General features: G+C 48.5%; 2 protein-coding genes across 2 annotated transcripts; both read right to left on the reverse strand.

The window, feature by feature from the left end:
• Positions 1–12,514: 12,514 nt before the first annotated feature.
• FBXL18 (F-box and leucine rich repeat protein 18) lies at positions 12,515–39,302 on the reverse strand. Its single transcript, XM_087728891.1, has 5 exons — positions 39,189–39,302; positions 37,634–37,834; positions 35,100–36,649; positions 31,908–32,126; positions 12,515–15,425 (listed from the first exon to the last, which is right to left on the reverse strand). The coding sequence occupies exons 1-5, from the start codon at positions 39,207–39,209 to the stop codon at positions 15,269–15,271; spliced, it is 2,148 nt and encodes a 715-aa protein (XP_087585017.1). The 5' UTR covers positions 39,210–39,302; the 3' UTR covers positions 12,515–15,268.
• A 2,651-nt stretch (positions 39,303–41,953) lies between these two features.
• Positions 41,954–49,971, reverse strand: ACTB (actin beta). Its single transcript, XM_087728892.1, has 6 exons — positions 49,797–49,971; positions 47,647–47,776; positions 45,592–45,831; positions 44,548–44,986; positions 43,886–44,067; positions 41,954–42,996 (listed from the first exon to the last, which is right to left on the reverse strand). Exons 2-6 carry the CDS (start codon positions 47,767–47,769, stop codon positions 42,853–42,855), a joined length of 1,128 nt encoding a protein of 375 aa, XP_087585018.1. The 5' UTR covers positions 47,770–47,776; positions 49,797–49,971; the 3' UTR covers positions 41,954–42,852.
• Between the last annotated feature and the right edge of the window lie 13,009 nt (positions 49,972–62,980).

The following is a 62,980-nucleotide window of genomic DNA, read 5'->3' on the forward strand; positions in this document are numbered from 1 at the left end:
CGGCTGAATCCCACCACTGCTGTGGCAGCTTCTCCCTTGGATGAGCTTACCCCATGCCCAGCTGGGCATCCCAACTCTGCCTCCCGCTTCTCCTCAAGCTGGCGTCCACATTCATCAACCCCATGACTGTAGCAGGCAGCTGACGATTATCCTCCTGCTCTTCTTGGCACACGCCAAGCCCGGGGAGGGGTGACGTGGAAAGCACAGCGTGCAATGCAAACGAAGCTTTTGGCTGCCCGTTTCCCCCCTCCTCCCCTCCCCAACACGCATTTATGATCTCTCCCCAGAGTCCGCTTTGAACACTAGGATGGAGAGTAAGTCAATCAGAGATGCGCCAGGCCAAGCAACCTTTACGGCTCCTTGTAAGAAGCTGGAGGGGGGGGGATCTTTATTTTGCCTCCGAGAGCCCTTTAACTCCTGGCATTTGCATTCTGCAAGGGTGTGTGTGTGTGTGTGTGTGTTTGATGTGCAACAAACAACAAGCAAACAAACAAATGGATGGCATCCATTGCCACCCACTGATCCAATATTCGAAATCTTCAAAGGGAATGAGAATCGATCACTAAATGGGAATAAGAACTCCCCATTTTAGATCTGGTTCTTTGGAGGCCCGAGTCAGTCTTCATATTGGATTGTTGTTGTTTTTAATTGGGTCCTAAGATCTCTCGAGTAGCTTTGGAAAGCAGATTTTGCCCTGCCCATCTCTCCCCCCCTCCCAAAAAAAATATTTCCAAGGAAATTTGAATTTTGGCCACATTCATTGAGTCTGTCATCTGCACCTCCATCACTGTCTGGTTTGGCTCTGCAACTCAACAAAGACACACATGGACTTCAGAGGATAATCAGAACTGCAGGAAAAACAATTGGTGCCAACCTGCCTTCCATGGAGGACCTGCACACTGCACGAGTCAAAAAGGGGGCTGGGAAAATATCTACAGACCCCTCGCATCCTAGATATAAATTGTTTCAACTCCTACCCTCAAAATGACGCTATAGGGCACTGCACACCAGAACAACTAGACACAAAGACAGTTTTTCCCCAAACGCCATCGCTCTGCTAAACAACTAATTCCCACAATACTGTCAAATTATTTGCTAAGACTGTATTACTATTATTCTTCTCTTCCTTCCTAGTACCTCTCTCTTCCCACTTACGACTATAACCATGTTGCTTTTATCTCTACAATTTATATTGTTTCATTTGTTTCCTAGTATGATTTGATTGCTTATTAGTAACCTATGACTCTCACTAAGTGTTGTACATTAGGATTCTTGATGAATGTATTCTATTTTATTTTTCTTTGCGAGCACGGAGAGTATATGCACCAAAGACAAATTCCTTGTGTGTCCAATCTCACCTGGCCAATAAAGAATTCAATTCAATTCTCTTCTATATTCTATTCTATTCTGTATTCTATTCTATATTCTCTTCTCTTCACTTCTATATTCTATTCTATTCTCTCTAATCCATTCCATTCTATTCTATTTTCTCTTCTCTTCTATATTCTATTCTATTCACGTCTATATTCTATTCTCTCTATTCCATTCCATTCCATTCTATATTCTATTTTCTCTTCTCTTCTATATTCTATTTTATTCACATCTATATTCTATTCTATTCACTTCTATATTCTATTCTATATTCTATTCTATTTTCTCTTCTCTTCTATATTCTATTCTATTCACATCTATATTCTATTCTATTCTCTCTATTCCATTCCATTCTATTCTATATTCTATTCTCTCTTCTATATTCTATTCTATTCACATCTATATTCTATTCTATTCACGTCTATATTCTATTCTATTCTCTCTATTCCATTCCATTCCATTCTATATTCTATTCTATTCTATTTTCTCTTCTCTATATTCTATTCTATTCTCTTCTATTCTATATTCTATTCTATTCCATTCTATTCTATATTCTATTCTATATTCTATTCTATATTCTCTTCTCTTCATTTCTACATTCTTCTGTATTCTATTCTCTCTATTCCATTCCATTCTATATTCTATTCTATATTCTATTCTATTCCATTCTATATTCTATTCTATTCTATATTCTATTCTCTTCACTTCTATATTCTATTCTATTCTCTCTATTCCATTCCATTCTATTCTATATTCTATTCTATTCTATTTTCTCTTCTCTATATTCTATTCTATTCTCTTCTATTCTATATTCTATTCTATTCCATTCCATTCTATATTCTATTCTATATTCTATTCTATTCTATATTCTATTCTATTCTATTTTCTCTTCTCTATATTCTATTCTATTCTCTTCTATTCTATATTCTCTTCTATTCCATTCCATTCTATATTCTATTCTATATTCTATTCTATTCCATTCTATATTCTATTCTATTCTATTCTATATTCTATTCTATTCACTTCTATATTCTATTCTATTCTCTCTATTCCATTCCATTCTATTCTATATTCTATTCTATTTTCTCTTCTCTTCTATATTCTCTTCTCTTCTCTATTCTATTCTATTCTATTCTATTCTATATTCGCTTCTCTTCTATTCTGCATTCTATTCTGGCCCCCTTGTCCTAGAGTGGTTAGAAAAAGAGGAGGAGAGGGGGGAAAAGAGAAGGCTTTAAAAACGTAACAAAGAAAACTGGGTGGCCCCAACCAAATATCTTAGGAAGGAAAACTTAAGTGACATCTCTCCGGAGCCATGGGCGGCCGTAAGGAGCATCTTCCCCAGCAGGATAATACAAATCCCTCTGCTAAATAAATCATTTCATGGCTCTGTGCTGCAGAGCCTCTCAAGGCAGGAGGGTTTTTGCTGAGGACAACGGTTTTGTAGCCCAAAGCTCCCCATTCCTCTCCTCACGACCCCTCACTCCACAAGCTGTCTCATCCAGGGCTTCTGCGGGGAAAAGGGCTGCCACCGCTATCTCCCACCATTCAAAAAAAAAAAAAAGGATAAAATTCACTCCCCAGCTGTTTTTACTAGGTATATGTATTGACTTTGTAGCAGTAGAGATTAATTTGGTTCTGTACTTAATAACGGCAGCAAGACTCTTGGTGGCCCAATACTGGAAGAAGGAAGACCTGCCTACAATTCAAGAATGGACTTTGAAGGTTACAAACTTAGCCGAAATGGCAAAAATTTCAGCATATCTTAAAGAACATTCAAACGAGAGATATAAACGAGACTGGAAAAAATGGATTGATTATATACAAAGCAAATACGGGACTAAGAAACTCCAGATGGCTTATGCTTAAAATCAGTAATAACTTAAACTGTTAAAAAAATTGGGTAACAGCAAGAAGCTGAGTTCAATGTAGAGATATTTTAGACTGTGATTGTCAAAAAGTTATACCATGTATGGGCTCTGGGAAGTCGGGGGGAGGGAAGGGAGGTGGGGATCGAGGGGGAGGGGGGAAATATAATATGGGTTAAATTCTAAAGCATGATTGCACTTGTATACTGTGGCTTTTTAATGTTAGTGTCAAAACAGAACAAACTGAATATATTGGAAGGTAATAGAAGTATACCGAAGGGAGGAGCTGAGTGAAAGAAGAAGGAGGGTGGAGAGGGGGAGAGAGAGGAGGAGGAGAAGGAAGGGAGGGAATGGATTAAGAGAGGGAGTGATAGGGTTAGGGTTAGATAGAGGGGGAGGGGAAGTAGGTGTAGAGGGGTATGAGAGAAGGAAGAATGAAAGTTGGAGGGGGATGAAAGAGAGTGTATGGTGGGTTAAGGCGGTATATTAGGTTTGTATTGTAGGGGGCATTTTCTATAAAAGTGGGGGCTGTGTTTATTACCCAATGTTATATGCCTCGGTTATGCACAGTAAACATGTGATTGTATAGAATGAAATGGAAATAAAAAGACTTGTGGGGGGGGGGAAACCCTCCCAACGGCGCAACGGTTACAATTGGTTGCACACCCGCCACTCGGTTGCACTAGCAACAGAAAACACATCCTGGCTCAGTTTAATTTAAAACATTTGTGGTTGGGGAGGGGGAGGGGGGTGTCTTGATCACTTTATGAAATCTGGGCCATAAGACCGACTCGATGGAATCTGGGCCATGAAATCAACTCTATGGAATCTTATATGTTCTCCTATACACAAAGAAGGAATTGGCGAGGAAGCAATTTTACACTCAGATCTGTTTTCTGCACATACCTTTTACACATCTCAACAATTCATCTTTTACGTACCTCAACAATACAAGCCATATTTTGTAGTTTTGTATAAGAAGAAGGAGGAAGAAGGGAGGAGGAGAAGGAGGAGCAGCCAAGATCAGCAAGGTGCTGCTACCGTTTTGAGTTGCTAATTCTCCTCCCCACTACAAAAAGGATCAATTAGCCAGTTTCCTGCATGCTTCTCCCCATAAAACAAACTATTCTTAAACCAATTTGCCAAGCCCCCACTCCAGAGACCCATAAATACTTGGCTGCGTTTGCTGCCGTGTGATGTTAATTTGATAACAGTCCCTTAACGAGAAATCTGCTCTTCCTAGAGCCGATCTCTGGTTTTTTTTCCTCCTTCTACTTCCTTTCATTTCTGCTGTGAAAATTACATTATTTTCCCCCCCTTGTAGCAATAACAAACACGTAGCGTAGCCTCTTCCATGAATGTCCTTTCCCCCCCCCAAAAAAAATAATTTGTTCTGCAGATGGCAAAGAAGGAACTTTCTCAATCCCCGTGTTTTTGTCTCTCTCAGTGTAGAATGTGTGTGTGTGTGTGTTGTATTTGTGCTGATAAATAAATAAAGGGAGGCTAGTATAGATCTATTTCAAACTATTTAGCTCTCATCAGCTAGCCATACCCTTACTGGGATTCGAACCTGGGATTCGAACCTTTATTTATCGGCACAAATGCAACACAAATGTAACAAAGGCAACAGTAAAAATATTGGATTTCTGTCTGGATGGTCTCTTGTGATGAGCCGATAGACAGAGAAAGGAAGCAGTAGGCTTCCTCCCATATTTGGGCATACCAGGGGTTGTGACACTCTATATATAGATATATATGTTTTATTTATCAGCACAAACATAACAAATGTAACAAAAAGGCAACAGTAAAAAATATTGGGTTTCTGTCTGGATGGTCTCTTGTGACTAGCCAAAGGACAGAGAATGGAAGTGTGACCTTCCTCCCATATTTGGGCATACCAGGGGTTGTGACTTTAAATATATACCTTTCACCCTGGCCTGGCTGATAAGGAGTCGAGCTCTGTAGCTCAATGGTTAACACATCTGCCTAAGAGGCAATAGAGCACAGGTTCAATTCCCAGCAAGGGTATGGCTAGCTGATGAGAGCTAAATAGCTTGAAATAGATCTATACTAGTCTCCCTTTATTTATTTATCAGCACAAACATATATATTCTCTCACTCACTCTTTCTCTCTATCTCTCTTTCTGTGTGTGTGTGTGTGTGTGTGTGTGTGTGTGTGTGTGTGTGTGTGTGTGTTCCAACATAACTCTGGAACGCCTTGAGCAATTTCAACCAAACTTGGTACACAGAAGATTGACCTTCTGGAAACAAATACTGTGTGGGTAAGACACTCCTAATACCCCTCGGGGGTTTGTGTTCTCTTAAGATACAGCCTGTTGTGGCTTCTACTGTACTGCCGTAAAATGGCTTCTACTGTACAGCGCAGTGGAGTTGCCAGGGTAAGGGCTTCACAGTACTCCACAAGGGGGCTCCCTCTGGTAAGGGGGAAAATCCAACATTAAAAGTTACATTTGGTCCGGACCTTTTCCCACTATAAATGAATAAAACATCCGGACAACGCCGAGGTTATCAGCACTAATATTATATAAAGAATGTAAAGGCAGGGAAGAGCAGGGAAGCTTGAGCGCAAATGTATCTGCTTCAAGACAATTTTTTCCCTCTCTGTCTGAAAGGAAAACGTAGTATTTAGACGTTTACTGCCTAATTCCATTTATGTCTCTTCAGAAGGAAGTCCTGTAATTAATCCCTTATTAGGGTCATTCCAGTGTAGCCAATTGAAGCATGCCAAACCATGGTTGGCTTGTTCCTTGTTTATTAAATAAACCTACAAATGACATTAACCCTGGCTTGGTCTCTTCTGCAAATCCAGTTGGAAATGTTAATGAATTGGAGGGGAGGCGGGGGGAAGCATGTATCTCTCCCTTTTATTTTGCACTGTCCTTCCTTTAATCTTTTTGTCTTGGTTCAACTTGAAAAGCGACACAAGTTTAATTAAAACTCGGATGTGAAATCCCAGAAATGTAAGCTTAGGATAGGGAGTCAAACGAAGGTCTTAGGAAGGCTCATAATCCGTACTGCGGCTGATAAATTTCCAGGGCTGCATCTAACAAGTTAAGTTAGCAATTGAACCCAACTCAAAGGAAGTTTTCTCTTTACAACAGCAAACTCCAAATCGCCAAGCTCAAAGGATTCCTGGCACGCCATTAATTCTAGACTCCTATCTGCTTAGCGCCCAGGGATTTGAGTCTTAACACTTCGAATGAGTGCCAGTTTTAGCGTGGCGGATACAGAGAGCTGTCTCTTCCTTTTAGGTTGACTCAATAATCCTCTGAAGAATACGGGATATAGAATAACAGAGTTGCTTGGAATTCCCTTAGCGTCAACCTCTTGTTCGAGCAGGAAACTCTATACCAGTGTTTCTCAACCTTGGCAACTTGAAGATGTCCGGACTTCGACTCCCAGAATTCCCCAGCCAGCATTCCGGACATCTTCAAGTTGCCAAGGTTGAGAAACACTGCTCTATACCATTTCAGTCAAATGGCTATCCAATCTCTTCTTGAAACGTCCAGTGATGGAGCAATCATAACTTATCAGAGGCAACTCATTCCACTGATTAACAGATCTGGGAATATAGACCAAAAGAATTGGAAGGGATCATGGAGGTCTTCCAGAAAAATTATTAGCATTTTTTTATATTGCATTAAATCCGGGGTCCTCAAATTACGGCCCCTGGGATGGAGGCAATGAACGTTTGTGTTGCTGCAGAGAGTCTCCCTGTTTGGGGTCTTTTTGTGGTGGTCAGAGGGGGGCAGAAATTCTGACTTGGGGTCTGCTTCAGCTTCCTGGTGGGGGGCTTTGGATGAAGGCTGGAGGGAAGCACCGCTGATGGCGAAGAGCCGGAGGGCCTCGTTCCAGTGGGACTGCATCATGGCCTGGAACTGGCTGACCATCTCAGCCTGCTGAGCTTCTAGGTGCTGGTCCCTGGCGTTGCGCTCCTGGGGGTCTTCCCTCTGCTTGGATAGCCTATGCTTCTAGTCCTCAGTGAGGTACTTCTGCTGAGCCTTTTTCGGTCCAACTTGAACTGAGCTGTTTTGCCAACTCTTTCTCCTGGTGGCTGCTTAGCTCCAGCAACTGCTTCCTGTTGGGGCCCTAAGGAGCCCGGGCGGGTGGGCGAGGAGCGGCTGGGAGGGGAGGGGCAAGTAGAAACTGGCAAGGCGCCCCTTGACGCTGAGTGACATTGAGTTGACCACGCCCACCCAGTCACATGACCACCTAGCCACGCCCACCCAGCCAGTCATTAGGCGGATCCTATTCATGGTCCTGCGGGATTTAAAATTATGAATTTAGTGGTCCCTGAGGTCCGAAAGGTTGGGGTGCTCTATACCATTTCAGTCAAATAGCTGTCCAATCTCTTCTTGAAAGCCTCCAGCAATGGAGCACCCACAATTTCTGGAGGGCAAACCGTTCCAACGGTTAATGGTTTTCGTCGCCCTGCCCTTGTGACCTCTAGACTGGACTACTGCAACGTGCTCTACATGGGGCAGCCCTTGAAGAGCATTCGGAGACTTCAGCTTGTCCAGAATGCAGCCGCGCGAGCGATCGTGGGTGCACCTCGGTTCACCCACGTAACACCTATCCTCCGCGAGCTGCACTGGCTGCCTATTGGTCTCCGGATACGCTTCAAGGCGCTAGTCGTCACTTATAAAGCCCTTCATGGTATTGGACCTGGGTACTTGAGAGACCGCCTGCTGCCAATTACCTCCCACAGACCCATTAGATCTCACAGGGTTGGCCTCCTCCGGGTGCCATCCGCCGGCCAGTGTCGACTGGCGACTACCCGGAGGAGAGCCTTCTCTGTGGCTGCTCCGACCCTCTGGAACGAACTCCCCGTGGAGATTCGAACCCTCACCACCCTCCAGGCCTTCCGCAAAGCCCTTAAAACCTGGCTGTTCCGACAGGCCTGGGGCTAAAGAGCTGTTGCCCCCGTCTCAAATGGTATGACTGTTGTGTGTTTTTAAATTATGCATTATTATGTTTTGTTTTATTTTTTGTCTGTACCCCCTTCCCTGATTTGAATTGTGAGCCGCCCTGAGTCCCCTTCGGGGGGAAAAGGGCAGCATACAAATATAATCAATCAATCAATCAGTTTCCAACCCCACGCAAAATGCATTCCGCATCTTTTACAAACGAACTCCGTGCTCTCCTTGAAGCGTTAGAAGAAGTAAAAATGGAGAGAGATAAGGCGCAGCCAGCCCAGCACTTTTATGCTTTTTAATAAGAATTCTTCCTCCGTCAAATATCACGTTTTTTTTTTAACGTTTGGTGCGCCGAATAGAGAAGCATTCCTTTTTTTGGGGGGGGGGGGTTGTTCCTTTAATGTTTTCAGACAGCCGTTTTTCAAAGTTTTCGCAAGAGAGAAGAAAAATCTTTATCTCCCATCTTCGGAGTTGACTTCAAAGCCTTAGAGGGAGGAGGGGAATTCGCAAATACATACAGAAAGCTCAAAGCCAGGGCCCCAGTCGCCGCACGTGCCGTATTATTTAATTATCAAACGGCTAATTAGCAATGCTTAATTTAACATTCTCTGTGTGTTCGGGGAAGGAACTATCCTTATGGAAGGGAGCTATTTTAAGGCAAAGGAGACCGGCTTAAAATAAATAACTTAAAAAAGGTGGCGGCTGAGCATCTTGCCTCGATATTAACAGAAAAAGAGTGTTTTAAAAAAAAATCGTACATTTAAAATGAAATTTCTTTGTCTACTGTCAGATCTAATTCTCAATTATTTCCACTGAGCTTCAGCTGACTTTTTTTTAAGCGGGGTGGGTGGGGATGATATCTGTTATTGTGGGCTTTTTTTCCCCTGGAAGCAGGAACTGCCAATATTCTTATTTGTTCCAAAGATGGGACTTTGCAGATGAACAGAGTCGGAAGGGACCTTGTAGGTCATCTAGTCCAACCCCCTGCCCAAGTAGGAGACGATGCTACACCTTTTCTGACAGACGGCAGTCCAGCCTCTTCTTGAAAGCTTCCAGGGATGAAGCTCCCACAACTTCCGAGGGCAACTTCTGTTCCATCGGTTCATTGTTCTGTCAATAAATTTCTCCTTAGTTCTAGGTAGCTTCTCTCCTTGATTAGTTTCCACCCATTGCTTCTTGTCCTGCCCTCAGGTGCTTTGGAGAATAGCTTGACTCCCTCTTCTTCCTGAGATATTGGAAGACTGCTGTCATGTCTCCCTTGGTCCTTCTTTTCATTCAACTAGCTAGGCCCAGTTCCAGGGATGCGGTGGCTCAGTGGCTAAGATGCTGTGCTTGTCGATCAGAAAGGTCGGCAGTTCAACAGTTATTTCGTTTCTAGTCCTTGTTAAGTAAATATTCCAATCCTTATTAAGTTAGTTTCTAGTCCTTAAGTTTCTATTCCTTATTAAGTTTCCAGTCCTTAAGTTTCTAGTCCTCATTAAGTTAGTTTCTAGTCCTTATTAAGTAAGTTTCTAGTGCTTATAAGGGACACGGTGGCTCAGTGGCTAAGATGCTGAGCTTGTCGATCAGAAAGGTCGGCAGTTCAACGGTTATTTCGTTTCTAGTCCTTATTAAGTAAATTTCCAGTCCTTATTAAGTTAGTTTCTAGTCCTGAAGTTTCTATTCCTTATTAAGTTTCCAGTCCTTATTAAGTAAGTTTCTAGTCCTCATTAAGTTAGTTTCTAGTCCTTATTAAGTAAGTTTCTAGTCCTTATAAGGGACACGGTGGCTCAGTGGCTAAGATGCTGAGCTTGTCGATCAGAAAGGTCGGCAGTTCAGCGGTTCGAATCCCTAGAAAAAAAGGCAGGAGGTAGGAGGACTGATAACTTTTGGTGGGGGAGGGGTGTTATGGACAATGTAGTGGGACGCGGTGGCTCAATGGCTAAGATGCTGAGCTTGTCAATCAAAAAGGTCGGCAGTTCAGCAGTTCGAATCCCTAGCGCCGTGTAACGGAGGGAGCTCCTATTCCTTGTCCCGGCTTCTGCCAACCTAGTAGTTCGAAAGCATGTAAAAAATGCAAGTAGAAAAATAGGAACCACCTTTGTTGGGAAGGGAACAGCGTTCCGTGAGCTTTCGGCGTTGAGTCATGCCGGCCACATGACCACGGAGACGTCTTCGGGCAGCGCTGGCTCTTCGGCTTTGAAACGGAGATGAGTCAGGAACGACCAGCACATATGTGCGAGAGGAACCTTTATAACCTCTGTAAACCGAAGGAGTCAACTTTTTCCAGCCATCCGAATGTCCGGCAACTCCTAACTGCAAATCACACGATTTTTCTCGGTGTTTTTCTCGGGAGGGGGAGAGAAGTCGACAGGCTCAGACAAGACTAAAGGGCACTTAGAGGGTCTTCCAATCCTTTAAGGGGAGGGGGCAAAAAACACCATTCCCCCATTCTCCACAAGTGATCCAGGTAGCGACTCAGGGCCATGAAAATGAGGTCCCAGTGGCTTCGGAGGAGCCAAATCAAGCCCGGAACGAGCGAGAATAGGGAGGTGGTCTCGCAGCTTCCGAATGCCTCTCCCCCCCCACCCCCCCCTCCTCAAAACAAAAAGAGCAAGGAATGGCTGGCATCTTGTCTTTTGACTCTGCCTGGCATCCTCTTCCCTTCTCAGCACAGGGAGCATATGGCACCGTGCTTTACAATTCTCACCCCATCGATCGGAGACCATTTGGGGCAGGGGGGGGGGTGCGTGTGTGCAGTTTCCTTTTCCCAGAGTCAATGTTGCCGCATATAAATTGCAATTAACACCGATGCCAAAACGGCACTTGGAGAAAATAAGCGGGTTATTAACATCTGCTGAAGCCTGCCTGAAGAGAGACAGACAGACACACACACACACACCATATCTCCGGAACGCTCTCGCGCATGACGATGTCTTGTGACGGAGTGGCTTGTAGGCGGCCAAAGAGTGGGGATAGCAACAGCCATAGCACTTAAGACTTATATACCACTTCACAGGGCTTCACAGCTCTCCCAAGCAGAAACCCTGGGTCAAAATTACCGTATTTTTTGGAGTATAAGACGCTTCCCCCACCCTCCAAAAAAGAGGGTGAAAATCTGGGTGCGCCTTATACACTGAATAGAACATTTTTGGGGCCCGCGCATCCCATTTTTTGCAAAAAAAAAAAAGGACATGCGGAGGGTTTGGGAGGCCTGTGCAGTGCAAAACCTCTTCAAAATTTTGGTGCGTCTTATACTCTTATAGTCCGAAAAATACGGTATCTAGGAGGAAACCTCGATGGGGTTTAGGTCAATCTAGCAAATTGCCAAGTTTTGCACCCTTTAAGGCAGAAGAAATTTTTGGAGCATGGTAAGGGGTCTGTTCTCACTTTGCGCATTTCCCCCACCCAAAAAAAATGGTATACAGATAGGTCCTTGAGTTAGAACTGCTCCCTTGCCAGTTTGAAGCTATGGTGGACCCTTCGAAAGAGGCCGACAGCCAGATTCCGTTCCACACTGTCCGTCCGTCTCCCTGTGTCTGGATTTGGTATTTTGGTATTTATTCAATTTGTAAGCCGCCCTATTCCCCGAAGGGACTCAGGGCGGCTGAACAAAAACCAAGGGAAGGGGAACAAATACAGAAAAGTAAGACAAAAACAGGACAGTGATACAACAATTTAAAAAACACAGCAAGCACAGCAAGTTCGAGTAGAGGGGGGGGAACTCAACCCCAGGCTTGCTGGGACAGCCAGCTGTCCGGAAGGCCTGAAGGGTGGCGAGGGTCCGAATCTCCACAGGGAGCTCGTTCCAAAGGGCCGGAGCAGCCACAGAGAAGGCCCTCCTCCAGGTGGTCGACAGCCGGCATTGGCCGGCAGATGGAATTCGGAGGAGGCCTAATCTGTGAGATCTAATGGGTCTATGGGAGGAAATTGGCAGGAGGCGGTCTCTCAAGTTCCAGGTGTTTAGCAACCAGCCTGCCTGTAAAGAGTTTGCAGCATCCCGTGTCACTTAACCGTGATTGATGGTTTGTTTTTTTTTGCTGGAAATGAACCCAAAGCAAGTGTTGGTCTCGCTTAACGACCGCAGGACCAGCTGCGGCAAAAAGAAATCATAAAATCCATCATGGGATGAGCTGCTTTATGACCGGCCTGTAAAAGTATCAGATCGAGGAAAAATGGCGATTCTTGCCAAATCAGAATGGCAGCCGACAGCAAGCTAACTGGGCCCCAGCGAGGCATATTTTGGCCACACTGGCTGGCCACAAAAACACACATACACACAAATACACAGCCCCCCCAGAGAGGGATGTTGTGGTTGGTTGTTTTTTTTTTTTAAAGAAAGAATAGGATCGCCAAAAACATTGTGAAAAGAAATGTTTATATGCCATCTGGATAGGTAAGTCCACGGTTAAAGCACTGAACACTGAGATGAGCATCACAGCTGAATGTCCACGCGCATAGATAAACACACACACACACAATTACGGATACTCAAGCTGGCTGGTGATTTTGGGCACAGAACAGCCCGAGTGAGTCGTGAAGGATTGGAAAGGGGTGGGGGGGAGAGAAGCAAAAATCTAGAAAGGCAAAGAGTAACATTCCTGGCTGCGATGTGGTACCATTCTTTGGAAAAGCAAACCGCCTTCCCAAATTGTCTTCTCCAGCCTGACATCCACACACCCCAGGACAAAGTGACAGGTGGAGCCCAGGCCCCCCCTAAGGAAGGAATGGGCAAACCTTTTCGGCACCGGGTGCCCAAATGAAACGTGCGTGCGTGTGTGTGGATTTGCGCGGGCCAAGCGCCGGAAACACGAACGGCAGCTGGCTATGCGCAGGCGTGTGCTGGCCAGCTGGTCTTCGCATGCGCTGAAGACCAGCCTGGCTAGTGCGCGCATGCCAGGTTTTTTTTGTCCGTTTTGGGGGTTGTTTTCAGGCTGTTTTTGGCTTGAAAAATGCCCCCCAAGCGCTCTGAAAACAGCCCCAAAAAACACTCTGGTTTGGGGGAATTTTTGGTCATTTTTCAGGCTGTTTTCCGGCGCCTGTGAAGTCCGACTGGCCGGAAACCAGAAGAGCAGCTGGCGATGGGATGCGTAGTTTTGCCATCACGGCCCTAAGGGGAGCCCCCAAAAGGAAAGAGCCTCTAAAAACAGGGGTGCCCCTTTAAGACTTTTGGACTTCAACTCCCAGAATTCCACCCGGCTGGGGCATTCTAGGAGTGGAAGTCTATAGGTTTTAAAGGGGCCAAGGTTGGAGTCCCTTCCTTTAAAACCCAAAAAAACGAGCCCGGAAGGGCTTTCTTGAAGCAGCTGGCTCAAAGGTAGCCCCGTGGTCACCCCGGGCCTTTTAACCTGCCCCTCAAGAGGTGCACCGGGGATGCCGGTGGGCGTTTTGCCAAGGACTAGAAATGAAAGGCTGGAGCCAAGGCAGCATTTTTAGCGCCACAGCTTGCTTTGAGAAATCTCCCTTCAAAAGGAGAAGGGAGGGAAGGACTCACTCTTCACGACGACGTGAAGAGCCCCTATCAAGTCATCAGCGAATGCCATCATCTGGAGGACGACTGAAGGGGACATGTGGGCGAGATTCCAACCACCTTCTTCTCCTGCAACCTAACTCTCTAGGCCAGTGGCGGAGAAGCTTTTCGGCACCCAGTGCCCAAACTGGAAAGATTGTGCACCCGTGTGCATCTGGGCTCGCCAGGGTGCTGGAAATCCAAATCCAGGCCTGTTTTTTGGACTGTTTTTCAGGCCCCCAAAAAATCCATCCTGAAAACGTGATAGAAAACGCCCTGGTTTTTAGGCTGTTTTCCGGAGCTCCGGTGCCTGTAAAGACAGGTTGACTGGCATGCAAACACAGCCCAAAATACTGCCTGAAAACAGCTTGAAAAACAGCCCCCCAAACGGCCTGTTTTTTGGCCATTTTCCGGCTCTCGCATAGACCAGCTGGCCGGAAACCAGAAGACCAGCTGGTGACGGTGTGTGTGCCCACAGAGAGGGCTACACGTGCCACTTATGGCACGCGTGCCCTAGGATTGCCATCACGGCGCTCACGAGATGGAGGGCTTCCCGCTCTCCACGGTGACATTCTTCATTTTTTTTTTTTTAGAATGGCCGCTGCTCCCGCCGAGCGGGATTTAGTCAAGAGAAGCGTTGGTTGCTCCTGCTAAAATACCCTTTAGAAACAGAACAAAAACAGCGGAGAAGAAACAAGGCGGGATATTCGGAGCGGTTTTAGAGCAACCTCAGCCGTTCCTTCTGTGCATTTCACGTTGATGGGAAGGCTTCTTGCCTCTCGCCGCTGCTCAATCTCTTTCTGACTTTCGGGGGGCAGTGGGGTGGGCTCGGGGAAGAGGAGGGGACTCTGGACATCCAAGAAAGCTGAAGGAAAGGGCACACTTCTCCGATTAGCACACGGTGGCTACGCAACCAGAGTTATAAGCAATTGCTAAAAATCCCAAATCCATCTGGATCCTCACAGTTCAAGGCAAGTTTGTCTTTCGCCGTCATTTTTGGAGTGCCTTAAAAAGCGAAGGGAAGCATAAATCCTGGAGCAGAAGGGCGATGGTTCCTCAACTCTGGGCAAGTGTGAGATGTGCGGACGTCGTCTCCACGCTGGCTGGGGAAGGGGGAATTCTGGGAATTGAAGTCCACGGCAGCTTCAAGCGGCCCAGGTGGTGAGAAAAACCCCCACAAGGGACGAAGACGGGGGGAAAAAAAATATCAGGTGGATTCACCCAAACCAGGGATTGATGTGATTCGGAAGAAGAGGAGGAGGAGGAGGAAGAGGAGTGGGGGAAGAGTACATTCTTTCAAGCTGAAATTCTTCTTGCCTTGAATTCCCACCTCAAGTTAAAACAAGAATTCAGACGTTAAATAGTAAGGAAGGGGATAGAATTGTTTTTTTTAAATAATAATAATAACGGTGACGGTGTTTACAATATTTTTCCCAAGGGCAAATTTTGTCCAAGTGGGATCCTCGGAGAAGCGTCGAGAACCAAACGGCCTTCCGACTACGGGCACGAGGCTCCAAAAGGCAGCGACTCTCAACCCAGGAGGAGGAGGAGGAGGAGAAAAGTGGCCGGCATTCGGGCATCTTGATTTGCTTCTGCTTCGCCCATCACCACCACAAATTCGGCGGCTCCTCGGCCACTCGGCTCTTGAACAAGGTGATCTCATCCAGGTGCATCATGGGAACGTCCCGGATGACCTCGGTCAGGTCTTCGTGCAGGAGAGGGAAGATGACCACGTTCAGCGCAGGGCGCTCGGCCTGGAAACTAACCCAGAAACACAAGCGGGGTTAAGGTCAGAGGGGGACGTAGAGAAGGGGGGACGGCATTGTTAGCAGGCCCAGCTGCAGACCCAGAAAACTCCGATCCCAGCAGAGGGAATCTTTTAAGACTTACAACCACAATGCAACTTTACGTCGGGCCACAAGGTTTATGGATTGTAATTTTAGGATAGTTAGACCATGTTCTAATTGACAGAATGGATTTTATTATAGACTAGCCAATAACCCGGCATTGCCCGGATATTTATTTATAGGGGGGGAAATGTCTGGACCAATCGTAATTTCTAATGTTGGATTTTTCCCCTTTACCAGAAGGGAGCCCCCTGGTGGAGTACTGTGAAGCCGTTACCATGGCAACTCCACTGCGCTGTACAGTAAGAGCCATTTTAAGGCACAACAGGATGTATCTTAACATAGCATACACCCCAAAGGGTATTAGGGGTGACTTATCCCAATAGAATAGAATAGAATAGAATAGAATAGAAATAGAAAGGAATGGAAAAGGAATGGAAGGGAATGGAATGTAGAATAGAATAGAATGGAATGTAGAATAGAATAGAATGGAATAGAAAGGAATGGAATGTAGAATAGAATAGAATAGAATAGAATAGAATAGAATAGAAAAGAAAAGAATGGAAAGGAATGGAATGTAGAATAGAATAGAATAGAATAGAAAGGAATGGAATGTAGAATAGAATAGAATAGAATAGAATAGAAATAGAAAGGAATGGAAAAGGAATAGAAAGGAAAGGAAGGGAATGGAATGTAGAATAGAATAGAATAGAAATAGAAAGGAATGGAATGTAGAATAGAATAGAATATAGAAAGGAATGGAAAAGGAATGGAAAGGAAAGGAATGGAATGTAGAATAGAATAGAATAGAATAGAAGGGAATGGAAAGGAAAGGAAGGGAATGTAGAATAGAATAGAATGGAATTGAAAGGAATGGAATAGGAAAGAAAAGGGAAAGGAAGGGAATGGAATGTAGGGTAGAATGGAATGGAAGGGAAGGGAAGAGAAGAACAGAGTTGGAAGGGACCTTGGAGGTCCTCTAGTCCAACCCCCTGCTTAGGCAGGAAACTCTACACCACTTCAGACAAAGGGGTTATCCAACATCTCCTTGATCCAACACGATACGGGATCCATCGTCTAACAACGGTTTTGCTCACAATAAAGGAAATATTTTTTGCAGGAAATCTTGGCTATGTCACATGCCACGTAATCCTCCTTTGGTACGGTCCCTTCCGCGCATCCTGGCTTAGGTTTCTTCCCTTGTCTGGGCCCACCTCCCCAAGTAGAGATGGTCCTCGACTTACAACAGTTTGTTTAGTGAACGTTCAAAGTGTGTGTCGGGGAGAAAGGATTTATGACCGGACTTACAACCGTTTGCAGCATGCCCGTGGGGTCCTGTGATCGAAATTCGGACGCGTGGCAATTAATTCACCTTTATGACGGTTGCAAGGTCATGCGGCCGGCTATCTTTGGCGACCTTCTGACAAGCAAAGCCAATGGGGAAAACCAGATTCACTTAACAACCGGGTTACTCACTCAACAGCTGCAACCGTCCCTCTTAACAACGCTGGCTAGAAAGATCGTAAAAGGGGGCAAAGCTCGCTCAACCGATGCCTCACTTAACGACACAAATGGGGGGGGCTCAACTGTGGTCATTAATCCGAGGACGGCCTGCCTGTCTCCTCCCGGCCCCTTTTTTCTAGCTCTTTTATGCACTGTTCAGTCTGCCTTCCTCCCCATAACTCTAGAATCCGCTGCCTTAAAATTTCCTGCCGTGCCGTTAATTTTCCCTTATTAGAAAAAGAAAGGGATTGCCGTAAATTTCTCCCTCATCCACGCACACCCAGCGCTGCAGGCATGTTAATTAATGCAACAGGAAAAAGCACTGCACCAAACGTGTGGTTGTACGCATGCTGCAGCTGAGAGAGACAGACAGACAGACAGGCAGACAGACAGAGACAGAGAGAGGAGAGAGAGAGACAGGGAAACAGAGACAGAGACAAAGAGAGAGAGAGAGAGGGAGGGAGGGAGAGGGGGAGAGAGAGACAGACAGAGACAGACAGACAGAGACAAAGATAGACAGAGAGAAGAGAGAGAGAGAAACAGAGAAACAGAGACAGAGAGAGACAGAAACAGAGGTAGAGACAGAGAGAGAAGAGAGACAGAGACAGAGAGAGGGAGGGAGGGAGAGGGGGGGAGAGAGACAGCCAGACAGAGACAGAGAGACAGAGTGAGAGACAAAGACAGAGAGAGAAGAGAAACAGAGACAGAGAGAGAGGAGAGAGAGAGAGACAGAGACAAAGACAGAGAGAGAGAGGAGAGAAAGAGAGAGACAGAGAGGAGACAGAGAGACGAGAGACAGAAAAGAGAGACAGAGACAGAGAGACAGAGAGAGGGAGGGAGGGAGGGAGAGGGGGGGAAAGAGACAGACAGACAGACAGAGACAGACAGAGACAAAGACAGAGAGAGGAGAGAGAGAGAAACAGAGAGAGAAGAGAGACAGAGACAGAGAGGGAGGGAGGGAGGGAGGGGGGGAGAGAGATAGACAGACAGAGCGAGAGACAGACAGACAGAGAAGAGAGAGAAATAGAGACAGAGAGAGAGAGAGACAGAGAGGGATGGACAGAGACAGAGAGAGAGGAGAGAGAATCAGAGACAGAGAGAGAGAGAAGAGAGACAGAGAGGGAGGAAGGGAGAGAGACAGAGAGAAAGACAGACAGAGACAGAGACAAAGACAGAGAGAGAGAGAGAAGGAACAGAGACAGAGAGCGAGAGACAGAGAGAGAAGAGAGACAGAGACAGAAAGAGAGAGAGAGAGCGACAGAGAGAGATAGACAGAGACAGAGAGAGGAGACAGAGAGAGAGGGAGGGAGAGAGGAAGACAGACAGAGACAAAGACAGAGAGAGAGAGAAGAAACAGAGACAGAGAGCGAGAGACAGAGAGAGAAGAGAGACAGACAGAGAGACGAGAGACAGAGAGATAGAGAGAAGAAACAGAGACAGAGAGCGAGAGACAGAGAGAGAAGAGAGACAGAGACAGAAGAGAGAAACAGAGACAGAAAGAGAGAGAGAGCGACAGAGAGGGATAGAGAGAGAGAGAGAGAAGAGAGAGAGAAACAGAGAGAGAGAGAGGAGACAGAGAGAGAGGGAGGGAGAGAGGGAGACAGACAGAGACAAAGACACACACAGAGAGAGAGAGAGAGAGAGACAGAGAGAGAAGAGAGACAGAGAAAAGAGACAGAGAGGCAGGCAGGCAGGCTGTGGCACTTAAAATCCACCCACAATCTTTATCTGGAGGAAAATGCCTGTGAAGGTGGAAGGGCGGAAACATTTATATATTCGAAAAACCAGCGCAGGCAGCCATCTCAGGATAACGACGGTTAAACCGGAGAGGGCACGAAAGGTGGAACGGGAGGGGCGCCAAGGAGGAAGCAGAGGTGGGGGGCTCTGCTGCAGATGCACGTAGGGTAAATCGAAATGCTTGGCCTCGTGTGCCAGCGGAGTAAATGTGGGTCACGTCTCCTTTCGGTGGGAGAAAAAGAGGCCGTTGGTCACACCCACCCACTGGGCACAACTGCCTTCCTTTCTGCCGACCTCTGGCTCAAGCGTTATGCTCATCCGCGTGGCGGAGAGGAACACACACATGCAGACACACGCACACGTGAAATGGACAACAAAATCCGTGCCATTACACAGGGTGTAAATGGACCGGCGGCGTCTGAAAGCGCCAAAGGGCTAGAGAAGATCCGCTCGCTGTTTAAAAACCAGATTCTGGGTTTCTAGTCCTCTTGACTGTTGCAGGGGGGAAGATAACAGGCAATCGACAGTGGCTGAATGATGCAGTCGGGACTAGAGGTTAAGAAATTGGGGAGAAGCAGTAGAAACTTTCTCTGAATTTGGTTAATAAGATTTAGATCCTATTTTCATGCCTAAGGCAGGACTAGAACTCACAGTCTCCTGCCGATTGGCCCAATGTCACCCAACTGGCTTTCAGGCCTAAGGCGGGACTAGAACTCACTGTCTCCTGGTGATTGGCCCAATGTCACCCAACTGGCTTTCAGGCCTAAGGCGGGACTAGAACTCACTGTCTCCTGGTGATTGGCCCAATGTCACCCAACTAGCTTTCAGGCCTAAGGCGGGACTAGAACTCACTGTCTCCTGGTGATTGGCCCAATGTCACCCAACTGGCTTTCAGGCCTAAGGCGGGACTAGAACTCACTGTCTCCTGGTGATTGGCCCAATGTCACCCAACTGGCTTTCAGGCCTAAGGCGGGACAAGAACTCACTGTCTCCTGGTGATTGGCCCAAACGCACCCAGCCAGCTAAAGCAGGATTAGAACACACCCTCTCTTAGTGATTGGCTGAAAGTCATCCAACTGGCTTTTGCGCCTAAGGCGGGACTAGCTCATCGTCTCTTGGTGATTGGGCCAAAATCACCCAGACTGCTTGGTGCCTATAGAGGAACTAGAACTCCCATCTCCTGGTTAACTTCCAGCTGGGTAGACCAACTCCCATCCTTTCAGCAATGGCTATGGAACTTGGGGAATTCTGGGAATTGCAGTCCACCCATTTGGAAGCTCCTGGGGCTCAGTGGCTAAGACGCTGAGCTTGTCGATCAGAATGTCGGCAGTTCGGCGGTTCAAATCCCTAGTGCCGCGTAACGGAGTGAGCTCCTGTTACTTGTCCCAGCTTCTGCCAACCTAGCAGTTCGAAAGCACGTAAAAAAACACAAGTAGAAAAATAGGAACCACCTTTGGTGGGAAGGGAACAGCGTTCTGTGGGCCTCTGGCGTTGAGTCATGCCAGCCACATGACCACGGAAACGTCTTCGGACAGCGCTGGCTCTTTGGCTTTGAAACGGAGATGAGCACTGCCCCCTAGAGTCGGGAATGACTAGCACCTATGTGCGAGGAGAACCTTTACCTTATTGTTTCGTACCAACTAGCCGCAGCTTTTGAGAATAGGTTGTCTTCTAGAAAGAAAGAAAAAAACCTGGCCAAGCTTTCATCCCAGCTCCACATTAATTGAAATTAAAGGTAGAGCTGTTGGCATCTTATTTCCATAAATCAGCAAAAAGTGCACAGAACAATTGGCTGGTTCAGTTCATCAAGTTAACGGTGCCAACGCAAAAACTCCTTCCAACTGTTTAATCAATGAAATTAAAAAACAAAACAGAATACATACGTATGAATCCCTGCCAATCTTAAGGGATAAGAGAGCCAGGTGGCCCAATGGTTAGAGTACAGTACTGCAGGCTACTGCTGCTGACTGCAGTTTGGCAGTTTGAATCTCACCAGGTTCCAGGTTGACTCAGTTTTCCGTCCTTCCGAGGTCAGTAAAATGAGGACCCAGATTGTTGGGGGCAAGAGGCTGACTCTGTAACCTACTTAGAGAGGGCTGTAAAAGCCCCGTGAAGTGGTATATAAGTCTTATTCCTTGGGAAGGAAAGGGAAGGAGGAAGAGGAAAAGGAAGGAAGGAAGGAAGGAAGGAAGGAAGGAAGGAAGGAAGGAAGGACTGAAAGAATGGAAATGGGAAGGAAGGAAGGAAGGAAGGAAGGAAGGAAGGAAGGAAGGAAGGAAGGAAGGAAGGAAGGAAGGAAGGAAGGAAGGAAGCTGTAGTGGCACAGTGGTTAGAATACAATATTGCAGGCTAATTCTGCCCACAGCCAGCAGTTCGACCGCTTAGAGAGGGCTGTAAAAGCACTGTGAAGTGGTATATAAGTCTAAGTGCTAAGTGGGGAGGGAGAGAGGGAGGGGGGTGGGGCATACTGGCACAATGGTTAGAATGCAGTATGGCAGAGTGACCATGCCCATTGCCAGCAGTTCAAATCTCACCGGCTCAAGGTTGGCTCAGCCTTCCGTCCTTCCGAGGTGGGTAAAATGAGGACCCAGATTGTTGGGGGCAAGAGGCTGACTCTGTAAACCGCTTAGAGAGGGCTGTAAAAGTACTATGAAGCGGTATATAAGTCTGTTATGGCTATTGCTATAAAAGGCCAGGAGCTGATTGCGCAAACCTGCAAATTCGACCTCTCTGGTCAATGCTGGCTTGTTGCTTTCTTCCCAAGGGGGGGGGGGGGGGGGGAAAGGCAGGGAAATGTGAGTTGGGACAGAGTTGCCAAGATCCGACGCCAGGAAGATGCCACCTGGAAATAAGAGAATGCCCTCTGCGGGTGAGGGAGTGCCCACTTTCTCTTCCTTTTGGCTTGGCTACCCTGCCGTGCCTGGTAGTAAATTCACAGCGGGCGCTTGGAAGTTCCCAGGATATATGGCAGCTGGCTAAGTGCCAACCAGAGAGGCATTCTGCAGAGCCGAAGGGGAGCAAGTTGGCACAAGAGGGCAAGGATGGGGAGAGGCACAACAGCCCCCTGGGAGCCCAGAGGCTCGGGGATTGCTACGGCAAAAAACACACCCTGGGAAGCTGTTTTTCCAACATCTCTGCAAATTAAGAAGTTATTTCAATAATTGGGCCAATTAAGCCTAATTTATACCTGGGAAACACATTAATAGTTCAAGCCTCTTGTTCTGCCACCCCCCCCTCACCCCCTTGCTACCCGTTCTTGCGTCAAGTGGGCACAAACAAACCATGAGAACGAGGCTTTTGATGGTGAGGAAGGAAGGAAGGAAGGAAGGAAGGAAGGAAGGAAGGAAGGAAGGAAGGAAGGAAGGAAGGAAGGAAGGGATGAGGCAGGCCCAGGATCTGATTTCCTTACCATCCAAAATATAGAATATGGAATCCTAGGGCCGGAAGGGACCTCGGAGGTCTTCTAGTCCAACCCCGTGTTCAAGCAGGAGACCTTATTCCATGCTGGTCACATAATTGTCTGGTCTGTTTTTGAAAACCTCCAGTGATGGAGAACCCACAACTCCAGGAGGGAAGCCCTTCCCCTGACTGTTCCTGCCGTCAGGAGATTTCTCCTTACGGATAGTCCTCGACTTACGACCACAATGGAGCCCAAAATTTCCTCCCCCATTTCCCTCCTTTTCTCTCTTCCGCCCTCTCTCACTTTCTCTTTCTCTCTCCCTCCCTCTTACTCTCTCCCTCTTTCTCTGCTCTCTCCCTCCCTCCCTCCCTCTCTGTCCCTCCTCGTTTCTTTCTCTCTCCCTCCCTCCCTCTTACTCTCATCCTCCCCCTTCCTTCTCTCTCCCGCCCTCTTACTCTTTCCCTCTTTCTCTGTCCCTCCCTCTTTCTCTGCTCTCTCTGCCTCCCTCTTTCTCTCTCCCTCCCTCTTACTCCCTCCCTCCCCCCTCTTTCTCTCTCCCTCTCTCTGCTCTCTCTCCCTCCCTCCCTCCCTTTCTCTCTGTCCCTCCTCGCTTCTTTCTCTCCCTCCCTCCCTCCCTCCCTTTCTCTCTCCCTCCCCCTTCTTTCCCTCTCCCTCCCTCCCTCTTATTCTCACCCTCCCCCCTTCTTTCTCTCCCGCCCTCTTACTCTTTCCCTCTTTCTCTATCCCTCCCTCTTTCTCTGCTCTCTCTTCCTCCCTCCCTTTCTCTCTCTTTCTTTCTCTCTCCCTCCCTCCCTTTCTCTCTCTCCCTCCCCCTTCTTTCCCTCTCCCTCCCTCCCTCTTACTCACCCTCCCTCCCTTTTCTCTCTCCCTCCCTCCTACTCTTTCCCTCCCTCTCTCTGTCCCTCCCTGCTTCTCTCTCTCTCTCCCTCCTTCTCTGCCCTCTCTCCCTCTTTCTTTCTCTCTCCCTCCCTCCCTCCCTCTTTCTCTCTCTCTCACACACACAAACAAACAAACACGGGTAGGTTCAGAACCGAACACGTCACAGCCCAGCACTTCCAGGGCTGCGACATCCCATTGGATGTTTATTTATTATTATTTTTTGGAAGAGCTGAGGATGCTGCGGGCTTGTGCCTTGGCATGACTGCATACACACACACACACACACACACATATAGTCGTGGGAGTCTGTCAGTTGCAAAATGCAGGGAAGCTTTTTTTTTTTTTGTTTAATCTACCCTGCAAAGCTTTGACTTCCAGATTGCAAAGCGAGAATCTTCGGAGAAGGGGGAGAAAAATATATTGATCCGTACACTTTCAAAACCATTGAGGGGGAAAGATGTGATTTTTGGGCACTCTCCTCTTGATAAAGACCCACAAGGAATAGAACTCCACGGGATGAAAGTTTGATGGAATCGGCCGCAGAGGGGAGGGGAGGTGAGGTAGAATAGGGTAGGACCTGCGCTCTCTCTCCCCTCCCTCCCTCTCTCTACCTCCCTCCTTGTCCCTCCCTCTCTCCCCCTCCCTCTCTCCCTCCCCCTCCCTCCCTCTCTCTACCTCCCTTCTTCTGTCCCTCCCTCCCCCTCCCTCCCTCCCCCTTCTCTCCCCCTCCCTCCCTCACCCCCTCCCTCCTTCTGTCCCTCCCTCTCTCCCTCCCCCTCCCTCCCTCTCTCTACCTCCCTTCTTCTGTCCCTCCTTCCCTCTCTCCCCCTCCCTCTCTCCCTCCCCTCCCTCCCTCTCTCTACCTCCCTTCTTCTGTCCCTCCCTCCCTCCCTCCCGCCTGCCCTCTCCCCCTACCATCTCTCTCCCCCTCTCCCCAGTGCAGAATCCAATTTCAACAAGTGCTTCCCCCACCCCCTCAAGGACCGAAGGGCGCACCAAGAAAGCAGCCCGGCCATTTATTATTCATTCAAGCTGACAGGCCGGTTCAAGGGATCCAAAGGGAGCAGGAAGCCAAAGAGACAATGAAGGAGATCTTCCATGATTCACTGCATTAAGCCTTCCGCGGAGGTGCGGGAGCCCAGCCAGCAGACACGCTTAGGCAAGCAGAGAGGGCTTGGCAGCTCATGTGCCAACAACGGGGCTCCTCTGCCAGCCAGAAGAGCCTTTCCAAGGTCAGCGGGAGGGGGAATAAGAAAGAGGGAGGGGGGAGGAGGAGGGGGAGGAGGTAAAATAGAAGAGAGAAGAGGAGGGAAACAAATGAGAGAGGAGGAGGAAGAGGCAAAAAAGAAGAAAGAGGAAGAATGGGAAAGAGGAGAGGAGAAAGGAGGAGGCAAAATAGAAGAAGAGAAAAAAGAGAAGGAATGGGAAACAAGGAGAGGAGGGAGCAGGGAAGGAGGGAAATGAAGAAGAGGAGAAGAAGGAAAAATAAAAGGAGAAAGAGAAGGAAAAGGAAACAGCAGGAGGAGGGGGGCTCTCTCTCTCTCTCTTTCTCACCCTCTCTTTCTCTCCCTTTCTTTCCCTCTTTCTCTCTCTCACACTCTTTCTCACCATCTTTCTCTCTCTCCCTCTCTTTCTCTCCCTTTCTTTTCCTCTTTCTCTCTCCCTCTCCCTTTTTCTCTCTCTCTCTCTCTTTCTCACCATCTTTCTCTCTCTCCCTCTTTCTCTCCCTTTCTTTTCCTCTTTCTCTCTCCCCCTCTCCCTTTCTCTCTCTCTCCCTCTTTCTCACCCTCTCTTTCTCTCCCTTTCTTTCCCTCTTTCTCCCCCTCTCCATCTTTCTCTCTCTCTCTCACTCTTTCTCACCCTCTTTCTCTCTCTCCCTCTCTTTCTCTCCCTTTCTTTCCCTCTTTCTCTCTCCCCTCTCCCTCTTTCTCCCTCTTTCTCACCCTCTCTTTCTCTCTCTCTTTCTCTCTCTCCCTCTCTCTCTCCCTCTTTCTCTTTCTCTCTCCCTCTCTTTCTCTCCCCCTCTCCCCCTCTCCTCCCCCCCTCTCTCCAAAAAAAGAACCAAAACAACTGAATCTCAATGGAGATTCCCAGGCAGCATCTCAACTGAAGAAACTTCCTGGATGAGAAGCGAAAGTAAAAAAAAAAAAAAAAAGGAAAAGACCCCCCCACCCCCCCAAGAAAGTCCAGTTGCCTTTTGGAAAACAGCACCTCTGGGACCAAGCAACCACCGATAAAAGCAAAAGCTGCTAAGGAAACTGGTCCTTGTGTTCCCCCCTCCCCCAGACCCATTAAAGATGCCCACCCACACCCCCTCTCTCCGAAAGGCCTGCAAAACATCTAGCACTTTGCTTTCCATCGATCTGTTTTTAAACGGTAGTGATTTTATTTTCCTGTTTTAATCGACAGCTGGTCAAATATTTTTGGTTGAATTGTTAGGGAAGAGAGAGGAAGGCAGGCGTCTCTCTCTCACACACACACACACATCCCACCACGAAATCCCAAATGCTGAGAGAAAAGGATCCTAGAAACTGATTGCTCTCTAAATCAGTGTTTCTCAACCTTGGCCACTTGAAGATGTCTGGACTTCAACTCCCAGAATTCCCCAGCCAGCATTCGCTGGCTGGGGAATTCTGGGAGTTGAAGTCCAGACATCTTCAAGTGACCAAGGTTGAGAAACACTGCTCTAAATGCATCAACAGAGGGAGAGAATCAAGATAAAAGGTTAATACCACTTTATAAGGCCCTGGTAAGGCCACACTTGGAAAACTGCATCCAGTTTTGGTCGCCACAATATAAAAAAGATGTGGAGACTCTAGAAAGAGGGCAGAGAAGAGCAACAAAGATGATTAGGGGACTGGAGCCTAAAACATATGAAGAACGGGTGCAGGAACTGGGTATGTTTAGTTGAATGAAAAGAAGGACTAGGGGAGACATGATAGCAGTCTTCCAAGATCTCAGGGGCTTCCACAAAAAAGAGAGAGTCAAGCTATTCTCCAAGGCACCTGAGGGCAGGACAAGAAGCAATGGGTGGAAACTAATCAAGGAGAGAAGCAACTTAGAACTAAGGAGAAATTTCCTGACAGTCAGAACAATGAATCAGTGGAACAACTTGCCTCAAGAAGTTGCGAATGCCCCAACATTGGAAGTCTTTAAGAAGATGTTGGATTGTCTGAATTTGGCTGAAAGTGAAAACAAAACTATGGTGTAAAATGGACTGTGTAAATGAGAGGATGTAAAAGAAAAGACCCAGACAAAACTTTGTTCCTATAATATGTATAATTTGTATTAAAACGTTAAAAAAAAAAAACTTGGGGGAAAAAATACCTGGACACCCAGCCTTAGAGCAGCTTGTCCCCAGAGGTGTGAGTCCTACCTGTGACCCAGAATTTGAGACTGCCCCCCGCCCCAGGATTAAAAACCCCAGTGTTACTTGAGTGTCTCGCTCAAAAGAGGTTGATGAAGAGGCATTGATGGAGATTAATGAGCTGGAGGGACCAACTTTAAGTAGGAAGTGAGGGGGGGAATGGAGAACGGAATTAAATATTTAAGCTTGACTAAACGACAATTAAAGGGAGTGGATAGGGGTGCGGTAGGGGAAGAAAGAAGATAAATATTTCAAGGGTGTGATGGCTGCTCTGGGCTTGTGTGTGTGTGTGTGTGGCAGGGGACTAATGGAGGAACTGTTTACAACAACTGGAGGAGGGGAGGAACATTTGAGAAGGGATCAGGAAAAATTCCTATTATACGTATCAATTGGGGGGGTGGAAAGTGCAGAGAAGAGCAACTAGGATGATTAGGGGACTGGAGGCTAAAACGTAGGAAGAACGGCTGCAGGATTTGGGTAGGAAGGAAGGGAGATGGAAGGAAGGAAGGGAGATGGAAGGAAGGAAGGGAGATGGAAGGAAGGAAGGGAGATGGAAGGAAGGAAAGAAGGAAGGAAGATGGAAGGAAGGAAAGAAGGAAGGAAGATGGAAGGAAGATGGAAGGAAGGAAGGAAGGAAGGAAAGAAGGAAGGAAGATGGAAGGAAGGAAGGAAAGAAGATGGAAGGAAGGAAAGAAGGAAAAAAGATGGAAGGAAGGAAGGAAGGGAGATGGAAGGAAGATAGAAGGAAGGAAGATGGAAGGAAGGAAAGAAGGAAGGAAGACGGAAGGAAGGAAGGAAGATGGAAGGAAGGAAGGAAGGAAGGAAGGAAGATGGAAGGAAGGAAAGAAGGAAGGAAGATGGAAGGAAGACGGAAGGAAGGAAGATGGAAGGAAGGAAGATGGAAGGAAGGAAGACGGAAGGAAGGAAGATGGAAGGAAGGAAGATGGAAGGAAGGAAGGAAGGAAGGAAGAAGGAAGGAAGGAAAGAAGGAAAGAAGATGGAAGGAAGGAAGGAAAGAAGATGGAAGGAAGGAAGGAAGGAAGGAAGGAAGGAAGGAAGGAAGGAAGGAAGGAAGGAAGGAAGGGAGTTACTGAATTTGTTCCTCAAAATCCTCTCTTCATTCTCCACCCACCCCCCGCCCACCCTTGGTACGACCAGCCTCTCCGGCGCAATACAAATGCTGCTGCTTGATATAAATTTTTCTAAATAAAGAAATAACCATAAGGGGGGGAGGGGAGGGAGGAGAAGAGCCCAGAGAGGGAAAAACATTTCTTTTAACCTTGCCCTGTTTTCTCCAGCTCCTTCTGCAATGAGTAGAAAGCTGCTTCCCTCTCCGCCCCCCCACGTTAGCGTGGGCACCTAGTGGTAGTAGAAATGCTTTGCTTGGGGTTGCTTCTGCAGTGGGGGGGGGAGGGAAACAGGGAGGGGGGGGAAAGAACCCAAGGTGATAACAACTTTTCCCGCAGAATGGATGGGAGGGGGGAGGGAGGGAGGGGGCAGGATTTCTACAGGCAGGATGGATGGTGGGAACGTTTTAAGGAACAGCCACAGCGCCATCTAGAGGAAACCTAAGACAGCCTGCCTCTTATGAGGAGGAGGAGGAGGAAGATTCAGGGATGAAGCTACAGGTGTGGTATGGGACAGGACCTCACCTGCCCAGAGGTGCCGCAGGTAGGGATTTGCGAAGGCTTCCTTCCTTCAAGGAAAACACCTTTCGAATCAGGAGAAAAACTCAATGTTAAAGGGAATGAAACAAGTTGAAACCCCTCTTGTATCTAGCGGCGTGCTGTGAATAACCCTGACTTGCTTCATACATGATGGCTTATTTAGAACGTGGTTTGTGAGAACTGGGTAAACTTAAGGAAGAGTTGATGATTTGTGCTAATAAGCAGCCATTTGATATTGGGTTATCCTATGCACCTCTTATGCTGCATTATATTCCATTATTATTACTCATGTTATCTATTTTGTGGAAATAAAACTTTCCCCTCGCACATAGGTGCTAGTCGTTCCTGACTCTAGGGGGCGGTGCTCATCTCCATTTCAAAGCCGAAGAGCTGTCCGAAGACGTCTCTGTGGTCATGTGGCCGGCATGACTCAACGCCGAAGGCACACGGAACGCTGTTCCCTTCCCACCAAAGGTGGTTCCTATTTTTCTACTTGCATTTTTACCTGCTTTCGAACTGCTAGGTTGGCAGAAGGTGGGACAAGTCACGGGAGCTCACTCCGTTACGCGGCGCTAGGGATTCGAACTGACGACCTTTCTGATCGACAAGCTCGGCGTCTTGGCCCCTGAGCCACCTTAAGATGTGTAAAAAAACAACTCAACTCCCAGCATCCCCATTGATCTTACAGCAATAATAGCAATAGCAATAGCAGTTAGACTTATATACTGCTTCATAGGGCTTTCAGCCCTCTCTAAGCGGTTTACAGAGTCAGCATATTGCCCCCAACAACAATCCGGGTCCTCATTTTACCCACCTCGGAAGGATGGAAGGCTGAGTCAACCCTGAGCCGGTGAGATTTGAACAGCCGAACTGCAGAACTGCAGTCAGCTGAAGTAGCCTGCAGTGCTGCATTTAACCACTGCGCCACCTCGGCTAAGGCTGAGAAACACAGGTATAAATAAAACCGACAATCGATCGAAGAGCCCATAATGACCCATAGGCCCTGATGTCCAGGTAAGGTTGAGAAAGACCCTCGCAGGAATCTCCGGAGGCCACATTCAGGTAGCATCGAGGACAGCTCGGAGGGGGGGGGGGACAAACCCAAGGCTGTCGAAAGACGGGTTCCTCTCCTCGATATAGTCGTGAGGATTAGTGGGCGCTGACAGCCTCCTTTCCTAATCCCCACTTTTTACACAACCTAAATTAACCGCCAGACAAAAGGCGCCCCCAGGAAGGCTCGCCCTCCCGTGGAGGCTTTCATGAGCTCCAGTCCCTCGCCCTCCTGGCTAAGAAAGTGGGGGAATTCTGCCCTCTTCTGCTTTGTGCTTTTGAAAGCGGCGTCAGGGGAAAAAAAATGCTTCGGAGGGGCTGTTTTAAGAAACACGAGGATAAGCCGCCGGGAATGTTATTTCTGGCAGGGAGGCCGCATAGAATATCTCCCGTATTGTTCCAGCTGTCATCTGTCACCCCGTTTAAAGCACTTAGCCGCATACGATTTTATTTTATTTTTTTGCTCCAAAGAGCTACTGGGAGGGAGGAGAGAGAGCAAAAAAATACATATACCGTATTTTTCGGAGTAGAAGACGCACCCTCAAAAAAAGAGGCTGAAAATCTGGGTGCGTCTTATACACTGAATACAATAGCAATAGCAACAGCAGTTAGACTTATATACCGCTTCATAGGGCTTTCAGCCCTCTCTAAGCGGTTTACAGAGTCAGCATATCACCCCCATAATCTGGGTCCACATTTTACCCACCTCGGAAGGATGGAAGGCTGAGTCAACCCTGAGCCGGTGAGATTTGAACTACTGAACTGCAGATAGCAGTCAGCTGAAGTGGCCTGCAGTACTGCACTCTACCCACTGCGCCACCTCGGCTCTACAACATTTTTGGCCTCCCGAAACCCCGTCCCCTTCACCAAAATGGCCATGCATAGCCTTTAGGAGGCTTTTTAGACGGCTCCTCAGGGATGGGGATGAGTGAAAAAACTGGGCGCTTTTTGCTCAATTTTGCCCCCTCCCAGCCCAGGAGGACTCTACAAGCTTTCTAAAGGCTATTCATGCCCCCCCTTTTTAAAAAGGGCCCGTTTTTGCAAAAACAAGCCTTTTTTGCTCATTTTTGCCTCCCCCACCCCTCCAGGAGCACTCTACAAGCCTCCTAAAGGCTCTTCATGCCCTTTATTTTTGGGAGAAAAAAAAATGGGCCCGCTTTTGGGAGGTTTGCAGAGTGCAAAAACTTTTTTTTAAAAAGATTGCCCCTTCAAAACCTTGGTGCGTCTTGTACTCTGGTGCGTCTTATACTCCGAAAAATACAGTACCTGCTTAGAGACAAGCCCAGTCTATTGAATTCTACTCTCCCGGGTAGTGATGACAAGCAGAATAAGCTTGGGAAATCCAGGGGAACGGATGAGGGATTAGGAGCTGTCACAATCAGGCAAGCCGCACCTCGAAAAGTTATTCTAAGGCTGAAACGGACGTGAAGGGAGCCCTGCCCAATTTCATAAACTTGTTTTTGCCGTGAATCGCACGGTCATTAAGCGGACCCAGCTTTTCCCCACTGCCTTTGCTTGTCGGAAGCCGGCAGTCACCTGCAGCTGTTGTAAATACAGTCCTCAAATAACGACAATTGAGCCCCAAATTTCTGTTGTTAAGCGAAACATGTGTTCAGTGAGCTTTGCCCCATTTTACGACCTTAGTTGCCTCTGTTGTTAAGTGAATCACTGGCAGCTGTTAAAACTAGTCACAGTGAACCTGGCTTCCCTCTTGACTTTGTCTGTCAGAAGGTCGCAAAAGGGGATCGCGTGACTCTGGTCCATAGTTAAAGCAGGGGTGTCAAACTCACTGAGGGCCATATCAGGGCTGTGGTTAGTGGGCGTGGCCAGCTTGATGCCACTCACTGGGTGTGGCTGACTGGGTGGGCGTGGCCGACTTGATGCCACTTTCCTAAACTGCTGGCATGTTTCCTCTTTGCATTGGGTAGACCTATTGTGGCCCGCCAGTTGTGGAGCTGGCAACAGAGGTGGACAGTGAGGAGGTTGGGAAGGGCATCGGCCAGTCCTGGAGTCTGGGGAGGGCTCTGTTGAGGGCTCTGTGTCAGAGGCAGAAAGGGGGCCGAGGCCGTCTGGCAGTGATCAGGTGCCTACAGAACTAGAGAGCAGTGAGGCAGAGGAACAGCTGGAGCCTGTTCCCAGTGTGCGCATGCACAGAGTTGCCAGGAGAAAAGAACTCAGAAATCAGAGTAGTCTTGGGAGTAAAGCCACAGGTGGAAGGTGATTGGCCCCTCCCATAGGAAATAAAAGAGGAGCGAAAGGGGAGGGGGCTTTTGCAGGAAACAATTTGTTCGTTTGGTTGTTAGATTCATTTCAGGAGTGTGAAGATCTGTCCGTGAATCTCAGAAACTCTGTGCCCAAGTCTTCCCTTGCACAGCACCTCATTTGGACAATATTTACATGGCAGCTTTCCAAGCCTGTGGTCATAAATATTCCTTTGAAAGACTGTTTGCCAGACTTTGCACAAGGTGAATGAGAGGAATTCACATCAGTTTAATGAAAGGGGTTTCGTCGGGACCAGGACTCTCCCTCCTGCTTTTGGGGGAAGCCGAGGTCAGAACAAGACCAGGCCGAAGTGATGTGGGTGGCCCCTTACATTTTCCAGATGTGGCCAGCGGGCCTTGAGTTTGACACCCCTGAGTTAAGGCAGCGAAGAAGGAACGGTTCTCCAAGAAGCCGAATCGTCATGCTTGCCCTTCACAAACACGCTCTCCGGATTAATGACGCAACAGACACGTGCAAAAAGAAGAACCTGATGCGGTTTCTCGCACTCACCTCCTTATCAAGGTCTGCTGCAGGCTCTTGCAAAGGGTGAGCGATTCCCCCATGAACATGTGGCACATGATGACCTCGCGGCAGGCAGCCATGAATGACATCACGGCGTCGGACTGGAGGGTCCCACTCCGGGAGATGATGCAGAGGCGCTGCAGGGACGAACAGCAGCTCAGCGCGCAGAAGAACTGGGCATTGGCGTGGAAGTAAGGCTGTTCAAGCCTGCAAGGAGGAGGAGGAAGAGGAAGAAGGTTGGAGCAGATCTTCAAAGAAATTTGAGAAGGGGCAACAGGGGTGGGATTGAAAAATGTTAGCAAGGGATTCTCTGCCCGGGCGTGGCCATGGGGCATGGCCTAGTTGGCTTCCTGCACAATGGAGGAAGGGGGTGCATTTTCGCCCTCCCCAGGCTCCAGAGGCTTTTTGTGCCCAGAATCCTGGGATTCTGGCTGGGGAATGCTGGGAGTTGAAGTCCGCTCATCTTCAAGCTGCCAAGGTTGAGAAACACTAGACCCCTAGGTGACCTGTCTGGTCCCTTCCAACTCTATGATTCACGGCTGGCTGGGGAATTCTGGGATGTGAAGTCCATCTGTCTTCAAGCTGGCAAGGTTGAGAAACCATGGCAGTGTTCAATTCAGAAGAATTGAGGAGACCTTACTAAATCCTTAAAGAGCAAAACAGGCACAGAAAAAAGAGGGGGCAGCATTCTCACGAAGCCGCTGGAGATTTGGGGAGCTGGGGGCGGGGAGAAAGAGGGGGAAATCAATTTGGAGCAACTTTTCAGCCACTGTCTTCAACACTGGAGCAGAACTAGAAAAAAAATCCCATCTTGTAATTTGCTGCTCGATCCACCAGATGGCGATGTTGCTCTATCACCTTCTGAAGTTTCCTGATTAAAATTTACCTTTCCTAAGGCTTCCTCTAAATCCAAATAAACATTTAAAGGTAAAGGTTCCCCCTCGCACATAGGTGCTAGTCGTTCCTGACTCTAGGGGGTGGTGCTCATCTCCGTTTGAAAGCCGAAGAGCCAGTGCTGTCCGAAGACGTCTCCGTGGTCATGTGGCCGGCATGACTCAATGCCAAAGGCTCACGGAACGCTGTTCCCTTCCCACCAAAGATAATCCCTATTTTTCTACTCGCATTTTTTACGTGCTTTCGAACTGCTAGGTTGGCAGAAGCTGGGACAAGTAACGGGAGCTCACTCCGTTACGTGGCGCTAGGGATTCGAACCGCCGAACTTCCTGATCAACAAACTCAGCATCTTAGCTGGATTTCTTTCTTTCTTCTTTCTTTCTTTCTTTTTTCTTTCTTTCTTTCTTTCTTTCTTTCTTTCTTCCTTCCTTCCTCCTTCCTTCCTTCCTCCCTTCCCTCTTTCCTTCCTTCCTTCCTTCCTTCCTTCCTTCCTTCTTTCTTTCTTTCTTGAGCACGTTTTGTTTCTCTTCTGAAGGACTGAAGAAGCTTCTTGGACGAGAAGCAAAACGTTTTCAAGAAGGAGAGAGAAACCCATTAAAGTTCAATTATCTTTGGAAAAGCATCTGTAGAAGTAGAAAACAGAAGAGAGCTCAAAGGGACTTTAGAGGTCTTCTACTCCAGGCCCCTGCTCAAACAGGAGGCCCTACAACACTGATGGCGATCCTTTCCGCACCGAATGTGCGTGCACATGTTCGTGTGTTTTCCCGAAAACGCCCCCCCCCCTTTTTAAAGGACATGAATAGCCTTTAGGAGGCTTGTAGAGTGCTCCTGGGGGCTGGGGAGGGCAAAATTTGAGCCAAACACGGGCCATTTTTTGGGGTTCATTTCTGCCCTCCCCAGCCCCCAGGAGCACTCTGGAAGCTTCCTAAAAGCTATGCTGTTGTAATAGTTCCTTGTGTAGGTGTGGGACACCCATGGCCCAGTTCATACCAGGGCATGCAGAGCCACGCTGAACCACACAGGAGAAAACAAACTCCTAAAACCCCATAACATCCTGATAGTTCATAACATAACATCCTGAGATGTGCCCTACCAATGACGCCCAGGATTTGCCCATATATAGACAGAACTTCTCTGAGCAGTAGATTAGAAATTCTACTTTTACAGGCTGTTTTTACTCACATGCTATTGCTCCTCCTGCCTTTGTCCTATCTCAATAAAAGGGGCTCTCAGACCCCCAATCTGGGTCGCTCCATCTCAAGAAAGTTCGTGTCCTGTCTTTTCTCCACATTGGCCTCATGGACGAACCACGGGAACGTTACACTATGCATGGCCATTTTTGCAAAGGGGGCGGGGTTTCGGGAGGCAAAAAGGGCTTTATTCGATGTATAAGACGCACCCAGATTTTCAGCCTCTTTTTTGAGGGGAAAAGGTGCGTCTTATACTCCGAAAAATATGGTAGTTTCCATCCACTGGTTCTTGTCCTGCCTTCAGGTGCTTTGGAGAATAAGCTGACACACACACACAAACACAGGTCTTTGTGGCAGCCTCTTAAACACTGGAATAATGCCATCAGGTCATTGCCAAGTCCTCCTTTCCTTTAGATCAGGGGTCGGCAACCTTAAACACCCAAAGAGCCACAAAGGTCCTAACAGAAACAAAAGTCCGGTTTCCCCCATCATAGAGTCTCCTCCTAGCACAGCTTCCTTTTCCTCTACCAACTGGAAGTCCGGTTCCCCCACCATAGAGTCTTCTCCTAACACAGCATCCTTTTTCCTCTACCAACTGGAAGTCTGGTTTCCCCCACCATAGAGTCTCCTCCTAGCACAGCTTCCTTTTTCCTCTACCAACTGGAAGTCCGGTTTCCCCCACCATAGATTCTCCTCCTAGCACAGCATCATTTTTCCTCTACCAACTGGAAGTACGGTTTCCCCCCCCCACCATAGAGTCTCCTCCTAGCACGGCGTCCTTTTTCCTCTGTCTGTCCTATCTGAAAGCCCTACCAATTGTGGGGCCGACCGGAAAGCCCACCCCCTGCCAAAGAGTCTCCTCCTGGCGCGACGTGCTTTCCCTCCCCAACCGGAAGCTCCTCTCAAAATGGTGGCGGCAACAGGGCGCTGCAGCCGAGGGATGAAAGAGCCACATGCGGCTCCGGAGCCGCAGGTTGCTGACCCCTGCTCTAGACTGGCCAAGCCCAAATCCTGTAACCGTCCTCACGTTTTAGCCTCCTTTGTGGGAGGAAGGACACAGAAGCACCCCGGGTGGGAGGAAAAGCAATGGGCTCACCTGAGATCTTGCAGGCACCTGCAGTGCTTCAGCATGTCCACCAGAGCCGACACGTACATCACTTTGCCCATCAGGCCCAAGTTGGCCAAGGAGAGCGCCCGCAGGCGCTGGCACTGCACCCCAATGTTCACCAGCCCGTAGCCCGTGAGGATGTTGGGCAGCTGAGCCAAGGTGAGGCTTTGCAGGAAGGCCAGCTGGCCAATGGCGGCCACTTCAGCGTCCCCGATGTGCTGCGCCCGGCTGCAAGGGGGCAGGGAGTTCCGAATGGCCGGCTCGTTCCGAGGCATGGCCGAGGAAAAACTGGAGCCGATCAGCTCCAGCCGTTCCAGAAACGGGAGGTTTTCCAGAAGAGTCCAAAAGACGGAGGACGGCGGCCTGGGATCGCTCTGCTCCAAGCAGTTCCTGGGATAGGCCTGCACCCCGATTCGGACTTTCTTCCCAAACCCTTGAGAGTGAGCCACCGGCTGCACCGAAGGCTTGTCGGCCGTCAGCAGGGCGGCGGCCGCGTCAGCCACGGCGCAAACCGGCAGCGCCAGAGAGAGGAGGCCCTCCAGGCGAGCCAGCACCTGGCACAGGTGCTTCCCCAGGCCTTCCGGGCTGTGGTGGTGGGCGGCGGAGAGGTTGAGGTGCTTCAAGTGGCAGCAGGCGTCCACCAGGGCTTCGGCGATGCCGCTGTCGATGTCGTCCTCCGCTTTCCGCAAGGAGGAATCGGGCGACAGGCAGTGGACGCAGCCGCTCAGGTTCAAGCCCACCAAGCTGCCCAAGTCTCTGCCGCTGTTCAACACCCGCTGGACCAGCTGCCCGCCGGACAAGCTGCAGTGGCTGAAGCTTAAGTAGAAAGGGTTGCTGAACTTCAAGTGCTGCAGGAGGCTCGAGCCGTTCATCCAGGAGCGAGGCAGCTGGAGGGCGTCTAAGGTCACGTTCCTGGCCATGGAATCCAGGAGGTTTTTAACGGCGCAGCTCTGGGCAAACCCGCCCGGCGCGGAGATGAGGAAGGCGTGAAGTTTTTCCGGGGTCCGGTCGCTCAGCACCGCCAAGTACAGCCTCACCACTTCCTGGTTGACCGGGCCAGGCGCCAAGCGGGCGTAAAAAACCCGTAGGTTCTGATAATGGGGCACGTTGCTCTCCCCGACCATCAGCTGGCCGGAGATGATCAGGCCCTCGCGGGATCGGTCGAGGATCTCGAAATACAAGAGCAGCTTCTCCAGGCTGGTGCAGCAGGGGACCACCCCGTAGGAGGGCGTGTAGAGGGTCTGCTTCAGCTCCAGCACCCGGCTCAGGGTGGCTTTGCACTCGCTGCTCAGGTGGGAGGCGTCGAAGCCGGGGTTCACGTCGATGGCCAGCGAGCGGAGGTGCTGCAGGGACGAGAGCATCTTCGAGAGGCGAAGGGAGGTGAGGTGGCAGCCGGAGAGATTCAGCTTCACCAAGTTCTTGCAGCGGGTCACCTGATCGACGGTCAAGCCCGGCAACCAGTAACAGCCGGTCATGTCCAGCTCCTGGATCTCTTTCCCAATCTCCTTCATCAGCCGCTTGACCTTGTCTTTGTCCACCTGCGTAGAAACAGTTCGGGAGGTCAAAGGAAACCGGTTATGGCAGGCCTAGATTTATTGATCAAGCTTAGGACAACTCGTACATTGCCGATCACCTCCCATAGACCGATTAGATCACACAGGTTAGGTCTCCTCCGGATTCCATCTGCCAGCCAATGTCGGCTGGCGACTCCCCGGGGGAGGGCCTTCTCTGTTGCAGCTCCAGCCCTCTGGAACGATCTCCCCGTGGAGATCCGGACCCTTACTACCCTCCCGGCCTTCCGCAAAGCCGTTAAGTCCTGCCTGCTCCAGCAGGCCGGGGGGCTCTCGAAATATCCAGCCCCTCGGAAATTGTGACTGTTGTATATTTTAATATGTTGTTTGTGTATTATCCCCCCCTCCCTTGTTTTATTGTAAGCCACCCGGAGTCCTTCGGGAGCGGGCGGCATACAAATCAATAAAACTCTAACTCTAAAAAAAAACCTCTAACTCTTTCCAGGGGCTGAAGACTGAAACGCCGAATTATAGGATCGCGGGCAAGTTCTGGAGAAGCTATAAGGAAGGGAATGCGAAAGTAACCGCCATTGATTCTAGTGGAAACACCCTAATCTTCCCGCCCAAAGGCCATCTCTGATGCTGGGAGGCCTCTGGAAATCCAACATTAGAAATTACGCTTGGTCCACACATTTTTCCCCTGTAAATAAATACCCGGGCAACGCCGAGGTTATCAGCTAGTATCCTTCTAAAGTAGGATATTTTTCCCTTATATTTTCCCCTTTATATCCTTCTTAAAGTAAAAGAAGGAAAGGATAATTCCCTCATCGTAAGGCCATAGTAAAGTTCAAAGGAAGAGCTTTTTAGGGTGAAGCCTCTTCAGCCTCTTCTTGCTGCAGAGTCCTGGTGTGAGACAGAGATAATCCACTGAGGGAAACTCAAGATCTTTAAACGCCCCATTCATCCAGGGTCATCCTAATTTCTGGATCATCTTTGGCAGCCCCTGCTCACCTGGTAATCTTTATGCAGCATCACCGTGTGAGTAAGGCTTTTGTCAAGACTGAGGACAGACAGTTTCCGACAGACGCTTCGGACATTCAAGACAAGATCCGACACGGGAGTATATCGCAAGATGTGTAAGAGGATTTCATCGGAAAACTCCATTAAGTTCATGCCAAGATTCTCCTCCCGGTTCTCCTCGCTGGTTGCGTCCTGCAGGAGAAAAACAAGGACTCAGACAAGACACAGAAGAAACAAAATTCTGGAGAGAGGAATCAGTTAGATTCCTCAAGGGACCCAATCAACTGTTGTGGCCCACCAGTGGCCAGCAGAGCCGGCAGCAGATTCGGACAGTGAGGAGGTTGGGGAGGAACCTGGGCCACTCCTGGAGTCTGGGACAGGCTCTGATGAGGGCTCTGTGTCGGAGGCAGAAAGGGGGCCAGGGCCGTATGCTAGTTATCAGCTGCCTTCAGAGTCAGACATCAGTGAGGCAGACGAACAGCTGGAGCCTGTTCCCAGTGTGCGCATGCACAGAGTTACCAGACGAAGGGAACAGCTAAAGAACAGGGGTCGACTTGAGAGTAAGGCCACAGGTGGACAATGAATTCTATTCTAACGTATGGGTGTAGGCATATACATATGCATGTTTATAGCATGTGTATATGTGTGTTATATGTACACTTTTGAGATTTAGGTAACAGAATTTCATTTTGAATGTGTGCCAGCTATGGCTGTTGCTGTTTTTCAGTGGTGATGTAACTTTGATCAGTTACTAAATGAATTGTTGTGAATCAGGTACAGTTGTATATAAGGAGGTTGGAGTAGACCTCCAAGGTCCCTTCCAGGTTCTATTCTATTCCTTATTCTCTTCTGTTCCTATTGTATTCTGTATTTTGTTCTATTCTATTCTAGTCTTCATTCCAATATCTATTCTATTCTAAACTCCTATTCTATTCCATCTTGTTCACCTTCACCTTGTTCCTCCTCCTCTTCATCATCATCTCTTTCATGTTTGCCTGCTGCCCCATTCTCCAGTTTTCCCTGCATCTCCTCTCTTTCATTGGCCCATCTCAAGAATGCCTTCAGCACCCCTGGGCAAGGAAGGCAAGATCTATTGGCTGTGGATAATGGGAGGGAGAGTCCCCTAAGGCCTATCTTGGAAGCGCTGCCCCTTCAAATGCAAGAGCCAAACAGCTGGTGGGAAGTTATGGGGAGGGGGAGTCCAGCACATCTGGCAGGGGCCCTGACTGTCACTCAACCTTCACCTGACCTGCAAAAACCACAACCCACCGAACCCCCCCCCCCCGTCCCCTCCCTTCATGGCAGTCCAAAGCCACAGGGCCCCCTACCAGAAATAAGACGTCGGGCCCAGCCAAAACCGCGGCTGCGGCTGCCAAACGAACCCCCCCGCCCTCCGCGAGGCCCTTCCTGCCCTGACACGCGTCCTCCCGGGTTCGGACGTGCACTGCGAATCAGGGGTTGCCATGGAGACGCCGAGGCTGGCGGAAAAGGCGAGGCCCTCGGTCCGAAAGAGAAGGCCGAGGCCTCTTCGGCGAGCCGGACTTACCTCACCGGAGGAGGACGCCATGGCCCGGGGGGAAAAAAAGCGCGCTGGCTCCCGAGCCGGTTGAGATGCTCGCCCTCCGTCTCCTCGCCTCACACGGCTTTCCCTTCAGCCGGCACAGAGAAGCGACGCGAGACTTCCGGCGCCTTCGTGACGTCCCTTCCGCTCCGAGAGGCGTGCCTTGCGGCCGCCATCTTAAACGAAACACCGCGGGAGGGCAGCGTCACGATGGGCGTGGCCTCACATGTAGCCGGAATGTTCCAATTATGCAGGGCGGGGGGGGGGTGGGGAAGAGAGAAAACTGGCCGGGTTTTTCCAACTTGGAGGGGACGCCGCCCCCAAACTCGTGCATTTGAATTGTGGGGGGGGGAGTTGCACTTGTGGGTCAGAAGTGGGGTGGGGGCTGCAAATCCTGACCTCAGGTTTGGGGTTCCCCCCCCCCAAAAGCCTGTGCAATTGCCATTTGTGTTGCTCCCATATCTGTCTATGGAGATTGTCTAGTCCAGTGTTTCTCAACCTTGGCAACTTGAAGATGTCCGGACTTCAACTCCCAGAATTCCCCAGCCAGCGAATGCTGGCTGGGGAATTCTGGGAGTTGAAGTCAGGACATCTTCAAGTTGCCAAGGTTGAGAAACACTGGTCTAGTCAACCATAGAATGCGTAGAATTAAACACAGTTGGAAGGGACCTTGGAGGTCATCTAGTCCAACCCCCTGCCCAAGCAGGAGATTCTGCACCATTTCGGAACAAAGGGCAGTCCAATCTCTTCTTGAAAGCTTCCCCTGATGAAGCTCTCACAGCTTCTGTATAATAGGATAAAGGGACCTTTGAGGTCATCTAGTCCAACCCCCCTCCACCGCCCAAGCAGGAGACCCTACTCCATTTCCAATAGATGGCAGGTCCGGTCTCTTCTTGAAAGCTTCCAGTGATGAAACTCCCAAAGAATTTAAGACAAATTCTGTTTCATTGGTGGGACAATTGGTGGGTGGGTGGAAGGATGGATGGATGTCTCATCCCCACAAATCTTTCTATATTGTATCTTTTTATGGACTGATTCATGGATAATTCTTCAGGTTTCCTTACTATAAACCTTCTTGGAAAAAATACTGTTCTGTGCCACAGGCTGGACTCCAAACTCAGCAAAACAGAGATTATATAACCAATATTTATATAAAGTTTAGACTTCTACTGATGTCAAATTAATTGATCAGCCTGCGCCACGTCCATCCCTGCTGAAACCTTTTCGTTTCTGAAGGTCCATTTTTACGTTGGGAAATAGATGTGGCTGTGAAACTTTTCTTTTTTCCAATTAGGACATCAATGTAGGCAATATGGCTATGGGATTCCCATAAAAATCATACTTTTCGTCACAAAATGCAGCAGTGAAACCTAAATAAATATATTTTATTTGCAAACCAGCTCTTCCCATCAGATTAGCAACCGGAAACCTTGGGGCTCTGGTGCTTCTTCTTACACCCCATAATCCTAGTTTGATGTAATGACCCCCTTAAGGGCTGCAATTTGCCTAAATTTACAGAACATTTTGTATACAGGGAATAATCAGTATAATTGCTTAAAAGAGATAAGGAGCTGAAGCTGTAATAAACAGGAATTGCTGGTTTGGCTCTCTATTTTCTTCCTTTTAGGTTTTTTTTTTCCACTTGAAGGTGTTCTTCATCCCCTATAATTTCCCAGCCTGCCCATGGATGGATTTCAACTCCCAGGATTTTGGAAGGAAGAATTCTGGGGAGTTGAAATCCACCCATCTCCAAATCGCCAGGTTTTGAAATGATTTTGGAGCAACATGTGGTGACTTGGCCTGTGAAGAGAGTCAGCCTCTCACAAGCCCCTCACAGGGTTGTTGTTAAGAAAAATGTAAGAGCATTAGGTGGGTTTGCCACCTTGAGTGACACTTACAAAAATAATTAGATGGATAATAACCAAGTCAATAATATTCCCTTCTCTGGCTATCTTAAAAAGAAAGCAACGTCAACATGGCTGGCTGTAGGGTAGTCCAAATTGGGGTTTTGGCTCCACTGTAAGCGTGAAGAACTTCTCTTAGGTCTCCCATCTATTTGGAATAAATATATCCTTTAACAGCTGGCTTCTCCCACTGTGGCAACTTTTAAAGATTTGCGGGACTTTTTAAACTCCCTAATGTTGCGCCTGGGGAGATTCTGGAATTGGAATCCCACCATAGTTGACAAGGTTGGACCCTCCTGGTAAAAGGAAGCTTGGGAATGCATAGAATTAAAGCTGGAAGGGACCTTGGAGGTCATCTAGTCCAAACCCTTCATCCAAGCAGGAGACCCTACACCATTTCTGACAGATGGCAGTCCAGTCTCTTCTTGAAAGCTTCCAGGGATGAAGCTCCCACAACTTCTGAAGGCAACTTCTGTTCCATGGGTTGATTGTTCCGTCAGAAAATGTGTATTTATTTCCAAGTTAAATCACTCCTTGATCAGTTTCCATTATTTCTTGTTTGGCTTTTGGGTGGCCTTGGAAAATAGCTTGACCCCCCTCCTGTGGCAGCCCCTCAAATATTGGAACACTGCTAGTGGTCCTTCTCACTAGAATTGCACCAGTTCTTGCAACTGTTCATGTTTTAGCCTCCTAGAAAATTATCTTGACATAAGGAAACAGATTCTCAAAGGACCTGGGGAAGAGTGTTAAACCTGTGTGCCAACTTTCTAACTCTCCCAAGTTCCTGCCCACCAATTCAACGATTCCTCCTGCTGACTTGATTTAAAAACCACAGCAAATCCAGAGTTATGGTTGTGCATCTTTATTTGAAACTGGGGTTTTATTTTCTTCTTTTTCCGAGTCAGTGTATACAGTTTTGCCTGCCCCTCCCCCTCTGCCCTGGTACCCCTTACACATACTGGCATCAAAAGGGTGCAAATGGGTGCTTTGCTTCTGGGGAAGTGGGGAGGGAGATACAGAAGGGGGGGGAGAGAAGAAATAAGACTGTAAAAACCCTTCACGCGTTCCATTGGGAAGAAGAGAAAAACAGCGCAGCCCGTTTATATTTTTTAATTTTTTTTCTCGGATCTGACCCAAAATAATCTAAAAAAGAAAAAAAAAAGATGACGGATCAAGTGTGGCTATTTTTTAAAAGTTTTGTTTTAAGGCGCAAGAGACAAGAGACACTTGAATCATGAGTCACAGACAAAAGCTAATACTTTCTATAAAAAGAAAAAGAATGAACAAACGTGGAAATCTTGGTTAGCTGGGGCTGCTTCACAAGAGGCTGGTTTAAATCCCTTCTCAATGAGCTTTACAATTATTTGGAATGACTATTGTTTTCAAAAAAAAGAAACACACATACAATCTCGGGAGTCCTGGGATGCACTGCAGAACTGGGGAGTAGGGCGGGGGGAGATCGGTGGGGAGGGGTCGGAGAGGGGGGAGGTGTTCACTCCAAAACTTTTTTTTTTTTGCATTTTTATTTTCAATAAAGGCTTCCACCGTCAAAACCTTTTTCTCACCGTTCCAGTTTTGATATCCTGAGTCAAGCGCCAAATAAACAAATAAGCCATGCCAAATCTCAAAACTTTTTCGCTTATGCGCAAGTTATGGGGGTGGGGGGGAGAGAGAGAATTATTATTATTTTTTTGTCAAAAAGAGAGGAGAAAAAAAATGCTATTTGTGGTAACTGAGTCCTGCTTTTAGAAGCATTTGCGGTGGACAATGGATGGTCCAGATTCATCGTATTCCTGCTTGCTGATCCACATTTGCTGGAAGGTAGACAAAGAAGCCAGAATGGATCCTCCGATCCAGACGGAATATTTACGCTCAGGTGGGGCAATGATCTGGAAGACAAGACAAGCCATTAGAACTGAAGCGGAATCAAGTTACTAATCCTCAAGATCCAATCCATCCCATTTTTTTTTCTTTTAATGACCCCCCCATAATTCCTTGAGGGATGGAGTCTGGGCAAGTGACTGGAGCTGATTCTTTACTGGCCAAATGCCCTCCCTGTCACCAATGCGGAGTTTTGTTCAGGAGATACAGTCTCAGGGTGCTCAGAGAGGAAAGTAAACTGCATGTACCTAGAATTGAACTCACAAGTCTTCAGGAGTCTAAAGAAGACCATCTTTTAATGACCCCATAATCCCATGCGGGATGGAGTCTGGGTAAGATGCCATTCCCGTCACCAATGCGGAGTTTTGTTCAGGAGATATATTCTCAGGGTGCCCAGAAGAGAGAGAAATATCTGCATCTACCCAGGATTGAACTCACAGCCTCCTGGTTGTGAGGCAAGAGCGCCACCTCTAGGCCACCGCACGCACCACTCCATCCAATGCATCACAAGGGCGGGGCCAAACCATCGCTCTCTGCTCCCAATTCTTGACCCCAAACCTCTGTCATCTACCAACCAGCTTGGCTATCCAGTGGGGAGAAGGCAACGTTTTCACCAATAAGAGGGAGAAACAAAAGTTGTGGTTGCTAAACTAGCTTGTCGGTTGGGGCATCACAATATCCCATGTGGGTAGAATGGGAGTCTTCAAACTTGGAAACTTTTAAGACTTGTGGACTTCAACGCCCAGAATTCTCCAGCCTGGCTGGAGAATTCTGGGCGTTGAAGTCCACAAGTCTTAAAAGTTTCCAAGTTTGAAGACCTCTGTTGGAGAAGAACCACACTTAACTTGCTCCCCACCCCACCAAGGAAGCCAAGTTGCTTAGGCTCCAAAACCTCACCTTGATTTTCATTGTGCTGGGTGCCAGCGCGGTGATTTCCTTCTGCATCCGGTCGGCGATGCCAGGGTACATGGTGGTGCCACCAGAGAGGACGGTGTTGGCATACAAATCCTTACGGATATCAACGTCACACTTCATGATGGAGTTGAAGGTGGTTTCATGGATGCCGCAGGATTCCATGCCTGTCAAGAGAAGGTGCCCACGATTTGAAGACAGGTAAAGGTAAAGGTTCCCCCCCTTGTACATCTGTGCTAGTCATTCCCGACTCTAGGGGGCGGTGCTCATCTCCCTTTCAAAGCCGAAGAGCCAGCGCTGTCCGAAGATGTCTCCGTGGTCATGTGGCCGGCATAACTCAACACCGAAGGCGCACGGAACGCTGTTCCCTTCCCACCAAAGGTGGTTCCTATTTTTCTACTTGCATTTTTTTATGTGCTTTCAAAACTGCTAGGTTGGCAGAAGCTGGGACTAGTAATGGGAGCTCACTCTGTTATACGGTGCTTGGGATTCAAACTGCCAACCTTTCTGATCTACAAGTTCAGCGTCTTAGCCACTGAGCCACCATACCTCTGAAGACAACTGGACACCAAAACCTCAACCTCCTTTCCCCCTTCCAGATGCCCCTTCAACCAAAGTTGGAAGATAATGGTTCTTTCTGGACTTACCCAAGAAAGATGGCTGGAAGAGAGCTTCTGGGCACCTGAACCGCTCGTTGCCGATGGTGATGACCTGTCCATCGGGCAGCTCGTAGCTCTTCTCGAGGGAGGAGCTGGACGCGGCGGTGGCCATCTCCTGCTCAAAGTCCAGGGCAACGTAGCACAGCTTCTCCTTGATGTCGCGCACAATTTCTCGCTCAGCCGTGGTGGTGAAGCTGTAGCCTCTCTCGGTCAAGATCTTCATGAGGTAGTCGGTCAAGTCGCGGCCAGCCAGGTCCAGACGGAGGATGGCATGGGGCAAGGCGTAACCTTCATAGATGGGCACAGTGTGGGTGACACCATCCCCAGAGTCCATCACAATGCCGGTGGTACGACCAGAGGCGTACAGGGAGAGCACAGCCTGGATGGCAACGTACATGGCTGGGGTGTTGAAGGTCTCAAACATGATCTAGAAGATTGGAGGGAAAGAAGAGAAACCGTGAAGATCCGGGGCCAACAGAGGTCCCATCTACGGGCATGCGCAGGAGACACTCCGGGAGTCAAAAATTCAAACACATGCTGGACACATACAAACCTTCCTCCTCCCAGGCGTTAAGGCAAAATCACCCTTCCTCCTCCTCCTCCCTTATCTGCATATTTCACAATTTTGCAAATTTCACCAGGTGAGAGAGAACATGACAGAAATCACCCAGAGCAAGTTAGTTTGGGATGGGGGGGATGAGACCGAAAGAGAAAGAAAAAGTGAGTGAGTGAGTGAGAAGCAGCGATGAAGCTCACGAGTTAGACACACAGGGAAAGAGAGAAAACTATCTTTTTTTTGAAAAACAGCAGATAAAAACCTTTCCAGGTGCAGCGACAGAGATTCAGATCAGAAAAGAAAATCCTGCAGAGCTGGGAGGAAAGAAAGAAGTAAAATAAGAAAAGATGAACCAAGAAGGACGAAAAGATTGTATTTTTTTCCTTGCAGACAAGGAGAGAAAAAAAACAAACCGAAATCATAAGAAGGGGAAAACACTAGGCAGGATTCGCAAGGCAACTTAACGAATACCCCACCTGGGTCATCTTCTCTCTGTTGGCCTTGGGGTTCAGGGGGGCTTCCGTCAACAGCACAGGATGCTCTTCCGGGGCGACTCGGAGCTCATTGTAGAAAGTGTGATGCCAAATCTTCTCCATGTCATCCCAGTTGGTGACAATGCCATGCTCAATGGGGTACTTGAGAGTCAGGATACCCCTCTTGCTCTGCGCCTCGTCTCCAACATAGCTGTCTTTCTGGCCCATCCCGACCATCACACCCTGGGAAACGAGAGGAAAAGAGAGACTTTTGAGATAAAAAGACTTTGAACCACACAAGCTGTGGATGAAAGCAGATGGGCCAGCTTTATGCCAGCAGGCCATGCGCTCCAAAAACTGCTCTGGGATTCAACGAAAAACATTTGGATGGATAAGCAGAAGGCACACTTCTTTATCTATGGCAGTGTTTCTCAACCTTGGCAACTTGAAGATGTCTGGACTTCAACTCCCAGAATTCCCCAGCCAGCATTCGCTGGCTGGGGAGTTCTGGGACTTGAAGTCCAGACATCTTCAAGTTGCCAAGGTTGAGAAACACTGATCTATGGAGATGCTCCATCCTCCAACTCATGGTTGTCCTTTTTCCTCCCCAAAAGAAGGCAACTGGACTTCCTTTTTTCTTTGAAAATCACTAGAATCAAAGAAGGTTCTTGGACTTGAAACATTTTTTGGGAGAAAAGAAACTGCAGTTGCTTTTTGGGGAGGAAACAAGCACTTTTGGGACATAAGGCCCCTTGTATCCATCAAGGTTTTCAGCAACGTTGAATCTCCATGCCTTTGAAGACGGGTGGATTTCCAAACTCCCAGAATTCCCCTGCTAAACCATTCCTGGACTTCCAACTCTCCAAATGTTGACAGGAGGAATTTCTGGGAGTTAGGCACCGATGACATCTTCGCATCTCGCTGTTTGAGGAAGTTGTCCCCTCCCATCCTGCTCACAATCTTTTTTGGACTGTTGCCTTCTGGCAGCAGAAGACACAGAACAATTAAAACTCGGCCAGCGTGTCCTTCTGAATCGCTTTTATCCCAGAGTTACAATTCCACTCAACGATGAACTAAAGGGCCACCATTCAGTGAACTGTTGGGACAGCATGACTTGGGTCTGTGATGTGGGGTGGTTTAGGGGCAGGGAATTTGGGGGGGAAGGGGGTGTTTGGGGATTGAAATGTGTGCTGGGCCTGTTCTCAGGGTGTTACGTGAATTTCTTTTTTTCCCCTTATTCTTTTTTTATTTTGTTTTTTTTTATTAAAAGTTTTAATAAGTTTTACAATTGTATACCTTTTCCCTTCCCTCCCTCCCCCCCAATCCCACATACCCTCCCACCTCCCCCCCCCAACCTCCGAGAGCAAATACAGGGTATAAACATTTAACCATCATACACTAAAATAAACTAACTTTAGCATTGTACCTTCGCTTTTACTTTAACTCCCCTTTCGTAAAGCTAACTTTAGGTAAATTTTAACACCCCTTGTTCGCTCATTCATAAGCTAACTGAAGTTTCTTAGTCCCATATTTATTTTGAATATAATCAGTGTTATGTGAATTTCGTTGTATGGGTGTGTACATACGTGCAATGACAATAAATTAAGCTAAAGAAGAGCTGGTCCCTTTGTGTTATCGCAGTAGCAAGGACACAAAATAGTTTGTTCAAAGTTTGGCTCTGAAGCCTGCCTCTGTCGATTGCAAACCATGGTTTAAGAGTGTGGCATGCCATGCTGGTCGTGGCTTGGGCAAGGAAAACAGGGTTTGATAAGTTAACCTGGCTTGGGGTTTTCCTTACATTTCCTTCCTGGATTCCCAGCTGGTCAAGGAAAGGCCCAAAGGGAGATGTACTAAGAATGAACAGGAGCCCAAGTAGAATAACCTCAGGTTATCCGCCAAACTAGGACAAAACCTAGGTTCCACCAACAAGGCTGCTGTCCAAGCAGGCTAGAAAAGGGACCTTGAGGTCTAGCAACTTGCCGAATCTTATTTTCATATTTCATACTCTCAGACTTGGCAGAAGAGTGGCGGGGGGGAGGGAGGATCCAGGGGCGTTACCTGATGTCTGGGGCGACCCACGATGGAGGGGAAGACGGCTCGGGGCGCGTCATCTCCTGCAAAGCCGGCTTTGCACATGCCGGAGCCGTTGTCGACCACGAGCGCTGCAATATCATCATCCATGGCGGATCTGAGAAGGGGGGGAAAAAAAAAGACCATTGAAGGAACAGCTGACGAACCAGCAAAACCCAGCTGGCTGGCCACACCCACTTCCTCTTTGCTTTCTTCCCCCAATGCCTCCGGCGGCCACTAGGTGGCGCAGCCCGGCGCGCTCTCTCTCTCAGGCAGCCTTCGGAAGGGAAGCAGCCGCGGTGCCTGCTGGCTCCCACTTTTACCATAAAAGGCAATCACGAAGATGCAGCCGGCAGCCAGCTTTCGCCTGGCCACGCCCTGCCCACTCACCAGCCCCCTCCCTTCCACCCAGCAAGGGAGGAGGGGGGCAGGCTGTGGCCACACCCAAAGGCCAGCTCCTCACCCTCCCCAGGCTAATCCCCAACCCTCCCTCCTCCAGACAAGAGACCCCCCCCCTAAGCAGGAGACCCCTCCCCACACACGGCCTGCCTGCTCATCAGCTTTTGGGTGGGGGGGGGGAGGGTTCGTAAGGCATTGCCCAGCCACCCACCCAGGCTGGGTTGCCGTTTGCAAAAGCTCAGCCAGGGCGAGGCACGCCCACGCCCCGGTGCACCACGAGGCTCTCTGCCCCACTCAAAGACCCTTCTCTCTCTCCCACCCACCCCCAGCCCCAAAAGAGGTGGGTGGGGGAGCCACGATCTGGATTAGCTCTGAATCAACAGGCTATGCATTGCAAGGTTCAGATGAACCCCAAGAGGAACATTAATTCCAGGCCCAAAGGAGGGGGGCAGCGTGGAAAGGGGGGGGGAGAGTGTTCCACCAAGCCAAAAGGATGCTTGAATTGAAAGGACTTTTAAAAAAAGAAGAACCAGCAACCCACTGAGAATATCCCCCCACCCCAAACACGAGGGGTTTTGGGAAGCCATGGGATCCTTGCCTCCCCTCGTTTAATGAGGACTAGCCTCTTGCTTGGTTTGACACCTCTTTTCCAGAGAAGAGGGGCACCCCAGAGGGAAATTCTGCAGCATTTCTGGGGGTGGGGGGGAGGAAATCCCCTTAAAGGAGTTGGCTGGAGCACCCCCTCCAGCCAACAGAGCCAGGGAACAAAGAGACCCTTCCTCAAAAGCCTTTTGATTGATCGGCGACTCCCCTCCTCTCCCCCTCCTCCACCCACGTGCTCTCCCTTACAATAGAAAAACCGGCTTTGCGACCACCACCACCACCACCCACCCCGGAAACTTCCGCTACGACCTCCAAGCCTTCCCCCCCCCTCTATTTGTCCTCCCCCACCTTAAGCCGTTAAGCTGCGGAGCGCCCCGCCAAGCCGGGAAGCGCCCAGCCGCCTCGCCCTGCGTCTTTCAAATTCGAACTCAGCACCAGACTGAATTCCCCCCCCACTCCACCCCACCCTTTCCAACGCGCAACCAACAGGCCAGCATTGCGAGGCCCCGCGGAGGGAGGGGGGGTCCCAGCTCAAAGGCCGGCCGACCCCCCCTAAAAGAAAACCCACCAAAGCGTTTAAGGGGAGCAACTCCCCCACACCTTTGCACTTCTGCCTCCCCAGTTCCAGCAGGAGCCCTCACCCCACCCCATGCACGCGCCCCAACAGGGGAGGGGCCCCACCCCACCAGGTCAGGGGGCTCGCTCGCCCCCCCCCCAATTCCAATTCCATCCGCGGACTCTCCAAATCCTCGCGCCCGTCTCCAAGAAGCCCCCCGGGGCGCCCCAAAAGTGGGGAGGTTGGAAGCTCCACTTTGGAAAGCCCCCCCACATACACACAACAGCCCCCCCCCCTTACCATTGCACGCCTCCCCCGCAACCCTTTGCAAGCCAAGCCAAGCCAAACCAGGTGCGCCTTCCTCTTTTCCTTCTTGCGCTCCCGGCTTTACCTTTTGGGGTGGCGGCTTCCAAACTCTGCCCTTTGGAAAGGCGCAGTCGAACCCCCCCAAAAAAGCCCAGCACACCCTCCCTCCCCCCCCGCTCCCCACCATTGCACGCGTCCCCGCAACCTTCCCAAGCCAACTCAATCCAAGAAGCCAAGCGCGCCTTTCCCTTCTTTGCGCTCCCGGGGTTCTTACCTGTGTTGGGTGGAGGCTGCTTCGAAAGGCTCGGCGGTGGCTTATCGGAGACCCTTCGGGCTGGAGGCGGTTGTTGGGGGGGAAGGGCGCAAGCGAGGCGGCTGAGCGATCCACCGGCTGGACGGGGGGGAGTAAAACGAGGACCGCGGGGCGCCTTGACGACTGCGCGCTCGGCCGCCGCGCGCCGGGTTTTATACGGGCCGGCCGCCGCGGCTCTCGCCATAAAAGGCAAACTTCGGAACGGCCCGTCCGGATTGGCTGCGCCTCTCGCTCGCTCGCCGTCTCGCTGCTGCAGTTCTTTTTTTTTCCCCCCTCTGGTTCCTTCCTCCTTCTCGCCTTTGAAAGAGAGAGAGAGAGAGAGAGAGAGAGGAACAGAAAGAGAGAGAGAAAAAGAGAGAGAGAGAGAGAGAGAGAGAGAAAAGGAAAGAGGAAGAAAGAAATAGAGAGAGAGAGAGAGAGGAAGAAAGAGAGGAGAGAGGGACAGAGAGAGAAAGAGAGTAAAGGGAAGAGAAAGAAAGAAATAGAGAGAGAGAGGAAGAAAGAGAGGAGAGAAAGAGAGAAAGAGAGTAAAGGAAAGAAAGAAAGAAATAGAGAGAGAGAGAGAGGAAGAAAGAGAGGAGATAGAGGAAGAGAGAGAAAGAGACAGAGAAAAAAGAGAGAGAGGAAGAGAAGAGGAAAGAGAAAGAAAGAAATAGAGAGGGGGAGAAAGAGAGGAGAGAGAGGAAGAAAGGGAGAGAAAGAGACAGAGAGAAAGAGAGAGAGAAGAGAGAAAGAGAGGAGAGAGACAGAGAAAAAGAGAGAAAGAGGAGAGGAAGAAAGAGAGAGATATATAGAGAGGTGGAGGAGCATGGATGGAGGGATAGATGGCTGGGAGGGAAGGGAAAGGGCTCCCATTGCAGAGAGGCTGCTGGGGGTCCTGTAAAGTGGTACCCCTGGGTGAGAGACCCAAATATGATTTTGGGAAGCATCGCTGGGCCCAGCAAGGGATGTTGGTGATGCAAACAGCCAGCTCTTCTCCCTTTCCTTGTTGGATTTGTTCCTTTAAGAAGACTTTCTCCAGGCCTGCTAAGAGATCTCTCTTGGGGGGTAATGGGATCACTTGGGATCCAAGAAAGGAGAATATTTGTAGCTCAAGGGGTTGACAGGAGGGGGTCCTTGGTGGTGCCCTCCGAGCTGGGCTTGTTTTCTCGCAGGACACGTTTTCGTGACCCAAACTAGGGAACATCATCAGTGCTCCTTTCCCCTGTCCACAACAACCCCACTTCCTTCTGGCACTGATGATGTTACCTAGGTGGGTCAGGAAACGTCGGCGAGACAACAAGCCAGCTCAGATAGCACCAAGGAGCCCCTCACCTGGCTTCGTTGCTGAGTCACTGGCAACCGTTAAAAGAAGGAAGTTGGGGTTTGGGGAGTGGGGGGAGCTCCCTCCCCAATTGCTGGGAATAAAGGGGAGGGGGTGAGATGAGATGCCCAGATGTGGCTCCGGGCTGAGGTTTATTTGCAAGGAAGCCCTTCGGGGTGGGCCTGAGAAACACTGGGGCGAATGGCCAAAGTTGGCCAGATGACCAAATGGGAAGGGTGGGGTTCTCCTTTGGAGGGGTGGGGAACCCTATAATGCCTGCCTTTCATCCGTCAACGGGCATGCCTCTCTCCCCCCCCCTGCCCACTTGCAGAAAAAGCTGAATTTGAACCCTGGACCCAACTAAACCTGAGCAGTGCTTCCTCCCCAAGAGATAAACAACCCCCTGTCCAGATGTGAAAGGGGGCTTCCATCAATCGTGATGTTATCTAGATGCGGAGGGCTCTTGCTCCTTTCTCATGAAAACATCCACGTGAATCACGCGGGGAGGAAGTGCGGCCCTCGGAGGTCTTGAAAGTTTCCTCCTTGCAAAAACAGGCGGCTGGTTTTCTGCTCTACAGCTTGGGCTGGCTTGCGAATCCCTTGCCGGTTTCCCTCTGAAATCATCCTTTTTAGCTGACGGTTGGAAGATAGAAAAAGATGATTTGCATTCTCTGAAAACTTCCTCCTTGTCCGCGCTTCCCTATCTGGAAAACTCTTACAGGACACTTTTCCCGCCTCCAGAGAGACTCCAGTGGTGGTGGTGGGGGGGAGAGTCTAAAGAGACTCTGCGTAAGCTCAGGAACACCGGTCCAGAGGTCAAGAATAATTTCTGGGTTCAGATGGAAAGGAGCAAAGGGCTACGATGCCAGAGAATTTAATCTAATCTCGAAGCATACAGTCAGTGGTCATGGTAGAACTTCTGGAATTGGGGGCCAAGGTGAACAATTTGGGCAAGGTGCAATCCCAATAACTCTACCTCAGTGCAGTGGTGAAACTCAAAACATTTTACTACCGGTTCTGTGGGCGTGGCTTGGTGGGCGTGGCTTGGTGGGCATGGCAGGGGAAGGTTAATGCAAAATCTCCATTCCCTCCCCACTTGGGGCCAGCCAGAGGTGGCATTTGCCGGTTCTCTGAACTACTCAAAATTTCCGCTACCGGTTCTCCAAACTACTCAAAACTTCTGCTACCGGTTCTCTGAACTACCCAAAATTTCCACTACCAATTCTCTGAAGTACCCAAAATTTCCGCTACCAGTTCTCCAAACTACCCAAAATTTCCGCTACCGGTTCTCCGAACTACTGAAAATTTCCGCTACCAGTTCTCCGAACTACCCAAAATTTCCGCTACCAGTTCTCCGAACTACCCAAAATTTCCGCTACCGGTTCTCCGAACTACCCAAAATTTCCGCTACCGGTTCTCCGAACTACCCAAAATTTCCGCTACCAGTTCTCCGAACTACCCAAAATTTCCGCTACCGGTTCTCCGAACTACCCAAAATTTCCGCTACCGGTTCTCCGAACTACCCAAAATTTCCGCTACCGGTTCTCCAAAATTTGTTGGATTTCACCCCTGCCCCAGTGATCCCCAGACTTTGTAGCTTGGGGGCCCAGCTGTGGGGGAGGGGGGAGAGAGGGGAACTGGGCTGTGTGAGTGGTGGGCTGGTGCGCGCATGCAACTTGACTTACACCAATGTCAGGCTGGCCCGTCGTTTGTACAAGCTGAGTTGTGGGTGTGCATGCATGCCAGCCACTCACAGGGCCCAATTCTGAATAGGCCACAGTCTGTTAGCAGTCTTGGGGGGGGGGGGTTGGGGACTCCTGCCCCATTCCAATGACCTCTCCTAAAAATAGCCCAATTATAAGACGCATCTAAGGAGGGTCTAATGGGAGCCCAACCTACAAATCAGTGGCCAGTTTTGTATACAGGTATTCTTCAATTTACGACTATTTGTTTAACCTCCAGTCAGACGTACAACGAGATTTCAAAAAGCGATTCACTATGATCTTCACACTTAAAACCACCGTGGTGGCTCAGTGGCTAAGATGGTGAGCTTGTCGATCAGAAAGCTTGGCAGTTCAGCAGTTCGAATCCCTAGTGCTGGGTAAACGGAGTGAGCTCCCGTGACTTGTCCCAGCTTCTGCCAACCTAGCAGTTCGAAAGCACGTAAATAAATGCAAGTAGAAAAATAGGAGCCACCTTTGCTGGGAAGGGAACAGCATTCTATGCGCCTTTGGTGTTGAGTCATGCCAGCCACATGATCACAGAGACATCTTCGGACAGCGCTGGCTCTTCGGCTTTGAAACCGGAGATGAGCACTGCCCCCTAGAGTCGGGAAGGATTAGCGAGGGGAGCCTTTACCTTTAGTGTCCTGGGGTCAGATAATCTCTCTTGGTGATTTCCCCAGCCAACTTCTGACAAAGATAATGTGAGGTCATACGATGTCTCACTTAGCAGGTATTGACAACAAATATTCTGGTCCCAATGCAGTCATAAATGAAGGACAACTTGTACGTGTTTCTCTCTTTCTCTGTCTGGAAGATCCCAAGGAGGGATCTTTTGACGTTCTCGGGAGGGTCTTCCCTTCTGCAACCAGGAAGGCTCGCCAAAACTCAGCCACGCTGAAAAGGAGCTCATTTGCAGAATCGTGTTTGGTGCATCGCAACGAAAACAATCCGTTATTTCAGCTGTGGCCTGCGAATGATGCAGCATTGATGCATTGAGTAATGCATGAGTAAAATCCCTGGCATAAATTATGCTGTGTTCAACAGGCCTCCTTTCCTAGCAAGAGTCTTCCCCTTAGGGCAGTGACTTGCAGATATATATATTAGTCTGGCACAGTTGGGAATTACATTTCCAGCCGGTATTTATAGAAATGATCGGAACTGGAGTAAATTCAGCTTTGAAAAAAAGCAGCAGGAGTTTTAGTGGGCAACCGTTTAAATAGGAGCCAGCCGGGGTGCAGCAGCTGCCAAAAAAGCCAACACAGTTCTAGGCTGCATCAACAGAGGGATGGAATCAAGATCACGTGAAGGGTTAATGCCACTTTATAAGGCCACACCTGGAATATTTGCATTCAGTTTTGGTCACCACGATGTAAAAAAGATGTTGAGATTCTAGAAAGAGTGGCAGAGAAGAACAACAAAGAGGATTAGGGGGACTGGAGGCTAAAACATTTGAAGAACGGTTGCAGGAACTGGGAATGTCTAGTTTGATGAAAAGAAGGACTAGGGAGACAGGATAGCAGTCTTCCAATATCTCAGGGGCTGCCACAAAGAAGAGGGAGTCAAGCTATTCTCCAAATCACCTGAGGGTAGGACAAGAAGCAATGGGTGGAAACTAATCAAGGAGAGAAAGCAACCTAGAATTAAGGAGAAATTTCCTGACAGTTAGAACAATTAATCAGTGGAACAACCTGCCTCCAAAAGTTGTGAATGCTCCAACACTGGACATTTTAAGAAGATGTTGGATAACCATTTGTCTCAAGTGGTGGTAGGGTTTCCTGTCTAGGCAGGGGGTTGGACTAGAAGACCTCCAAGGTCCCTTCCAACTCTGTTATTCTATTCTATAACAGATTGGGGGAAAACAGACACACAATATCATATTTGTACTCCTCTGGACTTCAGCCACCTTGGTCTAGTGCGCGAGTCTCCAAACTTGGCAACTTGTGGATTTTCAGCTCCCAGAATTCCCCAAGATTGAAGCCTGTTTGTCTTCAAGCTGCCAAATTTGAGAAAAAACTGGACGAGGTGACCCATCTGGTGCCCTTCCAACTCTATCATTCATGGCTGGCTGGGGAATTCTGGGGGTTGAAGTCCACAAGTCATAAAAGTTGCCAAGTTTGGAGAAGGCCTGGTCAAAGCACCAGGCTAGAAAACAGAGGTTGTAAGTTCATCCCATAACTTCTGAAGGCAACTTCTGCTCCATGGGTTGATTGTTCTCGCTGTCAGAAAATCCCTCCTTATTTCCAGGTTGAATCTCTCCTTGGTCAGTTTCCATCCATTATTCCTTGTCTGGCCTTCAGGTGCCTTGGAAAATAGCTTGACCACTTCCTCTCTGTGGCAGCCCCTCAAATATTGGAAGACTGCTCTCCTGTCTCCCCTGGTTCTTCACTTCTCTTCCCATATGTTTGCCCCCCCCCCTTGAGTTATTTGTAAAAACAATAAAGTAATATAAACTAATAACCGGTCCTTCCATGCTCATTCGGTGTGATGCTACTATATACGAGAGCTTAAAAACTTCAAAATCACCTAAACACATTTAGGAAATTCCAGGCCACCCACTCACGTCTGAAATTATATCAACGGTGTTCTCCCTTTTCTAAACGAAACAGTTGATTCCGTAAAAGGCTGAGCTTGCGGGTGGAGGAAGGGAAATACACCTGGGGCCCTCAAGGCTGACTTTACCAGCTGGGAAACCAACCCACTTGGTCTTGCGGGGTGACCAACAATTTGGGGATTCGATTTTTTTCACTACCGGTTCTGTGGGCGTGGCTTGGTGGGCGTGGCAGGGCAAGGATACTGCAAAATCCCCATTTCCTCCCGATGAGCTGGGACTCGGGAGGCAGAGAATAGAAGGGGCGCGGCCAGCCAGAGGTGGTATTTACCGGTTCTCTGAAGTACTCAAAATTTCCGCTACCGGTTCTCCAGAACTGGTCAGAACCTGCTGAATCCTACATCTGCCCCTAGTCCCTTCTTTGCATGAAACCAGACATAGTCGCCCACCTAGCTTTCATGCCTAAGGAAGGACTAGTACTCACATCTCCTCCTTTCTAGTCAGGTGCCTTAACCACTGGACCGAACTGGAGTTCCTGGAGATTGGCTCCTCCAGGCTACCCAACCAAACACCCTTAGAAGAAACAGATGGAAAGAGCAAATGGGGCCCTGGGGAGGAACACTGAACCAGCCCCATAGTCAAGTTGTAAGTTTTACACATCAGAGAAACATGGTCAAAGCATGATGTGGTCAGGAGGAGAGGACCTTTTCAACCCAGCACGTACAAAGCATGCCTCATGCCCTCTCTCTGCAAAAATTAGGAACTCTTGCCCTACTCAGAGCAGAGGTGGGATTCAGCCGGTTCTGACCAGTTATGGCAAACCGGTAGTGGAAATTTTGAGTAGTTTGGAGAAGCGGCAAATACCACCTCTGGCTGGCCTTGCCCCCATCTATTCGCTGATTGGTTGGGTCATCTTTTGTTGCCCTGCATAGGAGAACGGAGGTGGAAAGCAGGTTGGTAGTGTGGGGAGGAAATAGAGATTTTACAGTATCCTTCCCCTGGAAGAGGGAGGGAATGGAGATTTTGCAGTATCCATCCCTGGAGTGGGAAGGGAATGAGGATTTTGCAGTATCCATCCCCTGGAGTGGGGAGGGAATGGGGATTTTGCAGTATCCTTCCCCTGGAGTGAGGAGGAAATAGAGATTTTATAGTATCCTTCCCCTGGAGTGAGGAGGGAATGGAGATTTTACAGTATCCTTCCCCTGGAGTGAGGAGGGAATGGAGATTTTACAGTATCCTTCCCCTGGAGTGGGGAGGGAATGGAGATTTTACAGTATCCTTCCCCTGGAGTGGGAGGGAATGGGGATTTTACAGTTTCCTTCCCTTGGAGTGAGGAGGGAATGGGGATTTTGCAGTATCCATCCCCTGGAGTGGGGAGGGAATGGAGATTTTACAGTATCCTTCCCCTGGAGTGAGGAGGGAATAGAGATTTTACAGTTTCCTTCCCCTGGAGTGAGGAGGGAATGGAGATTTTACAGTATCCTTCCTTGGAGTGAGGAGGGAATGGAGATTTTACAGTATCCTTCCCCCTGGAGTGAGGAGGGAATGGAGATTTTACAGTATCCTTCCCCTGGAGTGGGGAGGGAATGGAGATTTTACAGTATCCTTCCCCTGGAGTGGGAGGGAATGGGGATTTTACAGTTTCCTTCCCTTGGAGTGAGGAGGGAATGGGGATTTTGCAGTATCCATCCCCTGGAGTGGGGAGGGAATGGAGATTTTACAGTATCCTTCCCCTGGAGTGAGGAGGGAATGGAGATTTTGCAGTTTCCTTCCCCTGGAGTGAGGAGGAAATAGAGATTGTATAGTATCCTTCCCCTGGAGTGGGAAGGGAATGGGGATTTTGCAGTTTCCTTCCCCTGCAACGCCGACCAAGCCACACCACGCCACGCCACGCCCACAGAACCGGTATTTGAATCCCAACACTGGCCCAGAGGGCCACCAGCGGGCTTTTATCATGTGCTCCCCCAGACCAACAGAGGGAAACACCCCCCCACACACACCCTGAACAGGCCACCTTAGCCTCACCCCATTTCCCAGCCCACCCAGAGGGCAGGGAAAAGGGTTCTCCATCCCATACACCCAGGGAGGAACTGAAGACGTGATGCTGTCTAGCCACGAGGGAGGCAATCTAAACACAATCTAAAGAGTGTCAAGGAACCCATAAAAAGGTGCGATTGTTAGGAAACCTCCCATTGGCGTAATTGCCATTAAACTCTCCCATCTGGACCTTCTGGGGGAATGGAGGCCTTTTGCCCCAGAGAGGCAAAGTTTCCTTTTATGACTTCCAGGCATGCAGGCGGGGTGGAGATTTGCATCCCAGGTCGTGGCGTGTTCTCCTCCTCGTCTGGCTCAAGGCTAAATCATCGGGGAGGGAAGAGTCCGTGCCCGGCTGGAGCTGACACCGCTGGGCTCACAAGCGTAGGCGGTCGGAAGCTCCAGGGCCTCAATTTTATCACCTTCCTTCTCTCCCTTGCACTCTCCCTCGCTCTGGCTTTCCACCGAAGGGGAAAAAAAGTCAGCCAAAACTGTCCAGATTCCAAAAAAGCTAAACTAAACTAAACCAAACCCTAAAATACACTGAACTAAGCTAAACTAAGCTACGCTAAACTAAGCTACACTAAGCTAAATTAAACTAAACTAAGCTAAAGTAAGCTAAGCTAAGCTAAACTAAACTAAACCACCATAAAATACACTGAACTAAGCTAAATTAAGCTAAACTAAGCTAAACTAAGCTAAATTAAACTAAACTAAACTAAACTAAGCTAAACTAAGCTACACTAAGCTAAACTAAGCTAAACTAAGCTAAATTAAACTAAACTAAGCTAAATTAAGCTAAACTAAGCTAAACTAAACTAAACCACCATAAAATACACTGAACTAAGCTAAATTAAGCTAAACTAAGCTACACTAAGCTAAATTAAACTAAAGTAAGCTAAACTAAACTAAACTAAGGTAAACTAAACTAAGCTAAACTAAGCTAAACTAAGATAAACTAAGATAAACTAAACTAAACCACCATCAAATACACTGAACTAAACTAAGATAAACTAAGCTACGCTAAGCTAAGCTACGCTATGCTAAACTAAACTAAAGTAAGCTAAACTAAACCAAACCATACACTGAACTAAACTAAAGCTAAGCTAAACTAAGCTAAACTAAGCTAAACTAAACTAAACCAAACCATAAAATACACTGAACTAAACTAAAGCTAAGCTAAGCTAAACTAAGCTAAGCTAAGCTAAATTAAGCTAAATTAACTAAACTAAACTAAACTAAATCAAACCATAAAATACACTGAACTAAATTAAATTAAACAAACCACAGAATAAAATATAAACTAAAATGAACTAAACTACCAGTAAGCGAAAAAATAAAACAAATAAAATGAAACAAAATGAAATGAAATGAAATAAAAATAAAATAAAACAAAACAAAATAAAAAGAGCAGCACTGGTTTAAAGATTTCGTTTCCAGAGGATTAGGGCTGCTATGGATGTCATTGTCCTCTTTAATCAGTCAGTTTAAGGAAAAGAAGAACATCATAATAGAAGTTTTCCAATATTTGAGGGGCCACCCCAGAGAAGGGGGGGGGGTTCAACCTATTTTCCAAAACATCAGAAGGAGGGCAAGAAGCAACGGATGGAAACCAATCAAGGGGAGAGCCAACCTGGAACTAAAGGGAAATTTCCCGACAGTGAAAAAATTAATCAGTTGTGGGGGAAATCACTGGAGGTTTTTAAGAAGAGACTGGCACAAACTTTTATCCGAAATGCTACAGGGTTTCCGGCTTGAGGAAGGGGTTGGACTAGAAGACCTCCAAGGTCCTCTCTCCCAAGTCTATTATTCTGTTAATCATATCACCGGCAAGCCTGCAACAAGCTTTAAGTTTACAGTCCTCATGGTCAATTTAGAACTGGTCCAAGATGAAACCCAGCTGCTTTATTTATTTTATTTTATTTCGTTCAACAACATTTTCTGCTATTCTAAAGGCTCTTTTTTTTTTCCTTTTCTTTTGGGAGCAAAACTTTCTTAAACCTTTTCATGTGGTCCAAATGGCACTTAAAAGACTCCCAGACAATATTATGGCTCGAGATTTTGATTCTATGTAAGAAGATGGGAGCTGTAGACCTCTGGAAGTCAGAGAGGCAAGCCTTGAAATCCCTTGCTTCATTCCTAAATCCAGCTGCCAGTTCCTAGGAAGTGTGATGAAGCAGATGTAACCGTTTCGTGAACTCAAGAAGGCATCCCCGTCCAACTCCACCTCTTCTTTTTCCTTCCTTGGCTCAGAATCTCCTTTCTGCAACTCAAAATCCTTTCCTTTCCTTTTCTTTTCGGGCGTTAATTATGGAGACCCTTTTATTTTGGTGGCTGCTTTTCATACCCTCGCATTTTGTCCTAAAGATAGATTGGGTGGCAGGCAAAAACCATGGGCTAGGTAAGGAGTGAGTAAACTCCTTTCAGGGGTGGAAGGAAGGAAGGAAGGAAGGAAGGAAGGAAGGAAGGAAGGAAGGAAGGAAGGAAGGAAGGAAGGAAGGAGAGGAGGAGGAGATGGGAGAAGAAATAGAAGACAGAGGAGGATGAAGAGGCGGAGGAGAAGAGGAAGAGAAGGAGGAAGAGGAGAAGGAAGAGGAGAAGGAAGAGGAGAAGGAAGAGGAAGAGGAGGAGGAGAAGGAAGAGGAGAAAGAGGAGGAAAAGTGGAGGAAGAAAGGTTAAGGAGCCGCTCTGATGAGGGCTCTGTGTGGGAGGCAGAGAGGGGTCCAGGGCTATCTGACTTCAGAGTCGGATATCAATGAGGCGGAAGAACAGCTGGAGCCTGTTCCCAGTGTGCGCATGTGCAGAGCTGCCAGACGAAGGGAAGAGCTAAAGAACAGGAGTCGACCACTCCCGTAAGGCCACAGGTGGACAGTGAATGGCCCCTCCAGAGGAGATAAAAGAGGAGCGAAAGGGGAGTGGACTTTGCAGGAGACCATTAGTTCGCTTCATTGGTTCGTGACTCTCCAAGGCTCCTGGCCAGGTTTTGCAGAGATCGGCTGGCTGGCTGCACTCCAAGCCAGATAAAGTCTGTGACCATAAATCCTCCTTTGAAAGACTTTGCTGGATGCAAACGAGCAGAATTCGCAGCCAATTAATAATGTCATGACCAGGAGTTTGCTTCCTGCTCTTGGGAAGCCTCGGTCAGAATACGTGGACCATAAGAAGATAGGCATGGCCTATCTTCTTATGGTCCATTGGTCAACAGAGCTTGGACTTTCCAGCTGAGGACTTTGGGAAGATCACCTTCAGCCCAACAGCCTTCTATAAAATAAGAACCTAGGACACACCCGCCCGAAACATCAGCCCAAATCCTCTGTGTAGGACCTGAAGACAGCACCACCCTCGTTCCTTTCTTTGGGAGAGCAGCCACATCCTCTTCTCTTGCGCATACAAAAGCTGAGGTATCGTTCCAGCTTCCTGATCACAACTTCCTTCCTCCTCACTTCCCATGTGACCTCACTGTCTTGCACAAGAAACTGGCCTGTGTCCTTTTCCAGGACATCTCCGAGGTCGGCAACCGGGGAAGGAAAGCTGGCGTTCTGGTTTAGGATGGAATGGAGACCATCCTTAAATCCCTTGAGCATAGGAAGAGCAGAGCAGCGTGGTGTGCGGGGGGCCTAGAGGTTAGAGCTCTCGTCTCGCAATCAGGAGGCTGTGAGTTCAATCCTAGGTAGGGGCAGGTATTTCTCTCTCTCTCTCTGGGCACAATGAGAATATATATATATTCTGTCAAATAAAACTCCGCATTGGCGACAGGAAGGGCACCTGGCCAGTAAACACCGAGCTCCATTGGGTTGCCCAGACTTCACCCTGCGAGGGATGGTGGGTTTGTTAAAAGAGGATTTAAGGAAGAGCAGAGGAGCTTTTGAAAATTTACTTGAAGACCACTTCAAGGGGGAGGGAGAGAATTGGTGCTTGTGGGTTTTTCTGGTAGAATAGGCAGATATGGCAAATCTACACAGCATCCTAAAAAGCAGAGACATCTCCCTGCCAACAAAAGTGCGTCTAGTCAAGGCTGTGGTTTTCCCAGTTGCAATGGATGGCTGTGAAAGTTGGACCACAAGGAAGGCTGAGCGCCAAAGAATGGAGGCCTTTGAACTCTGGTGTTGGAGGAGAAGACTCCTGCGAGTCCCTTGGACTGCAAGGCCATCCAACCGGTCAGTCCTGGAGGAGATCCACCCTGGCTGCTCTTGAGAAGGCCGGATCCTGAAGAGGAAACTCAAATGCTTTGGCCACCTGATGAGAAGGAAGAAGGACTCCCTGGAGAAGAGCCTCATGCTGGGAACGATGGAGGGCAAAAGAAGAAGAAGGGGACGGCAGAGAAGGAGGTGGCTGGATGGAGTCACTGAAGCAGTCGGCGTGAGCTTAAATGGACTCCAGAGGATGGGAGAGGACAGGAAGGCCTGGAGGAACGTTGTCCAGGGGGTTGTGATGGGTCGGACACGACTTCGCAACTAATAACATCTATCTATCATCTATCTATCTATCTATCTATCTATCTATCTATCTATCTATCTATCTGTCTGTCTGTCTGTCTGTCTGTCTGTCTGTCTGTCTGTCTATCTATCTATCTATCATTCTATCTATCTATCTATCATCTATCTATCTATCATCTATCTATCTATCTATCATCTATCTATCTATCATCTATCTATCTCTATCTATCTATCTATCTATCTATCTATCTATCTATCATCTATCTATCATCTATCTATCTATCATCTATCTATCTATCTATCTATCTATCTATCTATCATTCTATCTATCTATCTATCTATCTATCATCTATCTATCTATCTATCTATCTATCTATCTATCTATCTATCTATCTATCTATCTCAAGTACTTTGGCCACCTAATGAGAAGGAAGGACTCACTGGAGAAGAGCCTCATACTGGGAAGGATGGAGGGCAGAAGAAGAAGAAGGGGATGGCAGAGAAGGAGGTGGCTGGATGGAGTCACCGAAACAGCCGGCGTGAGCTTAAATGGACTCCGGAGGATGGTAGAGGACAGGAAGGCCTGGAGGAACGTTGTCCATGGGGTCATGATGGGTCGGACACAACTTCGCTTTGTTTCGTGCCCTTGCTGCAGCGAAAGGGACCGCAAGAGATCGAAGGCCAACTCCAAAGCGATTCCCTCTCTTAACAGTTGCTCCATTTCTGTTTCTCCTCCCTGCACGAGGAAGTCAACCTCAGCCCGCATTTGGCCAACCTCAGGGACCGCCTCCCGCTGCCCCGTCATTTCTCAGATGACACAGGAAGTGGTTTATGCCGAGAACAAGGGGTTGGCTGTTTCTGAGCAGGTATTGCACGCCAGGGACATATTTGGTAATTTATTGTCAACCGAGAAGGACCTCTTGGCCTGCTGTGAAGTAACTTCTGTTGGGAGGTCCAACTGAAGCCAGACGCAACTGTGGCTTAATTCCGTCCCACCTGCTCAAGAGAAAAACGAGAAGAAGAAGCCGATGATGGAAGCCAGAGCTGAGGACTTCCCATGGAGTAGACACAATACAGGAGGTTGTCCCATAAGTCCCCCC

Source organism: Thamnophis sirtalis, unplaced genomic scaffold, assembly GCF_051295495.1.
Source record: "Thamnophis sirtalis isolate CommonGarterSnake01/CBP01778 unplaced genomic scaffold, rThaSir2_p1.2 scaffold_14, whole genome shotgun sequence".
NCBI classification, from domain to species: Eukaryota; Metazoa; Chordata; class Lepidosauria; order Squamata; family Natricidae; genus Thamnophis; species Thamnophis sirtalis.

What these genes read in the sequence shown, in the direction of transcription:
- ACTB (XM_087728892.1), bottom strand. Translation starts at nt 47,769, where the DNA reads ATGGATGATGATATTGCAGCGCTCGTGGTCGACAACGGCTCCGGCATG. An exon ending in ACAGAGAGAAGATGACCCAG is followed by an intron (nt 44,987 to 45,591) that starts GTGGGGTATTCG and finishes CCAATCTTCTAG; the next exon opens with ATCATGTTTGAGACCTTCAA. An exon ending in CCAGCACAATGAAAATCAAG is followed by an intron (nt 42,997 to 43,885) that starts GTGAGGTTTTGG and finishes CTTGTCTTCCAG; the next exon opens with ATCATTGCCCCACCTGAGCG.
- FBXL18 (XM_087728891.1), bottom strand. Translation starts at nt 39,209, where the DNA reads ATGGCGTCCTCCTCCGGTGAG. An exon ending in TGGCGTCCTCCTCCGGTGAG is followed by an intron (nt 37,835 to 39,188) that starts GTAAGTCCGGCT and finishes TTTCTCCTGCAG; the next exon opens with GACGCAACCAGCGAGGAGAA. An exon ending in AGGTGCCTGCAAGATCTCAG is followed by an intron (nt 32,127 to 35,099) that starts GTGAGCCCATTG and finishes TCCTCCTTGCAG; the next exon opens with GCTTGAACAGCCTTACTTCC.